This window comes from Fundulus heteroclitus, chromosome 14, assembly GCF_011125445.2.
Source record: "Fundulus heteroclitus isolate FHET01 chromosome 14, MU-UCD_Fhet_4.1, whole genome shotgun sequence".
NCBI lineage: Eukaryota > Metazoa > Chordata > Actinopteri > Cyprinodontiformes > Fundulidae > Fundulus > Fundulus heteroclitus.
The window spans coordinates 16,262,301-16,325,490 of record NC_046374.1 but is presented as its reverse complement, the minus strand read 5'-3'; the positions used below and the strand labels follow the sequence as shown (position 1 = coordinate 16,325,490).

Genomic DNA, 63,190 nt, shown 5'->3' with positions numbered 1-63,190 from the left:
AGAAGAAGATGGAGAAGAAACAGGAGAGGGAAAAATAAAATAAACAAAAATTAACAAATAAGTAATTATAAATATTAGTAAATAGCTCAATGTGCATTGACAAAATATTTAGAACGTTAGCTATACATATGGAGTATCATGTAATCAGCGGTTCCTTTACTGCTTATTCCACAGTGATGTTAAAAGCTGACCATTTTGGTCAACTGACCAACTTTGAGCTTGTGTTATTTATTCATTTATTTATTTATCAACTGATAGCAATAGTTTCTACCTTACGCTTATATTTTAATTAGAAACGGTTTTTTTTAGTCAATAAAATCTTCATTGAATGTTAGAAATGTATAGGAGTATTAGATTATTATTATTATTATTATTATTATTATTATTATTATTATTATTATTATTATTATTATTATTATCTGGATTAAGTTCAATGTGTTCGTAAAAATATCCTTGCTGAACAAGTAAGCCCCGTTTAGTTTCAATCACATCATATTCCATCATAACGTGCTCCTTTGACATTTGGACCGTATGTTACAGTTTGGTTATTTATTACTTGAGAGTAAGATAGTTTAGATACTCTTTACTCTTTCACTCTATTCCAATTAGAAATTACAAAATTGAAAATGTTGAATCCTGTTTTTTTTTTTTTTTTTTTTGGGTTTTTTTTGACCGTCCACTTTAATATCATGCATCTTTTCACATCTGGGGGAATGACTGACACCTTCGGTGCTGCAAACTCCGGCGCAGGTCCCTGTCCTACCATCAGAGCGGAGAATCACGACGCACTAATTTAGATGCGGCCTTGCCTCATTATTACGGCTGCGCCAAGGCTCCTGCATGCACATCTCAACGTGCTCCCATCGTGACATCATATAGGCCCCGCCCCTTCCACACCCTCATTCACCCCACACACTTGGCCAATGGGCGGTTACTTAGACGCTGTAAACAGATCAGATGTAGGACACAGCATAGTCTGAAAATTTCCATGAATACAACGCTCCAGTTATTATAAACATGTACTATATTAATCTGTCAACACATAGGTGTAAAGATAAGTTAGTATTTTAAAGAAGACATGTAAAATTTTGTTCTGACAGAAAAAAAAAAACCCTCAAACCTTTGCAAAAAAATTTTTCCTGGAAGGGAGAAATGCCTAACTCACATACTTGTTAAGTGGAAGTTTGCACGTAGTGTTTGGCTGGAGGTGTGTGTGCACATGCATTTGTGTTGTTGTAAATGTGCTGCAGGACAACTATTTGCCAATTGTCACGTACAGATAAAGAACGCGCATTATCCACAGCTAAAACATTAATTATTAGACTTTTTACCAAAGATTTTTTTCATTATGGCACATTTTTTAGAACGACAAAAAAATAGCACAATTCTGTTAATTCTGTAAAAAAAAATTGCAGATTTTAATGTTCCCTTTTTATCACACACAGACACAAAGTGGCGTTGTTCAATGCAAATTGTGCTAAAATGAACAAGTTTGTTTGGACGGTTTGATGGCACGCCTTGTTGTTATTTAACAAAAATCAGACTTTGCTTTTCATTGTTGATACAAACTTAACTAAACCAAAAAACATGGTATCCTTAATTGAATCATTTTTGACCGCACCTTTAGTGGCAACCACTGCCAACCACCAATCTCTGCGCCTCACAGTTCCCAGCAGGTAGTTTGGCAGATTGCTGCCAAGCAAACTGCTCACATTTGTACTATGGCATCAGACATTTTCATAGATGTTTCAAAGGATTGAGACCTGGGTACACGGAGGGCCCTTTATAAATGTTTTTTCCCCCCCTCCTCAGACATTGCCATGTTCTTTCTGCTGTAAAAGCTGGGTCATTAGATTATTATGTTGCTGGAGGAATGTGCAATCTTCAAATGAAACTGGACAGTGTACGTTCCTTCGGTAGGGCTTGGTGCCCATTATAATATAATATAATAAATATAATATAATATAATATAATATAATATAATATAATATAATATAATATAATATAATATAATATAATATAATATAATATAATATAATATAATATGAACGCTGGAGATAGGCACCAGCAACCCCCGCGACCCCATGAGGGATAAGCGGTTTGGAAAATGGATGGATGGATGGATGGATAATATAATATAATATAATATAATATAATATAATATAATATAATATAATATAATATAATATAATATAATATAATATAATATAATATAATTTGATGCCAAACATGAAGGTTTCCTGGGACAGATGCACCACAGAAGCCAGCCCCAAAACAGAACTCATCCTTGTATATTTAGGAGATGACATTGACGCTTTAAAAGCTCAATTTAGGGCTGTTGCGTCAAGCTACAGTTCTTTATCTCATGTGTTCTAAAAAAATATTTACTCAACCTCTTGGGAGTAGTTACATGCACTATGGTGACAGAAGAGGTACCTTGACATTGGAGTTCAGCTTGAATGCTTTGGGATCGTTTCCCTGGCTTCTTTTTTTAACAACCACCGTAAGCATCTAATGAGTTGTATAGGCCCTTTACAATCTTGGGCCGGCTCTTTTAATCTCTATTATCTTTTTTTCTGAGCTCTTCAGACAAGTCTTGGCTTTTCTTTGCCTGGTATATGTTCAGTGCTGTCTACGCAAAGTTGCAACCTTGTACCACGTTTGTTCTTTTGAAATAGGCTGAATGGCCAATGAAAAACCTTAAAGCAAATGTGACACAAATAAGACTAAACACTTAGTTTAAAAGGTGGTTGTAATGCAAGGATTATTATTTCGCTTTAGAGTAGCCCATAGTGATTTGGTAAATCTCTGCAAAATAAGTACCATAGTAGCAATTTACTCAATCACATGCATCACCCAAGCAGATATACATTGCACAATTGCTTTTAAACAAATCATTTATAAAGGGGAAATGAAGCATTGCCGCAATGAGCTGCAATTCAACAATTGTTTTCATTTATGGATTGACAGGTATTCAAATGACTGCTGCCAAAAATGTGTCCAATAGAGGGCAGCATTGCAACAAATTTCAGCCAAAGGAAGAAAAACACTAGCTTGATTTGACAATGAAAAGTGAAACCACAACTAAAATCCTATGTTAAACAATAGGGAGCTTTGATTTCTTTGCAAATCAGCTAAGCTAGACTCTAACCTGGCCCCACCAGTCCTCTGTCTTTTCAGTGTGCTTTACAGGTTCACATCAAGGAATCTGGGCGTCCCAGTCCTGTTTGTAATTTAGAGCAGGTATGTCCAAAGTGTGGCCCAGGGCCCATCTGTGGCCCCTGGACTGATTTCAGCTGCATTACAAGAAAGTCTTGGTCCACCAGCACAGATGGCTGACACAGATTGAAACTTTTTATTTTTAATTAGGGAAAATTATTTACAGACAGGTTGAGATCTTACAATTGGAAATGTTAGGTACAACACGAGGTATTCATCTTTTGATAACAAAGCTTTTTATTTTTATTTAGTCCTCTTTAATTTTGTAGTAAATAGGACCACACGTCTTTGAGGACTTCAACTCAAATGCAGACTTTTGTGCATTAAAATCTGTTTTGAATTCATTTATTAAAATTAGCTAAATGCAGCATTGTTTTTAAAAGAAATGCAGACCCAAATCCTGTTCTTAGATAGCGACACCAAAAAGAATCTATTTTCTTTCAACCCAGCCTAGATAATTTGCAAAACTGGGTGACCGTCTTTTAATAAAGCCAGTGAACAAAACTTGCTTTTAGCTTTGGATCTACAGTGATTTATGCGTCCCTTTCCTAGAGTATCAGACTATTTTGTTTAATTAAAATTATCATATTTTGTAGAGCAGGTAAAAAATGGGAAATAAATGCCAACATAACATTTTTTGGTGATTTAAAAAAAACATATTTTGTTATAAATTTATTTCGGCCCTCCAGTACTTTTGACTAGACAAGTTTGGATCTTGTGCAGAAAAGTTTGGACACCTCTGATTTAGAGGGAGGGTAGATAAGTTACACTTACAGGACCTATAAAGAATATACTGGAAAATAAAGTCACACATTTAATTAAGTTCCTCACAAAGGTACTTTTACTTTCTTTGGTGTATTTTGGTTTATTTTGTATGGTGTCATTTCCAATTTCCCAGAACAAACATAAAGAAACAGAACAATTGGTAATGTAGTTGTTCTGTAAAGTCATTTGTTGTTATTCAAAGGCTAGTTTGGCGAATTTCAATGAAAAATGGTCATTATCATAGTTGACCTTCTTTAAAAAAGCACAAAAACAACTCTGCACACCAAAATCTGTTTAATGCTTGGTAATAAATGTTTGGCATAAAGATACCAACTTAAGTCCTTCAGTTTCCACCCCTGTAACATATCAGTGCTCTGTCCTTGTACCCATAGTATTCCTAATTTACTTTCGTCCCCTTGGCAATATTTTGAGAAAGTTTTCTCTCTCCATTGATAGCTTCATTGTCATTTTTGTGGATTGGATGATTCCATTGTTGGAGATGAGTTTTATGAGTGGTGCTTAATAAGTCATAATTCATTTCTATTTTGTCACTGTTGTTTCTATAAAAGTAATGCTCTAAAGTGCTTATGAAATGTAAAAATTTAAGAGCCAGACATTACCGCGAGGACTGGGTTAGCGGTAACACCAGGAAAACAGTTGAAGACACAAGGGGTGCCCATTTATTCCCATGTAAACACTCTGGCATGGGCATAGTGTCTGTCTGAATATGCAGTTTTGTTTAGTGTGCAAAGATGGGGCTGTCTGACAGCAAATCTGTAGTCTGGGTGTGACTTCGCAGAAGGTCAACTGCTAATCGGAGAGAGCAGAAGGAAAACAGGTGAGGCCACTTTAACCATGTAAGAAACAGCAGGCTTTAGTGAACAGCGAGGCTTTAGGGAACAAAATTAATCAGATGTAATTATCTTTGAATCTAACGTACTTACACAGCTCGGCTGTGGCAGCGATAAAGAACGCGTTTTGGTTCTATCACTGTTTTCTGGGCTGCTATTTTATGCATTTTTAAAAATTCAAACCTACGTAAAAACGACCCTCTGTTATTTTTAATTATGTCAGTGACTAGACATTAACAAACTGTTTCATCCAACCCTATAAACAATAAATGCATCAAGAGAATAAAACAGCAGCAGAGTTTCTGAGTTGTTGGACATTACGCTTTTCTTGCCTCCAGAGTGACTCATGCCGGTTCATCTGCGAGCTGTTTGTTCCTCTGCCTGCACACAAACAAGAACAAGAACAAGAACAGAGAGAGAGCTGTGCTTAAAATGCTCACTCGCTCAATCCCTGTACAGCACCCTTCATATTTATTGGTGTACCCTTGGTAAAGATGTGGAAAAAGCCTCAACATATGTTGATGTTGTACTGCACTGGCGTCACCTAACATTGGAAGCTATTGGAGAATCCAATCCATAACATGAAGTGAACACCAGGCCTATTTATCCAGGCTCTTTACAAAATGGTAAAAATAATAGAACATCAATTTGAAGCAATGCAGATGTGCTGCTCATCTTAAGTGAGGAAATATTTGTTTGCATTTCACAATTGTTGGTACCCCTCTATTAATCAAAGACAAACCCACAATGGTCACTGACACGACTTGAAACTGACAAAAGTATTTATAAATAAAAATGTCATGAAAATTAACCAATGACAATCAGACATTGCTTTTGAATTGTGGTTCAACAGAATCATTGAAAAAAACCTAATGAAACAGGCCTGGACAAAAATGATGGCATCCCAAGAGAAGATTGAAAATAATTTGACTATTGGGGCATGTTCTAAATAGTATTTCAGATGTCTTCAGATCTAAGGGTTACAAGTAGTCACCATGCTGTTTGGTGACCTGGAGTGTACCACACTGTGGATCACAGGAAATGAAGGAGAGAGTTGGCTCAGGAGATTAGAAGGAAAATTACAGATAATTATAAATTACAGCTAATTATATTTAAAGGTATAGTCCGACCATCTCCAAGCAGATTCATCTTCCTATGACTACACTTGCACGCATTATTCAAAAGTTTAAGGTCCACATGACTGTAGCTAACCTCCCTGGACAAGGTCGCAGGAGGAAAATGTATGACAAATTGAGGGGAAAGATACCAATGGCGACCAAAGAACCCAGAACAAACTCCAGATAAATTAAAGGTAACCTCCATGGTCAAGGTACATTGGTGTCAGATCGCACCATCCATTATGGTTTAACATGCAGGGTCCAATGAAACTGCAAGACTATGAAGGCATTTTGGAGAGAAATGTGCTGCCTAGTGTCAGAACACTGTCTAATGCGAAATGCAACGAGGAAGTGACACTGCAACAAAAGCATCTATTTGTGAATGGGAAGAAACAACATTGCTGCCATCTGCAGGGCATTTCTGTGATACTGAGGGTATTAAAAGGGGGACAGACTCTTTAAAGTTTGACACAACATTATCTTATAAAGATCCACTAAAAAGAAATATTCTTTTGGGGGTGGAGAACTCAGTTAAATTTAACTCAAAGGTTATTAAAAAATGATCAGATAGGACAGAGTTGTGAGGATATACTGTTAATTCTTCACAATCAATGCCATATGTCAGCACAAGGTCCAAAGTATGAAGGCAGGAATGCGTCCTTTTATGCACATTATGAGCAAAACTAATTGAATCTAGGATAGTTTTAAAGGCTACACTAAGGTTATCACATTCAGTGTCAACATGAATGTTAAAATTCCCCACTATAATAACCTTGTCAGTGTTCAACACTAAATCAGATAAGAAGTCTGAGAACTGATCCAAAAACTGGGAGTAAGGGCCTGGAGGATGATACAAAACAAAAAATAGAAGAGGTTTTATTGCTTTGCAATATGGATGAGGGAAACTGAGGGTTAAATATTCAAAAGAATTGTAGTTATTAATTGGCCTGGGACTAATTTATAAATCAGACTGAAAGATGGTTGCTACTTCTTCTCCTCTTCCCGTAGTTCTGGGAATGTGGGAATTTAAATAATTAGAGAAATTTGACTCATTTAACGTAGTCCTCATTGCAGCCAGGTTTTTGTGAGACAAAATAAAACAAGCTGATTATCAGAAATCAATTAATTAACTGACAAAATCTTTGGAGGGAGAGACCTTATATGTATTAAACCACATTAAATTGTTTGATTTTTTTGGTTCAAGTTGAGTCATATTGATTTTCTCCTTTTAGAACAGTTTTTAATCTGTTTAGTTTTGGCCGTGGGAAAGACACTGTCTCAATAGGGTAATGGGTGGGTAACAGTACAGAAGCTCTAGAGGTGTGTTAAACTACGGCTCTGCTTCCTGGTCTGGACCCTGGGTTGTCAGTATTTTGGAGAACTAACAAATCCAGCCAGATTCCTAGAAAGAAGAGCTGCACCATCCAATGTGGGATGGATGCCGTCTCTCCAGATCAGACCAGGTTTTCCCCAGAAAGTTCACTCGTTATCAATGTAGCCCACGTCGTTTTAATGTTAATTTTAATGATTCTGTTGAACCAAAATTCAAAATAAATAAATGTCTGATTTTAATAGGTTAATCTTTAATAATTTTGTATTTACTATGACTTTTCTAAATTTCATATTATTTCAGTGACCACTGTGGGTTTTCCTTTGAAACCAACTATTTTGTCCATAACTGAATGTGCTAAATAATCCTAGATCCATGTGATCCATGTATCCAGGGTGTACCCTGCCTCTCTCCCTATGACCGCTGGAAATATATTTTTTCATGTTCTTGAAATTTTACATGTCTACTATTTACACTGCTACCACATTTTAAAATATGGTTTCACTTAATAGTTTCCTATTACTTCTAAATTGTCTAGGCAAGACTAATCATAGGACGAACCCTGTCAACACAGGATAACTGGATGTGCTTCGCCATTTTTCAATAAGTCTGAAAATCACAATAATAAGCTGGGGTGTTAGCATGCTAACATGCTAATGTGTTCTGTTTTTTAATGAGCCTGGAAATCAGAAAATAAAATCTTAATCTTCTTCATTTGAAAGGCCAATTGTTAAAAACTCCATAGAAATGCGTTAAATTACTTTCAAGATGAAAATAATTTATACAGCCGAGACTAGTTGAGATATTTACACTGAAGTAATTGAAGAGGTTCATAGTATCTACATTTTAGTAGATGGGAAAGCAAAAAAAGCAAATCAGATTTAAAAATAATCAATATAAAAGCTAAAATAAATATTGTCAAAAAAAAAACTTTCGATAGTGTCTCTTTTGGGTAACTACAATGTATCAAGACTGGATAATGGAGAAGGATGGGAATTTTGACATGATAAAATAAAAAAAGAAGAATTAACAGAAGAAAGAAGTTCATTTACACATTTGCTTTTACTTTAGTTTCTTATTCCCGCTCTCTGCAACCATTATGAATACATGCAAGTGGCCAATTAGACAAATTAGGTGGTGACATCATTTAGTGATTCTAGACCTGGGGACCGTTTCACCGTTGATGGAAACATTCAGCACACACCTCCAATGGAATACTGTGTTAGCAGGAGAAGAGGAGAGTAGAGTAGAAGAACAAGTTTATTTAGAGGGGAATGAGACATGGGGTAGTTTGGTCGAAGTCCAAAATGTGCTGAAATGGCTCCTACATCCTACATATAAGCACAGCCCACCTAAAGGAAATTAACGAAAACGTCCAGAGAGGACAGCTTGGACTTTGTAGCTGTTTTTTGCAAGGCTGTATGCCTGAATTTGACTAACATTGTTTATGTGCATTTTCGTCACGTAATGACATATAGCTTAAAGCAGGGGTCACCAACGTGGTGCCCTTGGGCACCAAATAGCCCCATGTGGTACCCATGAGCCTGTTGTATATATATGAAAAAAGCCCAACCCACCAGGGAGCTACATCTGAAACTTTACTTTATGCTGTCACTCTTCCTGTTTATTCACACTTGCATTTATATAGATTTAAAAACGACAATATCTATAGCAAAGCATGACATTTTTGTTTATTTGACACAAAATTAGGGGGGACTCTGACTCTCCTAGTTCAAAGATCAGTACTGGTAGCCCTTCTTATATGACACAACAACAATAAAGTAGCTCTCGGTTTCAAAAAGGTTGGCGACCTGGTTTAAAGGCTGTACAAAATCGGCACAGCAGAGCGAAGCTCCTTTCCTCCCTATGATAGTGTTCTCGCCAGGGGCGGTTCTAGACAGGGGCCAACAGGGGCCTGTGCCCCTGTAGAACTGTTCCTGGCCCCTGTACTAAAAACATGATATTAAATTTCTTAGGATGATAAATGCTGACAAAGATATCGTGACTGACTGGTCATTTGGATTAGTTGTATTTTTTTGTTTATGTTTTTACCCAATAATAAAATAACAAAATAATAAAAAAATAAATATAAAAAAAATAACAATAATTAAAAATTAAGCTGTTTCATGTTAAGCTCCCGCTGTATTGAGAAAAGATCAGGGATCTGCAACCTGCAGTTCCAGAGCCACAATTGGCTCTTTGGCTTACTTAATATATTAAACGATGAAATGCTGACCTGTTAAGTTCCCCCCCCCCCCCCCCCCCCAAATCTTTTGTTTTGTGCCCCTGTGAAAAAACACTGGCCCCACCCTGGCCCCCTGCTACATATGGTCTAGAACCCCCACTGGTTCTCGCTGTTGACCTAGTGAAAGGTCAAGGAACAGGAGCTATAATTTTTAACTATTTGGACGCAGCCACTCTCTGTGAGTTTTCAGGTCACATGTATGTAATTTCCGGCTTTCTGGCGGTAATAGAACGCACCAGCAATTCTCCCTCGTGCCCCATTAAGGCCGCCCCGTTTTCCCGAATCAAACCGAAAACGTAAGTGGCAGGGGGTGAACGCTCTCGCTCTGCTCGCTACTCTCTGCTCTCTGTCGGAGGCGGCTTGAGTTTAAACAGGGCGTGTCCTCTCGGTGCAGAGCAGGAAGCATGTTGGTGTTTGGAAGCGGTCTTTCCTCTGAAAGAGTCTGACCAGCGTTTGGCTTCGAGAAGGAAGGACATCCAGCCGCCTCATCCCCGCCGAGCCGCCCGTCCGACGGCCAGCCTCGGTCCTGTCCTTTCAATGGCTGATTCTACCACCACTCCGAGTAAGTTTCACATGGCAAGGTGGAGGAAGCCCGGTCTAAAGCTGTTGCAGTCGGTGACATTTGACATTTATTGCCCTCAAACTTTCTCGGCACATTTCTTTTCTGTGTTTGCATGCCTGTTGACGTGTCAGGAGGTTTTTAGCGCGTAGTAAAGTTGCTCCAGCGTCACTTGAGGGAACCACAGCATCCGACTCGCGTTGGGTACAAATCTGAAAAGATGACCCAGAACGCCCCCCCCCCCCCCCCCCCCCCAAAAAAAAAAAAAAACCTTAAAGACTTTTTAATCAGTCAGTTTAATGTTTTTTTTCTTCTTTTTTTTCTTTAACATAGCCGTGAAACAATAATAACAGTAGTTCCAACTCTAACCTGCTCCACTCCTCTCTATTTGTGTCCCCCTCGTCATAAACTAGCACGTTTCCATTTGGAGAAATTGCCAAAAATGTCTAAATGATTATGCTTTAATTCTCTCTTTAGTGGATAGAAGCTCCGACCTTACTCAGATATTGGCAGCGGCACGGCCATTCGCTCATTCATTCAGAAAAAGGTGCCAGAGAATAACAAGATATAGATCTCCATCTGATATGCTCTGCTGCGTTTTGTCACGCACGTTGGATTGTATCTGAAAACCTCTGTCAGCGTCTTGATTTTTGGAGCTATTGTCTTTTCTTGCAACACTTTACAATCCAACAACGGCCAGCTACAATTTATTGGTTGCCCTGGTAAAGATGCATAAAACAACAACAACAACTTAAAATCAGGTGATTGTTGTTTTTGTGTTGCAGGGGCCTAATTTTACAGTAAAAATCAGAACAATACATTTTTAATTCAGGTAAATTCAGGGATAGGAACCTTTCATTTGAACTGATACGGTGCCGATACTCGGTACCTAAGCTTATTTGTGGTACTTTTGTGTGTTTATGGGGTAATAAATGTTAGCTTAATAATAATATGGGCACTTTTTTCAACTAAGATTTGTATTTTTCAATATATAATTATTTTATTTTGGCTCTACAAATGAACCTGATGAAATAATTTTTGGATTTTAATACATTGTCTTGAATGGGTTCAAAAATCTCAAGTAAAGTGAATAAATGTTTCTACCAAAATTACTGTGCCCCCTAACAATCCCCTTTTAACTTTTTTTTTTTTTTTTTTTTTTTTTTGTACTTTACTATTTTATTGGACAAGTGCCCATGAACTTTTTAGAGATTATCTGTCGCTTCCCATGCCCGAGTGGTAAAGGTCACATGGATCATTGCAAGCATCATAATTACACATGAGAAAGAGAGCAGTGGGGGGAAATGTGGATTTTACCATTGCAACATTTAAAATGGATCACAACCACGTGATTTCTTAATGTGATGCGGTTCTGCTCACAAATAGTTATTTTCATGGTTGCGGGTGAGCCAAAACAAACAGGCAGACAAATGGTTCAGAAGGATTCCCAGAGCTTCCTGTAGGATGTAAAGCCAGGTGTTATTATATATTCCTCTAACATGAGGCAAAATTATCCTCATGTAGTTATGCGTGGAGGGGACTACACTATATTTGTTTTGTATCATGTTTTGCAATTTCCTGAGTGTTGCGGTACGTGAAGCCACATCACGGTGACCTGGAAGTGTGAGTGGTCTCAGTCAAGCCAAAGTTTTTTTTTTTTTTTCTCTTCCAAGAAGAATTCAATTTCATTTATATAGCGCCAATTCATGAAACATGTCATCTCGAGGCACTTTACAAAGTCAGAATCAGTCAGATTATACAGATTGGTAAAAAATGTCCTATATATGGGAACCCAGTTGATTGCATCAAAGTCCCGACAAACAGCATTCACTCCTGAAGAAGCGTAGAGCCACAGGGAGAGTCGTCTGCATTGTCCATGGCTTTGCAGCAATTCCTCATACTGAGCAAGTATGAAGCGACAGTGGAAAGAAAAACCACCCATTAGCGAGAAGGAAAAACCTCGAGCAGAACCGGGCTCAGTATGAACGGTCATCTGCCTCGACCGACTGGGGGTTACAGAAGACAGAGCAGAGACACAACAAGAGAGACAAACAAGCACAGAAGCAAACATTGATCCAGTAATCTGTTCTACATTAGATGGTAGTAGCGGGTGATCTGTCTTCCTTGGATGATGTCACAGTTAACAGAACGTCAGACCAGGTGTGCCTACTATGAAGAAAAAAGAGAGAGGGCAAAAAGTTAAAAGCTGAAATGACGATAGTGATTTCAATGTAATGCAATACAAAACTGAGAACAGTAGAAATCAGTAGAGTGAGAAAATTAGACCCTGATGTCCTCCAGTAACCTAAGCCAATAGCAGCACAACTATAGAGGTAGCTCAGGAAAACATGAGCCACTCTAACTATAAGCTTTGTCAAAAAAGGAAAGTTTTAAGATTATTCTTAAAAGTAGACAGGGTGTCTGCCTCACGGACCAAAACTGGGAGTTGGTTCCACAGGAGAGGAGCCTGATAGCTAAAGGATCTGCCTCCCATTCTACTTTTAGAGACTCTAGGAACCACCAGCAGACCTGCAGTCTGAGAGCGAAGTGCTCTGTTAGGAACATACGGGGTAATCAGAGCTCTGATATATGATGGAGCTTGATTATTAAGGGCTTTATACGTTAGAAGAAGAATTTTAAATTCTCTTCTTGATTTAACAGGAAGCCAATGAAGGGAAGCTAAAATTGGAGAAATATGATCCCTCTTGTTGATTTTCATCAGAACTCTTGCTGCAGCATTTTGGATCAGCTGAAGACTTTGAACTGCATTTTGTGGACTTCCTGATAGTAAAGAATTACAATAGTCCAGCCTTGAAGAAACAAATGTATGGACAAGTTTTTCAGGATCACCCCTGGACAGAATGTTTCTAATTTTGGCGATATTCCGGAGGTGAAAAAAGGAAACTCTGGAAACCTGTTTAATATGGGATTTAAATCACATGTCTTGGTCGAAAACAACACCAAGATTTTTAACTTTATTACCAGAGGCCAATTTAATGCCATCCAGATTAAGTGATTAAGAAGTTTATTTTTTGAGGACGCTGGTCCAAAGATTACAACTTCTGTCTTGTCAGAATTTAAATGCAGGAAATTTAAAGTCATCCAGCTTTTGACGTCATCAAGACAAAACTGCAGTCGAAGTAACTGATTGGATTCATCAGGATTTATGGATAAATATAGCTGAGTGTCATCAGCATAACAGTGGAAATTAATCATATGCTGTCTGATAATTTTGCCAATTGGAAGCATACAGTGGTGGAGAAAGTACTCATACAATGTACTTAAGTAAAAGTACAAATACATAGACAAAAATTTACTCAAGTAAAAGTCAATGTACCACATTATTATTTTACTTAAGTAAAAGTAAGAAAGTACAAGCTTTTAAAACTACTTAAGTATTAAAAGTAAAAGTACTTGCCAACCATAATACCTAACGGCTTATATAATGTCATTAAGTGTACCTATCGTATTTAGTTTTAATAAATCAGTAATGTACCATTTTAATGAGCAATGCTGCAGATAAAGCATGTTTTTATTGTGTTTACCCCCTGTGACAGTTTAGATTTAGATATTTTATTCTATGCATCAGAATTCCAGGGATGACCTGCAGGGTTACATGTAATTAGGCAAAATGAGAGAAATTATTATACCTTTTGAAATGTTTTATTTAATTCAAAATAAACACGTTCAAAAGAAAATTGTTTCCCTGAAAAAAGGGACTTTAAACTGACCTAACAAACATCAAGCGATTTGGAAACATCTAGTCTTTCGTCCTAACAAAACATGAACTTAACTTTTTGCCAGCTATTTTGAGAGAACTCTTAACAGAAAGGGCTGAGGACATTCAATCAAGGAAGAGGAGTCCAACTTGCAACGTTTTTTACGTCACCGCGAGTTTCCAACCAGAACACGCGATGACGTAAAAAACGCGTGCTTGCGTAAAATACGGGTTGGAACTACGCGTTATTGTACGGACGATAATATGCCTAATCGGCTTGCCATACAGGCGACAACTCCTCGCTCCTTCGCCTAAGCAAATTCCTGCGGGAAACACTGCCATATTCTAATTTATTGAATATGACTGTAACTGTTACATGGATATTATTTTAATGGCGCTAACATTTATTTAATAACCAGGACGTGAAGGAGTTTAGCGTCAACTTATATGTAACATTCATGGCGGGAGACGTGATCACGACCGCAGTAATCACTGTTACTTGCAAGTTCATGCTAGCTTATAACAATATACAGTAATCGTATTTATTTACTGCAGTCGAGTTCAACAAAAAGCTTGCTAAGATTACATAAAACTTCACTAACACAAATTAATTTAACATCGATAGCAATTAGCAACTTAACTTACCTTAATATGTTTTTTCAAATTTGATGGTGAATTTTTGAAAGATAGAATTTCATGCTTTCGGGGAAGGCAAAGGCGGCATTGGAATCTCCAGGAAGCGTTTTTTTACCCAGTTATTTCAAAGAAATCTTTTAAATAAGGCCATGGGTGGGGCAGGTCTTCTGGAGGATGACTATCCTTGGACTCCATTCTGGGAGTTAATGATTCTGCAGGTCCTGCGTACTGTGCTGCTCTTCTTGAGGGAGGGCCTAATGGTTATTTCCCGCTTTGGATTGGTTCAGCGGACTGATTCTGCCCTCGCCATTGGATACTTTCAAACTAACGAACAAATCAAAAAACCGAAATGCGTCTTGGATGTAACGAGTAACGAAACGCTGTATAAAAATGTAGTGAAGTAGAAAGTACAGACACTTACTGTTAAATGTAGTGGAGTAAAAGTAGAAAGTATCCATTATTAAATCTACTTAAGTAAAGTACAGATACACGGAAATTGTACTTAAGTACAGTAACGAAGTACTTGTACTTCATTACTTCCCACCACTGGAAGCATATATATATATATATATATAGTAAAGAGAATTGGTCCAAGGACTGAACCCTGTGGTACTCCACAGGTGACCCTAGAGTTTGAGGAAGATTTATTATTAACATGAACAAACTGAAATCTGTCCGACAGATAAGATTTAAACCAGCCTAATGCTTTCCCCTTAATCCCTACAGTATGCTCAAGTCTTTGTAGGAGAATATTGTGATCAACTGTATCAAATGCAGCACTGAGATCTAACAGGACAAGTATAGACACAAGTCCATTATCTGAGGCCATGAGAATATCATTAGTGACCTTCACCAGAGCTGTTTCAGTGCTATGATGAGCTCTAAAGCCTGACTGAAACTCCTCAAGTAGGTCATTACTTTGTAAATGTTTACAAAGTTGATTAGCAACTACTTTCTCAAGAATTTTAGATAAGAAAAGAAGATTAGATATAGGTCTGTAGTTTACTGACTCATCGTGATCAAGAGATGGTTTCTTAAGTAAAGGTTTAATAACAGCTACTTTAAAAGCCTGTGGTACATATCCATTTACCAAGGATAGATTAATCATGTCTAAAATAGGACCACTGATTAGAGGGGATACCTCCTTAAACAGCTTGGTTGGGATTGGGTCTAACATACAGGTAGAAGGTTTAGATGAAGCTAAAATTTTAGATGTCTCAGAAAGCTCTACTGCTTCTAAACAGTTCAGACACTGCGCAGGTTCTAAAGATTGCTCCAACGCTGCCTCACTTACTGAGGACGAGGTAATCTTTAATCTACATAAATAGTACTAAGAGCAAAGTCAACAGGAGTTCATAAATTGAAGATTTCTATGGGAATTGTCTAAAGAGCTGGAGGTTAGGAGAAATGCTTTGTGAGCGGTGGCTTGGAGCCCTACCTGGTGCACCCAGTCTGCCTGTAATTTCCCACAGTGGTGAAATGAATGCTTGTGACAAATTGTGTGATGAAATTAGGCCAGCATTAAGATAGGTAGAATGCTGACAACAATCCCCAGCTCTCCGAAAAGGGGGAGTGAATGGAGGCACTCGGAGGTCTCACTTTTCTACACATATGTCTACTGTTGGTGGTTTCCACTGCTGTAATGTAGCTTTCAATATGTTCCAGGGACACTGTTGAACCACTCAAACTCTTTAAGCGTACGGTAATTTTTCTTACAACATGTCGTCTGGTTGTAAAAAGTCACCTTAAGATAACGTTAGCCTTCACTCTTCAGCAGAAAGAGACGTCTTGTTTAAGCAGAGTTCTGCTATGATCTGTTTTTAGAACGATAGAGGTGGGAAACCAATATTTACCAATGTTAAAAAGTTGTGGTCACAGTCAAGCCAAAGGTGTTTGTGTTTCTTCCATGAAGAATGAATCTTTTATCTACAGCTAATTGTTTGTTTTTGGATTTTACAGTAACCTTCACCGAGCTCGTCCTGCTTCAACTAATTCTGACTTGCGTTTACGCCGTTCTCGGGGTAAATTGATAAGATGGAAATAATTCTCAGAAGGCGTCATAGGACTACTAGAGAGAGTGTTATTACCAGAGTGGACCAAAGATTGCATGTAACATGGCATGAATAAAGAACCATATATTTTTTTTTATTCCAGATTAATGATGTGCATCACACCATAATCCACGGTGGTGGCAGCATCATGTTGTGGGGATTGTTCCGCTGGAAGCTGGCTGGAGTTTATGGGGAGACGGATGGGGATAAATACAGGGGGGGGAAAAACAAAGACTTGGAGTAAACCTGCTAGAGGCAGCAAAAGGCTTTAGATCAAAGCATATTCATGTTACTATGGCCCAGTCAAAGTCCAAACCTGAATCCAATTTAGCAATTGTGGAAGGATTTAAAAATTAATGTTCAGTGGCTATTAATCTAATATGACTGAGCTTGAGCTATTTTTGCAAAGAACAATAAATAAAAAAATGTTTTTTTGTTTTGTTTTAAATAGATTACAACTTTCTCCAGTCTTTTGGAGCCTCTGTGTAACTGCTCTGCATATCTGACGAGGTTCCTTGTCACTGCTGAAGAAAAGCACAATGCTGCCAATGCGGTCAACACTGTAGGGATCGTGTGTTTAGGGCAATGTGACACGTTGGTGTTCCACCATGTTGTGTGTTTTTTTTTTTTCTTTAATTAAAAGCATTTGAACAAATATGATTTTCCCTCTGCTTCACAAGTATGCAGACCCGGCGGCATGGGTGGGCATTGGGGGGCCGTGATCGCCCTGTGAGCCAGCTGTGCCCGCCCTGGACTGGAAGCTGTCTTTTTTTTTTTTTTTTTTTTTACCTCGGAGTGGCCATCATCCTTTTAGTACTATCTTTGATGCGTCAATCATACAATTTAACCAATCTAATAAACGACAGACAGCAACATGCTAGCCAATCACAGCTGGGGTGGGGCGGGACACTGAGTCATAGCCTTCAGTAGCCGCCGCGGTTCGGCTGTGGTCACCCTTGGTGTCGGTACAGCGGGATAGAAATTTGGTCTGATTACCAAACAATTACAAGAAGTGACAACGAAGTAGAGAGCGAGCTGGAAGGAGCGCTATTAATTTCTGTTTGAAACGTCAGCACTGAAGTCTAAACTGGTGCTATGCCATAAGCTGGTTGAATATGCTTATTATTATTATTATTAATTATAATTTGGTATTATAATTTAAATAATAAATCATTCAACTCAAAACTTTGCTATAACAAATATAGTTCAAATGGTGGTGATGTTAGCTATAAGCTTATAAGTATTTATACCACTAATGCATTAGTTAATTTGCTGTTATGAACTCATTTATGCTGGAATAAATGATCAGGTCGGACTGTTAACCGACCAGGTTTATCCAGCAGGCTGTGAGAACCCCAATGTAACTGCAATTAGAGTTTAAATCCTTATTCCTTATCACCATCCAATGATATTGTCTCTGTATTAATGTCAGATGTTAACTCCAAAGGAGGTTAGCTCTGATTTCTGAATAACCATGTAACTGTGAATTGGACTGAACACAAAACAATGTCTATTCCGCAGTGGTTGGTTTTATTGAACCAAAGCAATTCCCTGTTACAGTAATTCTCTGATTCAAACAACTTTGGAATTCTTACTCATTACTAAACTAAAACATGCAAAAATATATATGTGGAAATAAAGAACAAAACAAAATAAACAATGGATTAAAATGAGCGGTTAGCAGATCTTAACTTAACTCAAAGTTGTTTAACACCGCCCTCGAGACATCGGCATTTCACGTATCAGCCTTGATAGACAGAACAGCTTCGGGAATCTCACTGGACGCTTTGATGTCTTACACAAAGCTAGTTCAGCTAAGCTACCTACAGTTCAGATACACGTGACCCTCCCAAGATGGCTGCTACGATGACGTATGAGGGGAGGTCCTAATGACGTAACCACGCTTACGCTGATGGGGTAATGCCTCGCTTCGAAAGGGGGCAGCTAACTGGGAGTTTAAAGCAAAGCCCGCGACTTGAGCTCGGACAAAGAGATTAAACTGATAAGGAGAAGCGAAAAGAGAGAGGGGGGGGGGGGAGCAGGGAAAAAGATGAGAAGAAATAAGGCGGTAACCCACGGCGGGGTTATTGATGAATCACAAATCAACACAGCAAAATCAATTGTAAAATACATGCACATACAAAGAAAATGTTCAGCAAAATAATTCCAACTTCGTCGTGGAATAAAAGCATTAACCAACACCTACAAAGTTCTACGCCTGCCCAGGCACTTCTAAACACCCTGTTGGTGAGACAGAAATAAAAGGGGAGAGTCCGTTACTTTGAGGTGCCTCGGGGCTGGTCCGGAGCGCTCCCGAGTGTTGCGGCTTTCTGGATGCGTCTTGACGAGCGCAGTTATCCGCAGGCTGCAGCGGGACCGGGATGGGAAGAAGCTGCTTCGTTTCTTCCTCCGGGTCCACAGTCGCTTTGTTGGCCAGACAAAGCGGGGTCCTCTTCGATCAGTGGGAGATGCGGCGTCTCTCAGTCTTTTGATCAGAGGGAATTTAAAAGTACTTATTTAAGTCGACCTCCTGTTATAAAGCAGGGAATAACCGTTGCGTCGAAAAATCTCGGTCCAGCGAGCAATCGAACACGTGGCGTGGGAATCAGCTGTGCGTGTCTTCTCGGGTTGGCTAAAAGCCAGGGAAGAAGGAAGCTCATCGTGTGTGATCGGCTTTTATAGCCATCACTATAGCAACCTTATCTTGATCGGCGGCCATTTTGCCGTGTTGCGTGATGGGAGTTGGTGGCCATTTTGACCACATTGCATCATGGGTAACGCAGTCCGTTACGTCCCGAATTGATGCTGTTTCCTTGATCGGCGGCCATTTTGCCGTGTTGCGTGATGGGAGTTGGTGGCCATTTTGACCACATGAGTTGGTGGCCATTTTGACCACATTGCATCATGGGTAACGTAGTCCGTTACCGCTTTCTGTCACGTCTGAACTGGCACAACATACCCCCCTTTAGCTTTGAAGAGTGGGATGCTGGTCACAGTCTTTAAAGCTACAACCAAGTCCATTCTGGCGTGACGAAAATCCGTTGTGCATGAGTGGAACAACCTAATAGTCTTTCTAGTAGTCCATTGGGATCCATGCAGTTCAGTTCATCATCCAAGAGGAGGAAAACAAAACCTTCATTGTGCCTGGGTCAGTGACCTAGCCTGGGCAGGACTAAGCTATAGCTAGTCATTTCTATTGGCTAATAAGGCAACAATAAAGTAATAATAATAAAAAAAAAAATGCAAACTTCACAATCACCATTGTCAATACATTCATTGGTCATCAGGTTTGAACTTTGAACCAAAGAAAGGAGAGAGGGAAAAAGGGAAAGGAAAGAGACAGCGGTTCGTAGTCTAATCAGCTTATGGCCTTCAAGGAGCTGGTGCTACGAACCTGGGGGCGACAAAGGTGAGGGCGTCAATCCTGGTTTGCAACTGTTTGATCTGCTTGTATGCTGCATACGCCATCGCAGTAGTGATGGCCCATCCAAATACAAGGAGAACCACAATAATGGTCATAATGTGAGTGTCGGTCGACTCTGTAGCTCTGGGGAAGCGAAGCAGAGGGACCGAGCTCAACTCTGATGGAGTGAGACTGAATTTAATCAGCTGGGTGCCTGCAAGTAAAAGCTGTCTTTCAATGATGGGAAGGGTTAGCATAAATCCTATCTCCAAGTTGTCAGGATTTACAAATATCGGAATTGCACTACCTAGGCTGTACGCCAGGTGTATTTGTGGTGGTTGCAGTGTTTCACTAGAGGCAGATTTGAGAACCTTTTCGACCAAATCTACTGGTACCAGGTACGGAGGAATCCGTCCTTCAGCAAGGCTATTTATGGATGAACTAACCTCTCGAGTGAGGTCCTGCATTAAATCTCTAACAACCTGAGTATACATCATGTCATTCTTTACCACTTCTGTGAGCGTTTCCAAAGCAATGCATGGTGTTATGGCTGAGTGTGAAATTATAGACGTGAAGTTATGTATGGACATTTGCTTTGTTAGTGCATGTTTAAAATGTCCTAATTAAACGTGCACTTGTCCTATTTAATGCTATGCATTGTTCTCTTCGGCGGGGGCGGAGTTAGGCTCCGTTCCCTGTGAGGAGAGTTTGGTGGACGGTTTAATTTGGTTCGCATGAACCCATGTGTACTCTGGACTTTGCACGCTGGCTTCTAGGTTCTTTCGAGGCCACGCGAAAGTCGTTCGGAGACGGTCTTTTAAGTCAGTGACGCACTGGTGTGCAGTGTAGACGGTTGTCACACTGACGTCTACGGGCTGGTAGATGAGATTCAGGGGAAGTGTCCTTTGTCTTCCTGTCATCATCTGGAAAAGTGTCATCCCTGTGGAGCATGGTGAGGTAGAGCGGATTAGCATTAGGACCAGGGGAAGCTTTGTATCCCAGTTCCTACCATGGCTGCTGGCATGTTCCTTTGACATGCTGACCACGGTGCAGTTCATTCGCTCCACCTGTCCGGATGACTGTGGGCGGTAGGTGATGTGGAATTTAACTTCCACGCTCAACATGTCAGAAAGCACGGTCAAGATGTTTGACGTGAAATGCGTTCCTCTGTCCGAGTCGATGGACAGGGGAAGGCCCCACCGGCTGAAAACGTGATTTAGCAGCAGGGCTGCTGTGGTGACAGCGGTGTCTTTCGGTGCCGGCAAACATTCGACCCATTCTGTGAAACTGCCTGTTATTGTCAAAAGATATTTGTTATCTCTTAACGATTCGGGGACTGGACCGATCCAGTCAATCTGCAAATGTGACCACGGAAATATAACCCCCCTTCGCTGAAGCAGGGCTTGGTCTGGTGGTCGTGTGGGTTGTAACTGGCTGCAGGTTAAGCAGCCTTGTACATACTCCTGGGTGTCCTGGGCCGTTAAGGGCCGGGACGCCACCTGTTGGAGAGTTTTCAGATTAGCTTTGCAGCTTCTGTGTTCTCCTACTGGTGAGTGATGGATGTGTGTCAGTGGGATCCCAAGTTCGTTTGAATCTTTGGGCTGAATGGGCTGAAACTCATAAAACAGCTCCTTAAGTGCTGTTTCCTCTGTTTCAGTGGTCAGTGCATCAGCTTTTTCCAGCTGTTGCATGATTTCTGTTTCGAAACCAGGGTAGGGTTCAGTGGGTGAGTCCCGGTCTCCTGGTTGATTTGGTGCTGGTTCTGTTGGGTCGGTTGCTGTCGCATACACCAACAGATTTCCTTCAGCTTCAAGCGTTGCACCACAAATAGATCCAGCAGGCCGAGCTTCATGTCGCCTTATTTGGATCATGTTGGAAGGAAAAGTAAACACGGTGTCTGGAGAGTCCTGTCTGCCGGTCAAGGATAAGGGCAGGTCTCCGATGACGGGAATGCTCAGCTCAAAGTCGTGGAAAGAGCTTTCGATGAGCACCCCAAGAGGTTTCTTCGCCACCACTTGGATCGGCATGCGAGTTGGATTCTCCACTAAAATGTAAGCTGAGCGGTTGTTCAGCTCAAGCAGGGGTGTGTCAGAGGATTTGGAAATCGGCTCTGTGGAAGGCAGAAATGGTGCTAAAAGTTCTTTGGGCTCCTCGGAGCATGTCACCTGGTTGATGGGGACGGACAGTCCACTTCCAGAAGTGAGGGGCTTTGGAGTCCCCACTTGGGCCCAAAGATGACCATGATAGCAGTCAATGAGTGGGGCTAACCTGTTCAACAGGTCCTGACCCACAAGAAAAGGTTCTGTGTCCAAAGTACATATGTAGATGGGGTGCACCAGGGTCATGTCACGGAAAGTGATGTCTAACCACGCCCGTTTGGTGATGCATGACTGATCCTGAGTGTAGCTAGTGATGCCCACGTTACAGGTCTCCACCTGGAACGGTTTCCCAAGAGACACCATAGCTCTGGTCACCTCATCAAACAAATCTGAGCACATTAGACTGATCTCGGAACCCGTGTCTAAAAGAGCATTTGCAGTTACACATCCTCCGATAACTGTCGAGCAGTATAAGCGGTGTGCATTTTCATGATGGTTTAGCTCACCTAGAAACCTTAGAAAAGGGGCTTTCTGATCACCTGCTGATGGGATCTTAGAAGGTTGTTGGTGATTTTTCGGTTGGTCCCCCCCCTTAATCAGATAAACTCTGTTAGAAGGGGAAGCCTGCTCCACGCCTAGTCATGCTGGCTGGGGTTTTGGGCCTGGCTTACCTGGAGGGTCAGCAGGATTGGGTGATGGCTGGGACGGCTGCGGCGCGATCTGATGCACTGTTTCGGCTAGCAACCTGCGAAAAGTCTCCTCTATCTCCTTTCTCATTGACTCCTCCATGCGCAGGTTCCAGCCTTTGTTGTCATGTGTGCTTTTCGGCTTTCCTGGCCTGTCAGTTTGCTTACCGTATTGAGCTGGATCCGGCCTGTGCCATTTTTGAAACCTCTCACCTTCCATGCTGCCATGCTGACCTCTCCTATCCTGGGAAGCTTTCTTCTGCTGCGGCTCAAAACCATGTTGCTTCTTAGGACCAAATCTAGTTTTAGGTTTGAAGGGAGGCATCTCATGTCCCTCCAGACCTAAACTCTTTTCTGGTTCGGCTTGAATCTGCAGAACCTTTTTATCACTATCGGCTCCTTTGTTGGGCCGGACACGTGTTTCCCATGCCACCTGCGCGTATTTCCTGATTTCCTGCATGCTAAGTTTCTTGGTTCTACAATGCATGGTAACCTCATAACGCACGCTTTCATGAAGATTATGGAGGAACAAAGATTTGAAAGTGTGGTCTTCCTCCAAGCCGGGAGCATTTCGTCCCTGAAAGTAAGCAGCCCGCAAGCGACGGTAGTACGCTTTTGGTGCTTCAGTTCTCTTTTGCTGAATTGCAAAAGCTCCAAGGGTTGCAGAAGCTGGGTCTGTAAACACAGAATATTCTTCTCTTAAAGCCTGACAAAGAGCTGAGTAACGGTCACGTGTAGCTGGGGGGAGGCTTTCTATGAAAACATGGACACTTCTGGACGTGGTTTTCCAGATGAGCTTCAACTTTTCTCGAGCTGAGGGGCTATATAAGTCTAGCAGACAGCGCTCTACCTCTCTGAGATAGTCATCAATGGTGGATTCTGTATTGCTAGGATCAAAACGCTCTATGTCTCGGGCCAGGGACTCAAGTTGACGCATCCGCAGTCCCTGTTCAGGGATCGGAGCTGGTCCATCTGAGTCCTCTCCTGACGACTCCTGCCTGCGGTAACCACGATAGGAGGGAGGCTCTAGTTCTGACCACCTACCTGGCGGAGGCGGCCGTTCGTGGGACTCAGGGGGGCCCCCCCTGTCATGAACTCTTGTCTGTGGACGCAGTTCAGAGGAGTGGGGTTCACCTGTGTCCCAGGAACGGTGCTCTCGTCGCCCTGGTGGGGGGAAAAGATCATAGCGAGCCGTGTCAGGGGTCAGGTGGGAAGCAGGTGTTTTCCCATGATTTACATCATGTGGATCAGTCCTGATTGCCACCGTAAGTTGTTTAGGCATTTCTTTCTGTATCACACTGCTATATCTGTCCTGACCTTCGCTTACCCTTCGCTCAGAAGGTGTCTGAGGGCCCAGTTCATCCAATGTCCTCCAGGTGTGATCTCCATGTTTTCCTTTGGAGTTCTCACACTCAGATCCTTCTGTCTGCAAGCTAATGCGATCCTCCTCTCGCTCCTCTGTGAGATGACAGCTGCCCTGAACACTTCTCTGTTCTAGCTCCCTAATTCTTTCCTCAGCTGCGATCCGCATCCCAACCTCTCTGTTACGCAGATCGGTCTCTAGCGTTAACCTTCGGTGGTATAACCCAGTTAATTCACCCAAAACATCTGCTACCAATCTATGTTTAGGTTTGCTCTGGACCTCCTCCACCAATTCCTGAATTCTCCTCTCACAGTCTTCTATGCTAAACTGATTCAGACGGGTTTGTTCGTCCGGTGTCATTTTAAGCAGTGAGCTAATGACATCCTGGGCCTCCATTCCAATGGAATGGTTTGGACCTTCAGCTCCTTCAGCTGAAGAACCGCTACTATCCATTCTTTGTCAGCTATGGATAACACCACAACAGGTAACAACCTGTAGTTTAGCTCAGCGCTAAACAACAGACAACAAATAACAACGCTGTATTCTAGCTTAGCACTAGGTAACAACGCATACACTTTAATTTAGCTCAGCGCTAAACAACAACTGCTAACAACAACTGTTAAGTGGCTTCACTTTAACTGTTAACAGCAAACACGCACTATGACTGGCACTTTAACTGCAGTAAGTGGGTTCAAATACGTGCGTTTAATTAGGCTGCGCAGGGGAGAATCAACCCTGCGACTTACAACTCCTTAGTTTTAGGAACGGTTAATATGCTTGTTTAACTTTGAGAAAATTAACTTTGAGTGACATGGGCCACTAACCTTTCGGCCAGTGATTAAATGATAAAGCTGTGGCTTTGTTTGTGATGTAAGTTATTTCAGAACAGGTGCTCTACACATGTGTGGAAAATAGCAGTGTCTTGGAGCTTCAGAGGTGGCAAAGAATGACAGTTAAAAACCGCTAAATTGCAACCTTAGTTTCAAAATCACAGCTCAATTTTGACCACTTATGATGAGCAGAAGGGGGATAAGGGAGGAAAGAAAAAAAAAAAAAAAAAAAATGAATAAAATAAAATTAAAAAGACAAAAGGGGCGTAACCGTAAGGTAAGTTTAAAGAAACTGACTTTCAAAACTGAGCGATCTAAGCTGTCTTTAAAACCGTGACTGCAACTACCTATCCTGGCCACCAGATGGAGGCAGGGTCTCTCTTTTCAAAGCAGAACACGACACAGACTCTGATTGACAAGTAGCAGACGCTGGCTGCTGTGTATTTCAATCTAGCTGACTTCCAGTCCAGAAATCAATATTCAAACCTCAGGTTAACAACCTCAAACCACCACAAACACGTATATATTTAGTAATGATACCTCCTTAATCAATTATGACTGAATAGTCCTTTTGGCAAGGTGAGCAGTCAAAATGCTGGAATATGGATTGTGTTCATTCAATTCATAAGTTGCTGGTTATTCGATTTAGTCTAAAGGAACGCCAATAAGTAGACTCCAGCCCACCCAGGGACGCCAATTTATGCTATGCCATAAGCTGGTTGAATATGCTTATTATTATTATTATTAATTATAATTTGGTATTATAATTTAAATAATAAATCATTCAACTCAAAACTTTGCTATAACAAATATAGTTCAAATGGTGGTGATGTTAGCTATAAGCTTATAAGTATTTATACCACTAATGCATTAGTTAATTTGCTGTTATGAACTCATTTATGCTGGAATAAATGATCAGGTCGGACTGTTAACCGACCAGGTTTATCCAGCAGGCTGTGAGAACCCCAATGTAACTGCAATTAGAGTGTAAATCCTTATTCCTTATCACCATCCAATGATATTGTCTCTGTATTAATGTCAGATGTTAACTCCAAAGGAGGTTAGCTCTGATTTCTGAATAACCATGTAACTGTGAATTGGACTGAACACAAAACAATGTCTATTCCGCAGTGGTTGGTTTTATTGAACCAAAAGCAATTCCCTGTTACAGTAATTCTCTGATTCAAACAACTTTGGAATTCTTACTCATTACTAAACTAAAACATGCAAAAATATATATGTGGAAATAAAGAACAAAACAAAATAAACAATGGATTAAAATGAGCGGTTAGCAGATCTTAACTTAACTCAAAGTTGTTTAACACCGCCCTCGAGACATCGGCATTTCACGTATCAGCCTTGATAGACAGAACAGCTTCGGGAATCTCACTGGACGCTTTGATGTCTTACACAAAGCTAGTTCAGCTAAGCTACCTACAGTTCAGATACACGTGACCCTCCCAAGATGGCTGCTACGATGACGTATGAGGGGAGGTCCTAATGACGTAACCACGCTTACGCTGATGGGGTAATGCCTCGCTTCGAAAGGGGGCAGCTAACTGGGAGTTTAAAGCAAAGCCCGCGACTTGAGCTCGGACAAAGAGATTAAACTGATAAGGAGAAGCGAAAAGAGAGAGGGGGGGGGGGGAGCAGGGAAAAAGATGAGAAGAAATAAGGCGGTAACCCACGGCGGGGTTATTGATGAATCACAAATCAACACAGCAAAATCAATTGTAAAATACATGCACATACAAAGAAAATGTTCAGCAAAATAATTCCAACTTCGTCGTGGAATAAAAGCATTAACCAACACCTACAAAGTTCTACGCCTGCCCAGGCACTTCTAAACACCCTGTTGGTGAGACAGAAATAAAAGGGGAGAGTCCGTTACTTTGAGGTGCCTCGGGGCTGGTCCGGAGCGCTCCCGAGTGTTGCGGCTTTCTGGATGCGTCTTGACGAGCGCAGTTATCCGCAGGCTGCAGCGGGACCGGGATGGGAAGAAGCTGCTTCGTTTCTTCCTCCGGGTCCACAGTCGCTTTGTTGGCCAGACAAAGCGGGGTCCTCTTCGATCAGTGGGAGATGCTGCGTCTCTCAGTCTTTTGATCAGAGGGAATTTAAAAGTACTTATTTAAGTCGACCTCCTGTTATAAAGCAGGGAATAACCGTTGCGTCGAAAAATCTCGGTCCAGCGAGCAATCGAACACGTGGCGTGGGAATCAGCTGTGCGTGTCTTCTCGGGTTGGCTAAAAGCCAGGGAAGAAGGAAGCTCATCGTGTGTGATCGGCTTTTATAGCCATCACTATAGCAACCTTATCTTGATCGGCGGCCATTTTGCCGTGTTGCGTGATGGGAGTTGGTGGCCATTTTGACCACATTGCATCATGGGTAACGCAGTCCGTTACGTCCCGAATTGATGCTGTTTCCTTGATCGGCGGCCATTTTGCCGTGTTGCGTGATGGGAGTTGGTGGCCATTTTGACCACATGAGTTGGTGGCCATTTTGACCACATTGCATCATGGGTAACGTAGTCCGTTACCGCTTTCTGTCACGTCTGAACTGGCACAACACTGGAGTAAACATTCACGCTAGGAGGGTTAGCTAGGAGGGTTAGCTAGGACAGCTAGGAGCACAAGGAGCAGAACCAAGCACTAAAACTGAAGAGACTTGAGTTACTTGCAGGTAGAAGGTAACTCTTTGTTCTGCTCCTTGTTCTCATAGCTGCTGTAATTACAGAACCTGTTCTAGTCAGAATTGTTACTTCTGTCAGTGTTCGGCCTTACACCAGCGCTCATGTTTATTAGCGTGTAGCTTATGCTGGACTTTTGAGTTAAGACACAGCGCTACCGGTTACCGTATGTCACTGTTAGTTTCCAGTAACCCAAACCAGCCTAAAACCTTCCCAACTTAAAAGAAAAAAACAAGCCCAGATCTCAAACTCTCTCATGTTAAAAGCACAGAACTATTAAACACATAAGAATATGCCATTATCACACAACTGCGCTGGAGCAAAGAAAAAAACTGCGCAAATTGGCTCCAAACAAAACGTACAATCAGACCACCAAATAACACACAAGATCTCTTTAACAATCAGGATATATCACCTGGAAAAAATTAATTATAAATAGCTTCCTAACATGACTTGTAAATCTACCTTAATATAAACGTAATTTCTCTCAGTATAGCTCAATTAAACATTTCTCTTACACGCAGTCATGAGATATTTTTAAGTTGATAAGTAGAACTCAACCCCTCTGGGGCGTTTACACTGACCAAACACTTGATTAACCATTATTCTTTTCTTGTTTTATCATAACAATCAATATTATTCATTATAACTATTATTCATTGATGATGTCAGATCAACAGATTCAACTTATTTAAAAAATGAATCACTATTTTGATATATTAGTAATTCTTTCTAAAAGCCCAACAAATGTTATGAAAAGCTTCCGAAATTTTTTACAATCTGCCCATAAGCTATTTTTTCCCCAGTAATTTGTTTCTGCAGCCGGGTCTGCAAGTATGCACTAACTTGTGGAGGTCAATCACATAAAGTGAAGTTTGTGGTTGTAAAACGTCCAACTGTGAACAATTTCAAGAGATCTAAAGCTTTCATAACCATTTGTACTGTAAATGGCTTTGAAGAGTGATAGACGGGTTTGTAGCTTGAAACTTGGAACAGGTTACTCTCTCGTCTTCTGAGGGAATGGTTAGACTCATGTTACTGCGTTTCTTTCCTGGATGCAGCAGAGACGTTAAAGTCTGTGAGTCTCTTTTTTTTTTTTTTTTTTTTTTTTTTTTATACATTTAATCTTTTGCTGCTATGAGTGGAGATATGGCTGTAAAAACCGAGTATTTTACTAATTAAACTATATTTTCTAGCCATCAACAAACGCAGAGGCTGCAGCATTCACACATGTTTTCTGTCATGGACTTTGTGCTGACATCAGCTTGAAGGAACCCACAACTGGAAAAAAAGGATTTCCAGTCTTTGCTGCATTTATACGCAACATGTTTAAACACGCTGATGCATAAAACGAATTGCTCATTACTTGTATGTCATTCCACACAGCAAAACCCCTCTTGTATGTTCTTTTGCTCTGGGATTAGCTTTAAACTTTGTTACAGGCAATGCCACACACCACGAGGTTTGTGGGCAGTGTTGCAGATTTTTCTACCTCTTACTCAGCACCAAACTGTCATGGTGGATTAAAATGATTATTCTTATGTACAATAGAAATTGGGATTGGCTTTTGTAACTATAGGTGTCAGTGGCTTTTTTTAAATATCAATTTAGTTGGCAATTAATAAAGCAGTCATCTGGGTGCTTTACCTCTGGTTTTACAAAAAGTTAATATGGATCTGATTTGCTTCATGCAGTTGATGGTGGCTGTAGCTCAATTATTAAACCATGGGCCAGTAGCTCTATCTATTGGAGTATTGAAAATGTAGATATGGTTAGTTACCAGCTTCAGATAGTGTTTATGTTCATAAATGTAGAGCAGTAGGAGAAAGTAGCAGAATGAGCAAAGGTCATCAGAAGATCCTCTGGCAGCCTACTCATAGGTGTCCGCCTTGCCACGTAAAACAGCACCAAATGTTTAATCTTTAGTTGTTTTCAGCAGTTATTTCTTCATTTTGAATTTTAAAAATGTACTAGTCCCCTCTTTTTGTTTTCGATCAAATTGTTAGATTTATTTATTTGCAGTCTGTTCAGTAAAATCGTCATGTTCAAAAAATTAACTGCGACAAATGTTTCCAAAGATCTACAGTCAAAAACTTGTTTTAAAAAGCAGTTTCTTTTAAATGTATTTTGGCATTATGTAGCTTCACTTTTGGATGGGTTCAACAATTTGGTATTTTTAAAAAAAAACAATTTAAAATTATTTACTAAAAACCCTTCTCAACCAGTGTCCCAGTCCTTAGTCTTGGATTTGTTGCGCTATCTGGTCTGTGGCTGTTGGGGTTTTTAGTGGCCATGCCAGAACAGCCTGGGTACTAGTTTCCTTCCCCCTCATCATTTCTTGACATAAGCACATGGGGACATTTGGTCACAAGGCGGTCAGTGAGCAGACAATGTTCAGTGTGTTCAGTCTGCTTCAGCCGGAGGCTCGGACAATGGAAGAGCTTAATGACATCAGAGGGCACATGGTTTGGGATTCGACAGTATAATATCTAAATGTTGTGCTGTGGCATGTCTGAAAAGTGAAAGGTCGAGTCGGGATGTTGGAATAATCGATTGAGATTGTGTCTGAATTGTGACTCCGGCTTTTTCTTGGTTTCTGACTTTTACTATGCTGTCCATTCGCCGACGAGGACAGCAATGAAGACAAAAGCCCTTTTGTGTGTTTTGCCAAAGCATCAAGAGCCTCGGGAGTGTTCACCTCTGGCTGACCGCAGATTACAAACTACACTTTGGTCACTGAACTGATCTGGGCACAAGATGCAAAATATTTGCGATTGTCTAGTTTGCAAAGTTTAATTTACAACACAGTAAGTTATGCCATCACAATTTCCTGTTTTTTTTTTTTTTTTTTTTTTCAGTTTAACTGCACTGTAGAAAGTTAGGACAGATGTTATCTAAACACACTTTGAAAATATGGCAAACAAATTTAGAAGTGTTCTGTTTGGACTGTTGGCTCATAATAGTAATATACATTTTTATGTCCAACATCAAGGATTATGCTTTAAAAAAGTCTAACAAGAGACTGGAGACTTGATTACATTTATACAGGGAAAGCTGAACTCAAGCATTAATGTATTACAAAATGGACCCTGTAGGCAAAAGTACTAACAACAAAGTCTGTGGGAGTTAAATAAGGTGAAGATTTCTATGGCAATTTTCTACTGAGTTAGGAGAAATGCTGTGTGAGCGGTGGCTTGGAGCCCTACCTGGTGCACCTAGTCTGCCTGTAATTTCCCACAGTGGTGAATTGACTGCTTGTGACAAATTGTGTGATGAATACAGAAATTAGACCAGCATTAAGGTAGACATTGTCATTTCTGACCAGCATTGTTACTTGCTGACAACACTCCCCAGCTCTCCGAAAAGGGGGAGTGAATGGAGGCACCCGGTGGTCTCACTTTTCTACACATAAGTCTACTGTTGGTGGTTTCCACTGCTGTAATGTAGCTTTCAATATGTTCCAGGGACAATGTTGAACCACTCAAACTCTTTAAGCGTACGGTAATTTTTCTTCCAACATGTCGTCTGGTCGTAAAAAGTCACCTTAAGGTAATGTTAGCCATCACTCTTCAGCAGAAAGAGACGTTTTGTTTAAGCAGAGTTCTGCTATGGTCTGTTTTTAGAACGATAGTGGCGGGAGACCAGACTATTTCACGAGATGGTTCTGCCGAAACTGTTCAAGCTAACAAGTTAGCAGCTTGGTGAGCTATATATGCTACGTATTAAAAGCAGGATTTCAGAACAAGTGAGTAATAAATGTTCTGAGAAAAAAAAAAACACCAGTTCATTATAGTGAAGTCCTGATACGAAAATTTTGGGCTGATATAAATATCCAGTATTAATATTGCTGTCACGTTTACCAATGTTTTATAGTTCTTATCTTATCTACGGCACAAAAAAAAAAAAAAAAAAAAGACCCGGCCACACTGCTTGCATTGCTTCCCTGCCTGTGCTGCATCATGATCACTGTCAGATGTCCAAACAAACACCACATGGCCAAGCCCCTCCACCTCCCCAACATTTACAGAGAGGGAGAGAGAGAATTTAAGCAATGACTAATGTCGACTGTTACTGACGTTGATGCAGATATGTCATGCATTACTAGTTCACTTTAATCTTACTGATTATAATCAGAACACAGTTTAGGCTAACCCTGCTTCACATATACTCTCCAGATCTACTCTTTCACCCTGGCAACCCAGTAGGATATCACTGGTAATCTTGCACAATCAGGCTTGCAGGACACACCCACATCCCTTCAAAATGTCTCCTGACAGTGGTTTCAGCGGGACAAAGATTTTTAAGGCCATGGCCAGGGATGCTTTCAATGAGAGACTACTGCAACAGCTGAAATTCAGAGAGCACAGGTGTTCAGTCAAACATTGTGAATAAATATATTTATTTATTTAGAGCAGGTTTGACTTTTTATGAAGGCACTCTTGTGTTTTTGATACAGCTGGCCAAGAAAAACAAATACTTTCTGGCTGTAATAAGCTGCATTTGCCTTTAATTTTCTTCACAGTTAGCATACATGAATGTATTTACAACTTCAGGGAGCAGATTATGTAATGAGTAAATAATGAGTCATTTTCCCAAGAAGAGAAGTGTGGTTATATTCTGGACCTTGGTTCTTGCGTGTGTGTGTGTGTGTGTGTGTGTGTGTGTGTGTGTGTGTGTGTGTGTGTGTGTGTGTGTGTGTGTGTGTGTGTGTGTGTGTGTGTGTGTGTGTGTGTGTGTGGTGGTGGTGGGGGGGGGTGGGGGGGTCGTGGCTGAGCTACAGCAGAAAAGATTTCTGTAGTCTTCTTTGTGGTCACATACAGGTAAAACCTGATATTTACAGACACCATAGAAAAAGAGATTAAAGAGAAATTAAATTGGATTACACTTTTGTTGTTTTATGCAAAGCTGAATGCCAGAATAATTTTTTTAGACAATTTTACAGTACACTATGTCCGATCACGCCAAGCTGTCGCTCTACTGCAAGGCATTGTAGAGGGTCTGGCTCGGTCCGGCATTATTTACAATTGATTAAATGATAAATTATGCAAATGGTTTTTGGTCTTTTTTTTTTTTTTTTTTTTACAAGCATATGACGTGGCTTTACATACCTTTTTAATCCAATGTTTTGCTGCATATCGGGCAGAGCAGGAGTAGAAAAGTTAAGGATCATGAAATTTGGTGCGTTTAAAAAAAAACACTAATAAAATTAATGACATTAACTGTGAACACATACAATTACTACATGCTCTGATCTTCTTGGGCGGCAGACGGTCTTGTTGGTGGGGTTGAGGGGCCCCCCTCCCCTTGGATAATGCGGTGCCATCCTAAGGTTTGGCTACGTGGTTTGTAGCACCTTGGGCATTTTGGTGCAGGAGGGACTGGTTCAACACAACAAGACGCGACAAAGCTGAAGCTTGGACACTGACTCGAAGCATACAGCCAAAGTGGCCTTAGGACAACAATGTCAGTGGTTTGGAGCAGCCATCATAAAGCCATGATCTGATTGTCATAGAACATTAGTGGCAGTAAACCTTTGTAAGACGGATACCTGAAATGTGTGGCCCAAACAGTTTGGTTTGGTCAAATTCATAAGATTGCATACACTTTCTTAAGTGCAGAAAATCCTCTCAGACAAATAACCAAAAAAAACCCGTCTTTATTCTAGTATTCAGCAAAAAGGAATCATTTTGAAAATCCTAACTGAGCTAAATTACGAATTTAGTCTGCTTCAATTTCTGACTGAAGGGGGAAAAAAGCTTGTCCTTTTCTGATGTTTATTTAAAGGTGGTTTCAACTGTATAAACCATTCCTGCTTCGTGTAAGTGGGGGTCAAGAGCATTGGTCTGGTCTTTTGCTCTCAGAAATGAAAGGTTTGGAGAGTAAAAAGACAAAAAAAGCTTTGTCTTTTATTCTAAATCACTGGCTGATTCCAAGCACCGATACTGAGTACATAATAAATTGGGACTTATAGATCACACATAACTTAACAATATCATTTACCATTGAAAGTGATGAGCTTCAGGAATGTTTCTGGAGTACTTGTTCAATCTTGGTTGTGCTGCAGCAGACTCTTTAAATTCTGTCATGCGGAGTCTTGTAATGCTATATCTAATTTTTGCGTTAAAAGGCGACTTTTATGCCCTTCTTCATAGTACAAAGCACAAGACTGGTGTCGGTTCAGAGTATCAGGTTGCTTCTACAAGTATGAGTACTTGATGCTAGTATTGGGCCCGATTCCAGTATTGGTACACCACTAAATTTTTATCTTTCTAGCTGCTCAGCTCTGAACTCAAGTGTATCTTCTCTTGTCATTAGTTCTCGTTTTTTTTTCTTTACTAATTTGATCCCCCCCCCTCTCCACTTTTTTACAGCAACCCCAACAAGTACTGGGAACAAAAATGTGACCAGCCCACACTTTTTAGCCTTTGCGTTAGTGCTGGCTTTCTTCCTTCTTGGCCTGGGTGGGGTGGTGATCTGCCACGTGCTGAAGAGGAGGGGTTACCGGTGCACAACCGCCCAGGAGGATGATGATGATGAGGTGTTCGAGGAAGGAGAGAAGGATCCTGAGCTGGGAGGAGGTAAGAAAGGAGTTAATGTTAATACGAGCTATGCACACAGCCTGTATAGTTGAAATTATTAAATGTGTGTATGAGCCTTTATTAAAGCTCCTTATGGTTCACATTCTACCTTTATGTTCTTATTAGATTCTGATTGTGTGATTACCTTAGCCAAAAATACCCTGGTTTCATGGTATTTTGATCGCAGCTCTGAATGTCTTATTTTGAGATGTCTGCATTTGAAAACAATAAAAGAAAGTTGCTTATTTTTAAACATTATATGAAACATGGGGAAAAAAATAATATGATTTCTAATTTCAAAAATAAACTAGAAATAAATGCAGTCATTAAAGGTGCATTCACTCTTATTTACTTGTCATCCCTATGTAAAGGTGCGTTCAGGAGCGAATGGCCAAATAAAGCAATTCATTCATTCAACTCCTTGTCCATTTAAGCACAAAAAGTTTTTTTTTATGTGTTGTGTATTTAGATTGTACAATTTGCTTATATTTCTATTGTGCTATGATGGGTTTACTGGTTCCCATCATAGCACAATAGAAATATTGTGATCTGTCCCCTGACGCGGGGCAGCAGCTCCTCATACTGGGTCCTGGACAGACGAAAGTACCGCTGGAAGCGGCCGTCATCCAGACTTAGCTCCAGGTGGTGGTACTCGTCGGACCGGGTGTGTCTCTGGAGGATCTAGTGGCCCAATTAGCTTCTTTGTTTAAAGCAGTTGATACGGATAATGACTAAGGAGAACACCCTGGACTACAAAGGTTTCAGGTTACAGATGGTTTAGAAGCAGTCATCTCTGTGGGCTATGTTACATCCTTCTTTTTGGACTCAAAAAACCCCCCAAAAACCGAAAATTTTAATCCTTTATATGCTGACTCGTCTTTCTTGGTCCATTCATTTTGTTTTTTGTGATGCATATTGCTTTTTGATCCCTTGTCAAATTGCTGAGTCATTGTGGCCGGTGCTGCAACAGGTTGCATTGCGTTTCCCTTGACGGGGGAAAACCAGTTTGGCATTTGGATTTATTATGTAGCAATTGGAGCTGAAAGAATATTTTTCTTTTCCAATTCCGTTTTAGTTTCAATAGCGACACAAGTAGAAAGTAAGTGAAGTTTATTTATATAGCACCTTTCTCAGATGAGTCACGAAGTGCTTTATAGCTTAAAATACAAAACAGCACAAAAGTGACAAGAAAATTATTTGTTAGAATAATGCAGTGTTTACCATACATACACTCTACTTGTGCGGCTCACCCAAGTAAATGGAGACCCGCTCAGGAAGATTCCTGTCTTTATGTGGTAGTATTAGTAAAAACAGTGCAGTAGTAAAATCATCTATATTTTAATAAAATGACATCTACTTGCACTAATTTAATTTAATTAAATTTATTATAAAATGTATGGAATCTGTGGAGCTTGATATAATCAATGCTTATTAGCCTCTGGTTAATTAGATTTCACTATTAATTGGTCAATGGCAAATATAAATGCCTCAAATGGGTTGAGATCTACTGATCAACTTTTAAATTTTTTATGGAGAGAAAAACTTTATGTTAAAATAGGTTTACATCTCATGCTGGGAGGCTGTTGGTAAAACATTCAGCGGTAGCTGTGGCAATGTGATCGGGAAGGTGATCTAGTGGGTTCAGATTATTTGATTGTCTGATTGCACGTTGTTTGGGAAGCTTTGTGCTGAGATTTTAAGATTTGGCCTGTTTTTTTTTTTGTTTTTTTTTGTAGTTGGGCAGGTTTTATGTTGTTTAGGCTCGAAACATTCAGATCTGGCAACACAGTGTAGTGCTGTGTCCATTCAATTAACTTAAAAGTCAAGAATAAGTATAAACAGATGCTTTGATTGGCATCGGCCCTGATGATAGGCTGGACACCGGCTGAAGTAAACATTCACACCAGCAGAGGTAACTACATCAGGGGCACAAGGATCAGAACAAGGCAGTGCTCCCTTCTGTCTTCAAGCAGCCCAAGTTTCTTTTATCTGGCTGAATGTTCTGTCCCTCGTGCCCCCTAGCCGCCGTAGCTAACCCTCCCAGCAGGAATGTTTGCTCCAGTGTTGATGTTGCCAACAGAAATGAATGACGCTGCTTCCTGTTCACTGAGTTTTTACTTCTTGTATTTAGAAATAAGTCCAAATATCCATACCGCACTCGTGATGGTGACCACAGTCGTCTCTAAGTAGGCTACAAATGTTGTGACTCACCCCCAAATCTCTCAGTAGATAGCTAGTATGTTGCTTTTCGTGCTGTTTTAATTGGTTGAATTATATGATTGACAAATCGAGATCGGAATAACTGAAAATTGGACACTCTTGAGGTAAAAAAACAAAACCCAAATAACAGCTTCCAGACCAGGGCGGGGTAAAACTGATTGCACATTATTCAGTGTAAATATGTGCTATCTGAGATTTCCAGTATGAGGAATATCTGTGATTCGAGACTGGCACCACGGTACTCTGCACTGCCCATCACTACAAGAAAATTCACAACCTATAGGAAACACTGTCTGATATGCTTTACATTGTTTTAATATACAGTATAAATAAATAAAAAATAATAATAATAATAATAAACTTCATTCTAAAGGCTTATTGGCTTTTATTGTGCTGTGGCGGTGCGCCACAATCAGTTACATGTAGCGGAAACCCTGTAACCTATTTAAATGTAACCTGCACCCAAACTTTTTTTTTTCTCTCTTAAAACATGCACATGTTTTTCAAAATCGATGCAAACTAGGCCATTTTCCATCTCCTTTAAAAGGTACACAACTTCACAACGCAGAGCTTTAGCCAAAGGGACTCCTAATCCCTCTGTGCAGAACTTCACTAGCACCATTATGGCAGAGAATCAATGTGTAGGCTGCTGCTGAAGGTTTAAAACTCCGCTATGTATTTTGTCTATGAGACTGATGCGCGGCAAAAGCTTAAAAAAAGCCACAGGTTGCCGATGGTAAGCCCTGATGCTAGTTGTACTTGACCAACACAGATGTTTGAGAGCTATTTAAACAAATCAGTAATGCATGCACATGGAGTAGAAAATGTACTGGATCAGATATCAGTTCCTACTGTAGTCCAACGTGTTTTGATACCTGACAATCTTTCTATCCGCATACAAGTAGGGCTGGAACACCCTGTCGCACCATACCCTTATTAGCTTCAGTGGAACGGGCAATTGACAATGGAAGAGAGACAGACCATCATAACACCAAAACATGTAGGTCTTTTCAACAGATTCCCATTCCCGGCTAGTGAAGTAATGACGAAAGAAGTGACGCAACAATGCCAGTTGCCAATTAGTAATTTAAGTTCAGCCACAACTAGCCTCAATTAGGCAAAAATCAGTTAATATGGGTTGTAAGCAATAGCAGTTAAGGGCTTGGATGTTTTAAATCTGAGAATGTGCAAGTCCTGTATAATGTGGACCAAAATATTAACCCAATGGCACACAGTAATAAACAAACTAAGTTTAGGAACCTAACCAAGGCAAGTTTAGGAACCAAAAACCCACTGCTGTCTGCAAAGAGGGATAAGCGAGAGAAGCGGAGAGGTCTCAGGAGCTAGCAGGCATTAGTACAACCTGTAACTTTGGCCCCTGGTCTTTATGGCCAGCACCAGATGCCTGGCCACTCCCATCTCACATGAACGGATGTAATGATTTAATGACACCCTGTTACATATCGTCTCTATTCTTTAACACAGACGAGGAGTTGTCATTACAGGAGAATCTGCGAAGAAAGTCTGGGAGTCAGTTGTCGTCTCAGCTGTACAGCACCTAAGCAGCTCGCAGGACGACCACTGACTCCCTTTTAACTGGGAAAATAAGTTTTTGAGTTACACGTTTTACAAGTACAACTGGTTTACTCATTAACAAAATTAATGAATAAAAATGTGTTTTCTCACAAAGGAAACAGTCTCAACATTCCACCCCCCTAATGGCGAGTGTCGCCCCATTTAGCCGAGATGACTTCAGCAATGAGCTCCTTGTAGCCGTCTAGTCTGTGACATCGGTCTGAGGAAAGTTTGCAGCACTCCTCGCTTTCAGCTGTTAGATCTTTGAGGGGGTTCCTGCATGTACGACCCGTTTTGCATCCTGGCACCGGGACTTTCCACTAGATCCTTCTAAAGCAGTCCTTGGAGGATTTCCTGGTACTGTATGTTGTGTAGTTCTGCTTCAGCTTTGAAGCTTTTACAGATGGTCTCACATTTTTCTCAAGCCCCCTCTGATACTCTGCTGTGTTTATGGTGGGCTCTATGAAGGCGAGCTGCCCAGAATACCATCACTCCTCCACCTCCATGCTTCACAGCCAGTACGGAGGCATTCTCCTGGATTGCCATTGGGCTTAAGCTATTCATGTCGACTATTCTGGTCTCCGAAATCAGTTCTAGTCTAAAGAAGACTATCCCAGAGTTCCTGGTATTTATCTATGTTGTCTCCAGCAAACTTCAGTCAGACCTTTATGTCCTTCCCAGAGAGCTAAGGTGTCCTACTTGCACGCCTCCTAATCTCTGTTTTTATGGGCGTGCACTATCTCGTCAGCAGTAGTGAGAACCTTCCGATGCGGTGCTGGAACGGTCCATATTTAATCTTAATTTTAAAGACTAAATGAGCCATGGCAACATTAATTGAATCCACAGAGTAACGGGTTTTGTTTTTACATTGAACCATCATTAAGCGGTGGGCTCTATTTTAAACACGGTTATTCTGTTTAACCTTTACACCATTAAAGAAACTGGCGTGACACTTGGCAATTTTTTCCCTTTTTTTTTTAGTTTTTGCTTTACATCTGCACGCGCAATTTAATATTCTGGTTTGCCACCAAATGATGTTCCTGTGATGCTGTTCACATGCAGTGACAAAAGAACCCAGCACAGGGTGTTTTTTTTTCTTTCTTTCTTTTCTTTTCATGTTTTCGTAGCCTTTGTTTCCAGATGAGTCATTGGTTTGAGGTTTCCCACTTTCCAGTCATGTGTTGGAGAGAAGCGGGGTCAGGAGTGAAGCAACAGACCAGTTGGATGGTTCGGCCTATTCTCCACTACTCTCAAGGCTCGACTACATTCCTGGAGCTGTGGAACTGACGTAAATCAGACCTTTCACACGCAGGCCATAATGAAGACTGATGTAAAATATGAAACCTGCTGCTAGGGAAGTAGTCTCAGCTGTAAACTCTGAGTCATGAGCTGCTGCTGAAGGCATTTTTTGTTGTTGTTGTTGTGAACTCACGAGCTAAACTTAGTCTTTCTCCTCCGTCGGGGGTGAAAAGGTGTCTGCTCCTTTAAGGCCAGGAGTCTGGCGCAAACCAGGAAGACGGTTGCTATTTGCATCACTCATGTACCGACTCTGCCCATGGGAGTGTTCAGTGAAGTGGAGAGAGAGAGAGAGAGAGAGAGGGGGAAAAAAATCTGTGCAAAACCAGTATTATTTAGCAGGATTTTATATCTATGGTTAATCATTTCTTAGAATCTGCCCCGCTTAAAAAAAAAAAAAAAGTCTGATGCACATCAATGAACAAAAACAGGTTTTTTGCTTCGTTCTGTCCTTCTCGTAATGCTTGTGAAGAGCAACTGAAATCCTCTTGGCCGTGTGTGTCTCTGGGCTTCGTCACAAACGTGAGACAAGTGGTGGAAAGAAGTAAGTTTTGACACAGTGCTGAGACCCTGTGCTGGCTTGTCTCACTAAACGGCTATCCTACCGTGAACCTGCTGAGGCTATTTCCACACAGTGTTGCTCCTGATCCTGTTGGGTGAACATAAATATGTGTAAATTGTATCCGTCAGCTGTAGCTCCAGTGAGGGTTTTACCCACTCGTCAGTCGTCTTTGTTTCTTTTCTTTCTTTTTTGTTGTAGTTAGAAAGCCCCACCCTCTCCGTGACATGTTAAAACAGACATGTAGCTTTTGTCTTCAGTTGATCCTGTGTCAGGGTTACGCTGCCTTTCTTCGGTTCCAACCCCCAACAATTTTAAAACGCTATCTTTCTGCAAACAGTCAAGATTCCTGGTAATGATCACGCAACACCAGGGAATACAGGGGAATTATGTAGGAAGGAAAATGAGAATTAGCTATCTAGAGAGGAATCCAGGAAATAAGTGCCAAGCAGAGCCTCAGATCTAAGGGCTGCGTCTGTGGATCACTCGTCGCTATGTAGGAAATGCACAATGTTCATTGTCTTCTGATGAAGTAATGCTGTTTACAGATGGTATTAAAATTGTTACTGGTACTATACAAAGACAATTGGGGTGCATATTGTGTTATCGGATGGGTAATTGCTCTTCATCGCACACCATAAAGTCTTAAATTTATCATAGAGGGAGCAATACATTGAGTTGCACCCACTGCATTTAGGATTTAGACTAGAACTGGGCTGTTTTTTTTTTTTTTTTTTTTTTTTTTTTTTTTTTTTTTTCTCAAATGTTAATGTCTAATTTACTTTTGAAACAGGAAAGCAAAATTTTTTTCCCTTCTGCTGCTTAAATAACAAAACATATTCACTGGTATGGTTACGTTATTTATTGCTTTAGCCGTTTTTTCTGACGAATCTAGTAGTATTTTTGCAAAGAAGCATTCTTATTGCACAGAATATTTTTAGGCGTTTTGATTGTGGTAGAGAAACGCAGAGGATTATAAGCTGGTTAGTTAGGCTATCTGCTCAGGTAGCGAGCCTGCGGTTAGCTGCTTAACGGACGAGCTGCTAGTGGCTCGTCAGCTGCAATTTTTTTTTACAGTGTTTGCTTAAATAAGAGTGATAGGTGGAGCTCATTTAGCTTCCATGCCATGACTCTGTGTATTTCTTGGTACTAAAAATATTTCCAAACAACCAGAATTTGTCCTTTTTTTTTTTTTTTTTCTTTTTTTTTTGTAAGATGGGGAGAAAAATTGTGTAGAAGCCAGTGTGCAGCAACAGGTGGGTGGGAGGAAATGAGAGAGTGCTCCGACTAGTTGTAGCTGCAGCTTCAGGGCTTCGTCTGCACATGGTTTCTTATATTTAGGGTAAATCTGTCTTAAAAGGTGTTTTTGTTTTAATAAACCTGCACTGCAGGGTAATTTGAGTGAACGGGCCAGATCTTTTCCCATGGTAATTCTCGACATCTGTTTCATTGTTTTTGTGGGATTTTTTTTTTCTTCAGCATTCAGAGCTTGACTTCCTCCTGTTCACTCTGCAGGTTTACCTTTCTTAAAGCATCCTTTTTCCTGCTAAGGATTTCCTTGACATTACTGGCAATGCTCGGTTTGTGTCTTGAGGAAAAAACTGCAGTCTCACAGATGTTTAGCTAATCCACCCCAGGACATATTTAAACACGTATAGTTGGGGCTGGACGAAATGATTAGATTATGAAGGGTTACAATTTAATATTCTGTCAAAACAGAGAGATCTCAGTATTGTACATAAAGCAGATTATATCCATTGTTGTATGTACAGATGCTGGAACAGGTTTTTTTTATTTTTTTATTTTAATTTTTTTTTGCCAGGTTTGTGTCATCTCGTTGCATTTTGATTCGTTCTGTTCTGATCCAAGCTGAGTCAGTAAGGTATTCAGTGCTGAACCCAAGGAGGTAAACTAGAGTAAAAAAAAAAGAGAGCCGGTGTGTAATATTGCAGTTTTACTTTGCAGAACTGCAAATTTCTGCATTTGATACATTTTAGTAAATGTATAAATACCTTTTTTTTTTTTTTTTTTTTTTTTTTTTTTTTTTATTTCCTTTTGCTCCACCACTAATATAACAAGCTGATATTAGCTAGCTAGTTGTTCAGGCTACCAGATCATGTAGCTACTAAGCAGAATTGACCTGTGATGGAAAACTATAGTAGTTTTGAAGCTGGAACAAAGTTGAAAGCTCAATATGCCATAATATCAGAAACCGACCGTGGACTATTTGCTAGCTTCAATAACTCGCCTTTATGCAGTAAATGTGTACTATAGTAAAGTATTTCTTGTTGTTTTTAACTTTAACAGGATATGTGGGAGTTAGGAAAACCAGCCTAAGATTTAGTAACCTTGTCTTGAGCCACTCGTACTTATTTCATTTTCTTTCAGCTTGTAAATATTTTTTATTTCCTTCTGTGTGCATGAAGAAAGTGATTTTTGTTCACTGTCTGCTTACTGAATATAATACCGATAGAAAACTGTCTCTTTTCGTCTCTCCTCGTCTGCCAGAGCTGAATGAGACCATGAGCGAGAACAACGACACCGTTGGACAGATCGTCCACTACATCATGAAGAATGAAGGTATGTGCCCCACTGACCTCGCCTCCTGTCGACTGCTAAAAAGAAAATGTGAAAAATGCCTGTACTGGAAGCTCGCTCAGAGGTTGTCTGAACTCATGGCCGCAGGAGGCATTGGTTTCCTTCTGCCCACCTCGCCTGGGGTCCTTCCTGCTCTGCCTCGTTTGGGAAGGCACATTTTTACACAGCTTTCAGGAAGGAAGCCAGAACTCTGAGCTGCAGCTCATGAGAGCAGCACTCTTCTCTCAAGTGGAAGTTCATACCGGGGACAACCGTGGGGGAATGAGTTTAACAAGCTGCCCTGTTAGGTCAACTCCTGGTTCTCATAGAAGTTACTCTGGTCTGCTGATTTTATTCTGCATCCTTTTTTATATTGGAATCCAAGAATGCTGAAAGGTGAAAGCAACGTTCTGGACATGAAACATGACCAGAACATTAGCTTTTAGCTGAAGCTAATGGGGATCCTAATAAAACAAACAAACAAACAAACCTAGAACTAAAACAAGCAGCACAAGAGAGGAGCACTAATACCAGCCTTTTATATTCATATTAATAATAATTTTAGCAATGCTAACAAACCTTTTAGTGTTGAGGAGCTTGGAAGAAGTAAGGTTTTAGGTTTAAAAAAAAAAAAAAAGAGGCAAGTTGGTGATACAAGGATGACCTCCAGTAATTTGGCACTGCAACATCCAATAATCACCTTAGTTTCTTGTCATTTTACCATGACTTTTTTTTCTCCAACAAGTCAAACAACAACTTTGAGTCACAAAGTGTAACAGCCAAAGGCATTTAATGACGTTCTTTGAGTACACAAAGAAGGTGTTGAGCACTCCTCAAGAAAGGGTGGTTCATTATTAGAGCAATTAGGCCTGTACCAATTCAAGAAATGGGTGAGTCTAAGGGTTAGTGCAGATCAACTCCTCATTCTTTACAATCTTTGGGGATCAAGGATATTTCTCAAAATCACAAGTTTTTTTTTTGTTTTTTTGTTTTTTTTTGGGTGCGCTGGATGGCTCAGTTGGTAGAGCAGGCACACCATGAGCAGAGGCCACTGTCCTCCACTTTGTTGACCTGGGTTCAAGTTTCCGGCTTCGGGCCATTTTGCTGCATGTCTTCCCCTTTCCTCTCCTGTCGAATTACTGCTCTTATAATCTTAGGGGATCAAGAACCACATATTTTCCTTAGAATGGTATTATTTTCTGCAGGAAAAATGCTGCTAAAATAAAGGTTTAATCAACTTTTGGTTGATTTATGCAAGTTTTTTTTAATAATCATCTTTATTAGGGGTGTGTATACTTGGTGGAGGGCGCTGTTTATGGAAATTATTTAAAAAAAAAGTGAGAAAACCCTTCTTTGGTTTAGGATCACTGGTAAAGTGACAGGATATCCTTAAGACTTTTCCTTTTTTCCCTGTCAAAGAATAAAGATTAGATCAGTTTTTTAACAGCAGGCAAGTATAATGAATGACTTAAAACTTCATTTTAACAGTAGTATTATTTTTAAGCAGCTTAATTTTAACAGTAGTATTTATAAGCAGCGGGTGATGTTCAGAATCAATTGTCCATATTTTACTTTGTCTTCAAAATGACCTTGCGTGTAAAAATCAAAAGCAGTTACTTTGCATAGAGCTTGCTATTGACACCAGAATAACAATAGTCACTACAGCCAAACTCTGTTGTTCTCTCTCTCCTAAATATAACCCCACCTCTGAAGATTTCACTATAAACTGTCTCTGTGACCGACATGACGTATCGACACACCAAGGCGGTGTTCTTTCGTCTTTGAGTCATTGTCCCGAGTTTTATGTTGACTTTTTTGAGGTGTCCTGCGCTGACTCATCACGTCCACGAGTGCCAGAGTCCTTTAACCGCGACTCATTGTCTTATTGTTCGCCTACTGGGAATCAGGTTCCTCGAAAGAGCCCGTTTACTGTTTGACAAGTCAGCAGATGAATGAGTTGTTTTAGACATGATTCAAGTCTTATTTGTTATTTAATTTTAAGGAACGGGAAAGCTGAATAATCCTGGGCACCATTTTCAGTCACAGCAGAACATTTTATGAAACAAACTTGGGTTTGGAAACGTAGGAAAGGAAACACTGCCCTCTAGAGGCAATTCAATAACACACCACATACACCATAGACTGCTATTGATTTGGTTCGGATGGTACTCTACAGCTTGTGTGTTTCATCTTTAATAAGTTTAATGCATATTGGAACCTTAATTACAAATAATTAAAAATGTATTGATTTAAAAGAATAAAATAAAGTAGCAGTCTTCAATATTCAACTCCTTGTTTTGAGCGCCAGTGTTTAAGTGACCCATCATAGCAATCGACGTCCTCTTAAGTTAATCAAACGGATGTCGCTGCTGCTCCTTACGAAGCAGATGGGAAGCAGAGTGAACCCAGTTATGTGTTTGGATTCACACACGTTAGAGGCTTTGTTTTTTGTTTTTTTTTGTAGCTTGAAAAGCCTTTTTTTAAGGTCATGCCACAGCATGTCAATTAGATTTAAGTCTGGGCTTTGACTAGGCCACTAGGTTTAGACCAATAATTGTCCTGCTTTATAACCCAGGTGTGCTTGAACTGAAGGTCGCAAAGTGATGATCGGACAATCCTCCTTCAGGATTTTCTCTGGCACAAAGCAGAACTCACGGTTCCCTCAAATCTGCCTAGTCATCCAGGTCCTGCAGAGCAGCTCCAGACCATCACACCACCACCACAATGTTTGATTGTCTCTAGGACGTTCTCGTTCTGAAATGTGGTTGGTTTTATTCCAGATAAAATGGGACACAGTCTTACAGAAAGTTTCACTTTAGCCTCATCAGTCTACACAATATTTTCACAAAATTCTTCTTCCCTAAGAAGTAGTTTTAATCAAATGGTAAACAGGCCCTTGTGTTTCCTGTGCTCAGCAGTGGTTTCTGGTTTGGGTCTCTAATGGATGCACCTTTTCGTCTCTTTCTTATTGTTAAATCTTTTTAACAATAAGAAAGTCGGTTAATTTGGTCCTTGTAAGGTTCTCTATTGTTCTTGTAAGGTTCTCTATTGTTCCCCGTGTAATGGCTCTTGCTTTGCTTTGCTGGATTCCCAACGCTATAGAAAAGGCTTTAAAACCCTTTATAGAGATATTAGGAAAGAGATAGACGTAGGAAATTTTTTTCTCATCTGTTCTCAAAGGATACATTGAAACAGGATGTTTATTTCGCCAACAAAGGAATAAGAGCAATTAAGAGAGCTCCATTCCTGATATGAAAGTGGGACAATTGTAACACAAAGGCAAGGCAAGTTTGTTTTATAAAGCACTTTTCAGTAACAAGACGATTCAAAGTGCTGATTTGAATCGTGTTACTGAAACAAAGGGAATGGTTAGGTATGGATTAGGCATGTGTAACAGCTTCTCACACCACCGTATGTCTCCTTTGCAACAGCCAATGCAGTTTAGCACAATGCTGATTAATTAAGAGATAAATCTACAGTACATTTTATGGTCTGTACATTTTAAATATTTTATTTCCTTATTTTTAAGGAGAAAAGCTATATTTATTCATAATGCTGCAAAATTGTTGCAATGCACCGCTCTGTCCTCCAACCGCTGACGTCACTCCAGCCCTTTCTCTGGCATCTCACTAAAAGGACAATATGCTGTAGCAACTCTATGGTAGAATATTTGAGCTTTTTTGAAACGATAACTTGAAAACAAAACAACTTTAGTTAGACCTTGATACCTACAACCAAGTTGTCCCTCGATGAGAGCTTACTGAGCAGCTCAAAGGTCCTGCACTGCAAAAATAGAACTAAAAACAAGTAAAGTTTTCTTGAAATGAATGTATTTGCCCTTGATATGAACAGGTAAATAAGACTATTTGCCAATGGAATAAGATTTTAGCACTTAAAATAAGAACAATTCATCTCCGTCATCTTATTTCAAGTGCAGTATATCTAATTATCTTATTTTAGGGGTAAAAATACCCATTCCATTGGCAAATAATCTTATTTACCTGCTCAAATCAAGGGTAAATACATTCATTTCAAGAAAATTTTACTTATTTTTAGTTCTCTTTTTGCAGTGTGGTGTTTTTCAACGGCATCATTCTTACCTCCTCAGCTGTGTTTTCACCTTCTAGTTTAGTTGTAAAATCCTAAGTATGTCAAGGTGACAGTACTTCAAAACACTTTAAAGGATTTATTTTTAGTTTCTCCCCTTTTAAGCTGTTTTCACCGTCATATCTCTTGAAGAGGGATGATGTTACGTTTTCCGCTGTCATATTTTTTTTATTATTCTGTGTATAAAGCATCATTTCACAGCCAAAGTGATTTCGAGGGACTACAGGACAAATGGGTCCAAATCCTATCCAGAAGTGTATCCAGGAATATATGATTAGATCAGTCCAGTAAAATCTAGTCGAACAAACAAATATAAATTTGGTTGCACAGATCTAACTGATGATGATGATGATGGCGATAATAATTCTGCATCTTTATTTTTTTATAGCCAATAAAACCCCCACCAATTTTGATGACATACAATATAACGCCATGTCCTGTTAGTGCAGAATCCCTAAACACGGCATCAAGACGTATCTAAAACATTATCGGGTTTTTCCTCAGTTAGGATGTGCAACAGAGACAGAACTGATGAGCTTTTCGCATCACTTCACCTAGAAGGATTAACTGCTTCACTTTTGAAAACATGTTTATAAAGAGTCTCAGCTGGCCAGATGTATGAAGGATTTTTTTTATTTTTTTATTACCACGTTTTCTTTACAGAACTTCTTGTCAGACTAAATTATAAATATTTTATTAGGTCAGACTTTTACATATAAGGGATATTTAAATGCACAAGGACATTTGTTTTAAATGTCTTCCTAACCAGTTCTTTCCTTTTTTTTTTCCCCCTGATAAAATTCTGGATATTAAAAATCCATTTTCTGTCCCTTTAATAAGCCCCCATGTGACCCTAAATTGCTGCTGCAACTGCCCCCCCCCCCCCCCCAACACACACACACCCTGCGGTTCTTTTAAGACAGGAGGACGGTTCAGAGAAGACGAAGGGCAGCACTTTGAGTCAGACGTCAGTACAGATTTTCATAACTCTTACCAAGTTGCATCTTATTTTCCCATTTCTGTCGTTTCTTTTTTTTTTTTTTTTTTTTTTAAGATGATGCTGGGTTACTCCATCTGTGCTCATCGCATGTTCATGGTGAATTTATTTTAAGCATCAAGGCCTAACAGAGGGAAATGTGTGCCTTGGACCAAGACATGTGAATCTAAAGGAGCTGGTATTTGGTCATAATTGTGATAAATGTAATTTCACTTTTCTGACTTGCACACAAGTTAAATCTATCAAAATAATGTTTAAAGACGGGGGGTAATGTTTTAAGGATGTTTTCTTACAACGGAAATGTCCCTGGTTCATATATTTTGTCACATTACAGTGAGAAAATGGTTAAAGCATACAAGGTGCCATTTTGTGTTTTTCATAATAAATCTATCTTTGGAATTACCCTTTGAAGTAAATGTAGCATCCTCTGCACTGTATTCTAATGCTACATATATTTCTGTTTTTATTAATTTTATATTTGCCTCTGTCTTTTCCTCCTCAGCAAACTCTGATGCCCTGAATGCCATGATTCACCAGAACAGCATTGATTCAGATGGGTAAGTATCATTATATCCCATGAACAATAATCCTTTAAAGCAGGCTGTGGTTGCCTGCTTTAAATGGTCTTAGCCACCAGATGGCACTACAGGCCTCTTTGTGAGCCTTTTTTTAAGTCATTGATGAAATTTATGAGCAGCGCAGGAACTCTCAAAGCAATCAGGCCACGTTTCATTTTTTGATTCTTTTCCAGATTGGCAGGGTTTGATAGAGGCCAAGCAGCTGGAGAATATTCCCAAAATGCTGCTGTGGCCCACATCAGTGCATTGTGGTATTATTAAACCATGTGTGCAGCTGTTGGCGTATTTCCTTATTGGAAATCACTGTGGGACTAAGTTTAAATAAATAAAAAGGAGAACAAAATTAAAACTTTAAAGAGCTTTAAACTTGGGCAGTTTGCAATTCCTCAGACATACTCACTTGATTAAATTTTGAATTGGCACAGATTATGATTATTTTTAAAGTGTTATTAATTTTGAGGTAGTGGCTGGGTGACACATTTTATTTTTTTTATAAATCTACAAAAAAACAACACACTGCTCAAAAAAATAAGGGGAACACTTGGAGTTACACTGTGTTTAAGTATTACCCTTTATTTTTTTTGAGCAGTGTATATATATATATATTTGTTTAGATCCTGAGTATGGGCTTCCTGTAAATGTTTAATGTTTATCTTGTATTTCTGGATGAAGACTTGTCAATGTTTAGCCTAAAGATCATAACCTTTTACATAGTACTGTTGGTCACCTTCAGTAAATCCAGTAAACTACAGCAAACCATACGAACTTTCAAAAATATTTGCTGGGATTCAGGCTAGAGGTCATGGAGTGCCAACTCTGTTAACTCTCTGATCAATTACTGGATTTTCCCCAAAGAAAAGATTATATAAAACATCTAATAAGTTCATGCAACCGTAGAAAACCCAAAAGCTCTTCTCTAAATATTTTAATCTCTTTTAAACTTTAATCTGTTGTATCCAGATTAATGAGACTCTGTCAAACTCTAAGAAGATAAAACCAGAAGTTAAACAGTTTTTTTTTTTTTTAAATACAGAAGATTCACTAAAGACATTTTACTTATTTTTAGGCCAAATTTCTACAAAACAGAGTGTTTGATTTAAAAAAAAAAAAAAAAAAAAAAAAAAAAAAAAAATCTTCACGTAAACACTAAACGGAGTGGCTAAAATGAACCAAAACTGATGTTTCTGCAGGTTTCTAGGCTAATATTGGCATATTGGTTTATACTGGTTTCCTTGGTTTCTTTTTGAGATTATGAAAACATAACTGCAAGCATTTAGAAATGTTTTTGACCCAGAAATGTTGTAGTAATGTTTTTCTTTCTTTCTTTCTTTGACATTTTCCGCCATCTAAGCCAATGTATAGCCAACTATGCACTAGGAAAAAAATAAACTTGTTTCTGAAGGGTTTACAAAAAACTAATATAGGGATCAGTCACTGACAAAAATGTGGATTTCTTGGGCAAATGGTGCATTAAACGTAGATGTAAAGTTACTAGCTAAAACATACAGCGTTATATACCAACATAAGCAGCCTAGTTTAATTTAAAAAAATCCAATGATAAATGGTAAAACAAAACTTACAAAGTATGTAACAAGCCTATAACATATTTTTTGTTTTATTAAGTATGTTGAGTTAATATCTTAAGCAAATTTAGTGTTTGCATGCTAACTAGCTTGCTAATTGGTTTATTAGCTCGCTAATTTGCTAACATTTTGCAGATTAGCAATTAATAAGTGTAGTTGCTGAAAAACATTTTTTTTAAATAATTACAGAAAAAATGGATGTGAATGTGAATACTTAGCAGGGTGGCTATCTAACATGTTTAGCTAAAGTTTCGAGTTTAACAGCTTTATATGCCAACATAGGCTACATAGTCTTCAAACGATCCCAACAATTATTTATGGTAGTCAAGAAATAAAATCAACTCTTAGCATGTATGAATTATCAACCACAGTTTTCTTTGTATTTATTTAAATGTTACTGTTTTGGGCAAATATCATGCTTGTCAATCATTTGCAAAATGGCCAGCCAAAAGCTATAGCGAAACGTATGTTTTAACAGCTTCATATGTTAACATGGCAACCTGGTATTAGAAGGGTGACGTTTTATCCCTTTCTGTGAGGTTCAAGCATTTTCCTATTTCCCTTTTTCTATCTCTGTATATTGTGAAAATAATGGACACAAAATAAACTCAATACGCAGTGCTTTGAGCACTGTACATGGAAATGGTTTGCTTACAAGTATGAAATGAAACTAGAAAACTTGTACTCATTGTTTTAAAAAATTGTTAAATGGGTTTGTGACTGCAAATCTGTTGGTCAAATTTTTTTTTATTTTTTTTGCATACATCAGATTGTTGGTATCCTTAAAAGTATCCAATTTTCTTGCTGTGATTTAGACCCTACTGGGGTCATTTTGACATTAACATTTCAAATCAAAGGCTTTCTGCTCGTTAGTCCAAGATGACCCTTAATTATAAGAACAGGATCCGATGAAAAGAGATGACTCAGATCAAACGTTTTTAGTTGTCTTTTTGATATCTGCCCCTACGTGGTAATAGTAAGAGACGGGGGGAAAAGGAAAATGAGAAAATTGACACAGGAAGAAGGCATGCTATTGACGGCAGAGGACACAAATCGAGTTAGGGGAGAGGATTTTCCCCTCATCTGTCCTCTGCTTTTATCTTCCTTTCATATTGCTCCAGAGGAAACCAGTTTTAGAGGAGAAATGCTTTCTTTGATTGGGTGGATAAACGGTGGGACCGTTACCTCTGCAGTACTGCCGAGGTCCTGCTCTTTCATCACTATTGTCCCCACCAAGCTACTTTCACATGTTTTTTTTTTTCCCTCTTCAGTTCTCCCCCCAGATATCTTGTTTCACATATTTCCAGCCCTTGTTTTTTCCCTTCCACTTGCTTCCTTCAGTTCAAATTGCTCTCCGTTATGGTCCCCTCTTTCTCTGGCTGTTACAATCCATATCTTTTCTGTTCCTCTCTGCCAGGTCGGGCAGCCTGCCAGTGGATCACTTAGAGATGGTGGATAGGGGAGAAGAGGGGTATCGGTTGGGGTTGATTTATGGGATACACAGGCGTAGGGTGACGGACAGAAATACTTGGAAGAGGAGGAAAAGAAGGAAAGTGGGGGAACCGCAAGCAGAAGAGTGAACGTGTGGCCAGGCTTTGCTTTCTTCCCACATTTTCCTTCCTCTGTTGCCTGCATCCTTCACTCCCTTTTGTCTTCACTGCATCATATCCTTATTTTTCTCCAGTGGAAATGGAGGAGTGCATCCTAACTGTACACCTGCTAAAAGAATATTCATATGCACTGGTATAACCTATACAATGCAGAGATGTCCTTCAGTAAGCCCACAATCTTTATTCTTTAAAAAAAAAACATATCCTGTCTTTTAACAATAATTCAAAACTGTCTGCCATGTACATAGAAAAAGTCATGTCCAGTCCTGCAGGTCTCTGGGAGACCTTTTCTATCACATGTTGCGTACGGGGCTGTGAATTAGGGATGGATCATATGGACTTAAAAGTTTATCACAATTTTATGTGGTTTTTATTGAGATAACATAAAGCATATGAAGAAAAACACAACAATTTGCGTTTTATTATGCTACTTCAAAAGACCAGTGACATTTTATGTATTTGAGAACAACAAATAATTACGTTTAATCAGAATTTAAAAAAAAAAAAGGCTATTATTGTTGCTCTCATGGAACCAACCAAAGCTACAGATCCAGCAATCTCTTTTGTTTCTGGGTTTTGTTGGTCATCATGTAAAGTTTATTGCTGTCCCGATAAATCTGAATTCTTATGATGTAAAAAAAAAAACAAAATGTACGATGACTATAAATGGTACGATAACTGCCCATGTTTTTAATATCTGATAAATATAACCTAAGGAGATTCAAAGAAGCAGTTTTCAAATGGGGATTTGGTTTATTACGGGTAAAAAGCTATCCAGACCAACGTGTGTGTGTGTGGGGTGGGGAGTAATAGACCCCTTTGTTAAATCAAGAATCATCGGGATTAACCACACATGTTTAGTTTGTTTTATTAATCACAACCTGCCCGGATTACTACCTAACCTGTGAACCCACTTAAATATAACCTGTGAGACAACATGAAGCAGACAAAAAAAAACCAAAAAGCCTTATCACCTTTCGTTCACAAATATATAGCAGTAATCAGGCAAAAAAACAAAAAAAAAACATAGACATGTCAAAGTGAGATAAACAGAATATATTTCTAAAAATATATAGTGTAAAACGTTTAATCTACATTTCTTCCTTGTATTATTTATATAAGTCGTTAGTGTTGATGCTGTGATGCGGTTTGAACCTACTTGTGTGGCATGCGTATTTTATTGATACCTGCTGGGAAGTCCACCTGTTGGTGAACATGGAACGATATTTTCAAATGAAAAAATAAATCTCTTGTTTCAAACAAAACCTATTTAAATAAACATCTGGATTAGCTCAGACGTCAGTTACAGTAGAGTTGTAGCCGCCCCCATACAGAAAAGCTCTGAAATATGTGCTAGACACTATAAAGGATGGGGAACACATTGTTTTATGCAAAAATCCAATTGAATGATGGGTTTTCGCAATGAAAAAGCAGCAGGTAATAAACCTAATTTAACACGTTGGCCAAATCCTCCTCAACATGCTCTTCTCCCCTTTCCCCAGCTCTGCTTCAGCGATTTATTTAAGCGGCCGCCGAAGAGGCGTGAGCTCCAAATAACTGAGCACCATTGCTCCACATTAGCGACAAACAATCTCAGCGTTGCTTGTTTAAATCAGCAGGTCGGAGTTGAGTTTTTTTTTTTTTTTTCTCCTACTTCTTCTGTGTGTAAACAATGCGCTCTGCTGCTCTCCAGGTTCGTAAAAGACAAAAACATGTAGGAGAACAAACGGATGAGAAATGTGCCTTAAATTAGCTCCTCTTGCTGGAATCCAGAGATGAATATCAAAGTGTGGAGAGAAAACCAGCATATATCATGAAACCGTTTTGTGCTGCTGCCGAGAGAAAGTTGCCGTCTTTTTTCTTTTTCTTTTCTTTTCTTTTCTTTTCTTTTCTTTTCTTTTCTTTTTTTTCCCCTCAAAGAAAATCAATGAGGGCTGGTTCTCAGGGGGCTTGTCAGTAATTGCTTAGAGGTATGAAATATTAATGTGTCATTCAGCGGTGATGGGTTTTAATAGAGGAAGCGCCGCTCCACTGAATGAGCTTTAATTCTCTGTAAGACTTGATTGAAAGCAAGTTGCTGGTTAGTTTGGGAAATTTCTCAAAGCTGCCCCGTGACGGTGTTTTCCTTCCATTTAATATCTGCAGGTTTTTTTTCAATGACGGCTAACCCTTTAGAATAGTTCTTTCATTTGATGTATTTCTCGCCGGGCAGAAAACGGGGCTGGTGAATACATCAAGTATATGCGATATATCGTGCATTAGTCCGTGTAAAAATGTCTTAAACTGACTATCGTGACTGAATTCCCATGGCAACCACTGCACGTCTGCATCTTTTATCTTAGCGGTCTTAAATGCATCGCTGGCCACCCCTCCCCTGCCTTAGCTGAACATTCCCGAGCGCCCAGGTTTTTTATTTTTTTATTTATTTTTTACCAGGTGAAGAAACACAGGGACAGCTATAAAAATGTACGCGGCTGAGCAGATGCCTGATTAATTGGCAGGAGTATGGCTCTGAATCAAGGAGCAGCGATAATGATGAGGTGTAAAAACAAATGTGACTTTAGCGGCAATGTACTCTGTGGTGAATCACCAAAAATAGGGGGACACTTATCAACCAGGCATGGTTTTAAATGTCTAAATTTCTTCTCCAACTCCTGACTTTCTGTGTGCAGTCCAACGACACCCGCCTCCCCGACCTCTTCGACCCCTCCGCTGACCCCCATATCACCAGGGGCGCCCCCAGGAGCACCCAAGCACACCTGCAGCCACCTGCACACCGTCGGCGGCCTGAGCGGCAACAAGAACATCTGCACCCGCTGCAACCAGAAGAAATGGCCGCTGATGAGGAAGCCCTCGGCCCGAAAGGCGGAGCAGCGGCGCAGTAACGAGGTCACGGTCCTCTCTGTGGGCAGGTTGGTAACACTTCGACTACTAAACTGACTAGTTTGGTGACGCTTTTAATTATTAACGTCAGGTTATGCGAGGAAATCGTCGCCAAGAACCCTTTTACAGGTAACGCCAGCGCTTATGTCCGCTGCACATTACATATAACTCTGAGCACTCAGTGAGACGTTGGCATTAGATTCAGGCTGTATGACCTTTTTTAAGTCAAACTAACACAGTTCCATGGTATTACAATAAATATCGCAAAACAAAATTAAAATCATACATGAAATGTGTTTTTTAGCTATTTTAATAAGTTTGGACAAACGGTGCCTTACAGAAGTCCTTCTTCCCCTTGAAATGTGTCACATTTTGTCACTTTGCCATTACAAATTCTAGAGCGAGGGGGGTCTGTAGTTTATAATTGTAACCATAAAGGACAACGAATCACAGTTTTCAACAGTTCTGCGAATAAACGTTTGTTTCTAGAAATTAGCAGATTTGAAACTGACTATTTAAAACCTGGGTACACCAAATATCAAAACCAGGCAATGCTTAGTAACGTATACACTTTTGGAAAAAATACTAAAAACTAACAACCTATCAATCTTCATTTTTAATGTCTATGCTAAAGCTGAGTTATATGCTGTTGATAATGACTTAGGAAGAAGAAACTGAGCTCTATGTAATGGTTTGGACACCTCAAACTGATCTCGAACTGAGGAAGTAATCTTTGACTTAATACAAGCACTGCAATAAATACTGTTTTTGTTCCTGATTTAAAGGAGACAGAAGCTCCGGTTTTTAGTAAATTGGTTCCACAGATGACTAAATGCTAACTCACCTGTTAGCTTTTGTCCTGGACGCTGGGTTGGCAGCTCTCTGACCTCAGGGGTCTACATGGTTCATAGCTGACCGAGCAGCTCTGAAATGTGGGTTCTGCACCCTGTGACTTCAGAGTGTCTCTTAATAACTTTGGCCAAAAATGATAAACAATTGAGCAACGTTTTAAAATGTAAAGGTGATAAATAAAATCTTAGCTGTTTTTTTTACACCAAGTGTGAGGAATAATTTTTGCAGTAATTTTTTTCTCTTTAGGCTGCAAACGACATATTTTTTTAATTCTTTTTTTTATGTAACGTTCTACAACAAAAATGTAATAATTCACATTTATGTAAGGATTTGATGATATTTTTACTTTTTAAAAGAAAATGTTATTTTTTTCTTTCGTCTAAAAAAAACTAATGTCCTATAAAAGATATTGTAAAAATAAACTATTTTGTTTTGAAAGGTCATGTAACGTATGTGAATCTAAACAAATTTAGAAAAAGTAAAAATTGGCTTTTAGGGTTTTATAGGTTGCTTACTCCTGTCCTAGACAATGGTTTAGAGATCATCAAAACATATTTTATCCCTTAAATTGTATTCCTTTACAAACAAGGAGCCATTGTAGTGATTTAAATACAGATGTAATCTGACCCACTTCCTGGTTTTGACGTCAGGACCCAGTAAAGACAACGTTACAATAATCTAACCAGCTGAAGTAAAAGCATGCAGCACCTCTTTTCTTTATTAAGCTGAAAGAAACGTCGTCTGTTCTGCTCAGAGATGGTTAGGACACCCTGACTATGGACAAAGTGACAGAAAAATAAAGTTTTAAGTCATCTTCATAGATCTTGTAAAACCTGTTCTGCTACTCGATAATCTGGCAGAATAAAAGCGGCTCGAGAAGGAAGTCTGAGATACTCCACACATGATCTTTGTTTTAGATTTAGAAATCTATGTTTGGATCTGCTAAATATGAGCCTGCCTCATTTTCCTATCTATCAGTCAGGATATTATAAACAACTGTGTGACCTAATGTGGCACTTGGAGCCAATAAACCCGAGATAGACGTTTTTGCTGCATTTCTTCTTAAGTCCTTTTATCAATACAGTCTCATTGCTGTGGTCTTGATCTTTGCCAGAAATATACATTTACACATTAATTATTATTAAAGCATCATGGTTAGGCTTCTCTGTATGGTGTGGAAATAGTGTCTTTATGGAAGATGTTGACTAGATGGGCATTTACTGTGCTTTATTTTTTGTTCTAGAAAATGCATTATTGACATACTACAAAATCAGCAATTTCTTTTTAGATCTTAAACTTCTAGTCCTGAAGATCACGCGCTGTGCCATTCGGCCTGCGGCGCGTTCCCTTATTAGAGCTGTAGCTGGGTCTGAATGACGTTCTCGTTTAGGCCTCAGGAAGTTTAATCTCTGCAAACCTTTATTTATTTTTTTATTTGTTTGTTTATTTCTGCTTTTCTTCTTCAGGTTCCGTGTGACAAAGCCTGAAAAACCAGCAAAGGATCGACGCACCCTGTTAATAACGGACTCTAACGGCAGCGTCCCTTCAACGCCTACAGAGGTGGTGCGCCACAGCAGAGTGACGTCAGAGTCCCAGCAGGTAGGTGCTCTGGTCCCTCTCTCCTGGTGTCCCGTGTAAACGCTTTAAGATGATTGCATTTAGTAAATGGTTCCACTCTTGAGAAATCATTTCTCAACATAGTGGATGCCCCTCTTCAAAATAGGAAAGACAAGAGATCATGGCGTTCAGGTTGCCTATCAGAGCTATGAAACTTGTCCAAAACTGCAGTCGGTGCTCTTATTTAACATATATAAAAAAAAAAAAAAAAAAAAAAAGCTGTCGCTGTGTGCAAACAAGGTTTCACACAGACCCATGTTTATCTCGTCTGCACACAGAGTGCTGAGGGTGGTGCAGGAGGTAAAACTATCTCCTAACCTCTGGGTTTGGTGTCTCCATAACAACCATTTATTTAAGGCTTTTATACACAGAAAGCTGGATTTAAGAGAGGAAAGAAGTGGCAGCAAATTTAATAAATCAGAGGGGAAAAGAGAAATTCAAAGCAGGTGTGTATTATTGAGCTATTTTAGTGATTTTTTTATTTTTTATTTTTTTATAGTTTTTCTGATAGTTTGTTAGTTATCTCTAAAACGTATGTAAAGTTATCAGCTAATTTATCTTTGATTGAAGCACTCAGGCGGTAAACCTCTGAAAACGTTTATGTTGCAAAGTAACACACGAGCGGTGTAAATGTTCAGCTCCTTTCACACTAATGACCCTGTGCAGGAGTGTAAAAACAAACCCCGAATAAATAAACCAGTTTTGCATTTTTTTTCCTGTAATTGCCTTTTTTTATTCCCAATTTGAGGAGTGGGTGAGAGAAATTGGCTTCTGGGCTACATGTTGTAAACAGGAAGTTGTGCATCAGTGATTTTTCTCAGCACAGATCAACCAATAATTGTGCTGCCAGTGATTTTGTGCAAACAAAATAAAAGTTGGATTTTTTTTTTCAGTGTGAGGATGCAGTAAGTTGAATTAATTTAAGGGCTTTTTACTCATCTTTGTTAGCCAGTAAATGTGTAAAGGAGCTGTAACCTCTCTCTGTTCGGGTGGGATGTGGTGCAAACATCAATTCAGTTTCACGACATGTCGTCTTAAGGCGTTTTTACAGAATAACAAAAAAAAAGTAATCAGTCGAATCATGCAGACGGATTCCAAGTCAAATACATCTCTTCTAATTGATCTTAGTTATTAGAAAACTTTTTACCCAACTGTAACACGCCTGTTATTTAACTCAGCAATCCCTCCTGCGGAGCACCAAAGGAAAACTCTCCTGTTCAGCAGGACCTCAGCGTTTGTTTCTGTGCTTTGGTTGAATCCGGGACACTGAGAGCTTTTCATCTGCGCGGCACGATCTCAGGCTTTAGAACAAGTCCGTTTAGATCCATCAGATGAATCAACATCTTAGCCAAATTTGCTTTTGGGTGGGGGAAAACCTCCCGGTCCTCGACATCCGTGTTTGCTCCGTCTCTTACAGTAAGCTCCGCTGTTGACTTTTAGTCCCGTCGTGCTGATGCTGTAAGGAAGGAAAAAAAATCCCAAAATGATGAATAAAACCAGCACTGTGGCAGATAATCTAAATATTGTCTGGATTCAGAATTTTTCTTTTCTTTTTTCTGACAGGAAGAGACAGAAAAGTCAGACAAAGAGAAGCGATAGAAGTCCAGGTGAGTTGTCGTGTTTTTTTTCGTTTTTTTTTTCGCTTGGCAACGTTTAAATCTGTTTGTGTGTAACGTCATGCCTCCTCGTTTCCTCCTAGATTTCCACATGGAGAGCAGGACCAACATCTGGACACTTTATATTTTATTTTTATTCAAACATGAACGTGGAACATCCTCAGAGCCGGGAGGGCCGAACAGATCCGGGAGGGGTCTCGTTGTGATGTGGCTCCGCAGTCAGCGAAGGCTGCTTCTGAGAACCTGGAGGACGAGGTTGTTTCCCAAAGAAGAAGAAGAAAGTGTGCTCACTTTCCCCCTGCAGCAGATTTTCACCAGTGCCTTGCTCAGTGGCGTCAGTGCCACGATCTGAGCTCGAACCAGTAAACTGTTATTTTTTTTAGGCAACACACCCAAGTGGTCCATGATGTATGTATATATGTTTTTATAGGTGGAATCATACAACGTCACATTTTTGTGTGTTTATATCAACGTAAATTATAAAAGCACCCCCAGAAGCCGGTAGAGACACTCTGGCACACTTCCCCAAAGAGAAGCTGCAGCAACCCGACTAAGCAGCCGCACCAGGAAGTGGACCGGATCAGTGCCACCGGTGGGGGGAGGAAGTTGTCTCCTGAAATGGCGTTACATGAACTCGGCGTGCCAGCTTTTTAACACCTTTCATTGTCACTTACTCCTTTTTTTTTAAAGAAAATCTAATTATATTGTGTTTTATTGCTCTGTCTTACCTCAATAAAGAACTTTCAGTATTCTGACTCGAACAACAGATCAGCTTTTCTACAGACCGCCGCTTTCTCAACCCCTCGGCGCGTTAGTTTCTGTAGGGGAGCAGAAATAATTTGAAGACTGTTTGTGCTTCAAGCTCCGTTTGTTCTCCGGCTCCTCTGGGACACGTCTCTCTTTAGGAGCTGCAGCTTCTCTCACTCTTTTTTTATTTATTTATTTATTTATTTTTAACAAAGTCGGGGCTTGTTTTTGATTTGTTTAACTTAAGCAGAACAAAGCGTAAGCATTAAAACATAGATCTTTTCTACACAGAAGTATTCAGACTTTGAATCACGGGTGTCAAACTTCAGTCCTGCGGGGACGGTGTCCTGCAGCTTTTAGGCGCTTCTCTCTTCTTCATCTCATCTGAATCAAATAACACGGTCGTTAGCAGGGCGCTTGGGGACCTCGGCTACATGCTGAGGAGGTGATCCGGCTGCTAGATTCAGGTGTTTCAGACCCAAAGACACGTCTAAACGTTCCCAGACACCGGCCCACAAGGACAGGACTTTGACATCCCTACAAAAAAGATCAATGACCTAAACAGAGAAATCAAATGCATAAAATCCACAGGGGGAATAAATTCATGCTGCGCTCCGTCTCCTTTTACTTGTAACAAAATCCTCAAGTCGGATCCTTTAACTGTGTATTTACGGCTCTGGTCAGAAGCGGGCCTGCGCTCGTGTGACCCGAACTGTCGCCGCAAAATGACGGGAAACTGGTCTGGATGTTCAAGAAGAACCCAGGAACCGCCAATGCTCCTGCTGGTCATAAAACATCAGTAAAGCCAATTTCAGAAGGTGAATTGAGAGTTCAACTAGTGTTGCAACAGCGGAACAATGATATCCAGACGCGTCTAAAATGGGTGTGGAGTGGCTGAAATTAAGCTTCTGGAACAAGTCTGGACTCTGCCTGGTTGAAAATGTTGACTATGCGAAAAATCTGGGGCCAAAAAGTGCAACTTGTGAAGCTTATAAAAATAATGCTGCTTTTCGTTAGTCTCGTAAATCTAAGAAGGGAATGACGTCTCGCTCCAGCTGGAAAACAGTGAAATTTGCTGTCTTGCTAATGGCTATTAGCAGTACGGTCTAATAACCATATTTCTGTTTGAGTTCCTCAAACATGAAAGGGCCTTTTTCTTCATTGTTTTCTGCTGGTTTAACTGGATGCAGAGCATGTGAAGTGCTGATAAACATTTAACAGCAACTTTCAGTACAGTATATGTAAGTGCAGCCATATTGGAGCTAAACCTTGGCTTTTCTTGAGAAGCTCCAAGTTTCCCAGTTGAAATTTCTATTCCAGGGAGGCTTCCTGGAGGTTTTCCTCCCTGTTAAAGGAGAGTTTTTTTTTTCTCTCCACTGTCGCTTCATGCTTGCTCAGTATGAGGGATTGCTGCAAAGTCATCAACAATGCAGACAACTGTGTGGCTCTACGCTCTTTCATGAGTGAATGCTGCTGGTCAATACTTAATGCAATCTGCTCAGTTTCCATAGATGGGGAAACTTTTTGATCAATCTGTCTGGATGATTTGATTGCACTTGCCTTGAGATGACGTGTTGTGAACTTGTGCTATATAAATAAAACTGAATTAAATTCTTGTTTTTCCAACCAAACACAAAGGGTACCCATCATTTAGTCGAGTATGTATAATTTAAACAAATTTAAACATGTGTATAGCAGTTCTCCTGCTTTAAATGATCAGTTATTTGTCGTCAATCCATCCTGAAACAAATAAAATAAATGATTGAAAGGCCACCATGACATGAGCGGATGTGATGTTCTGACAGGAAGAGCATGTTTAGCAGTGGTTATTAGTGACCAGAGAGAGGCTGTTTGTGGGCCACATTAGAAGTTAAAATCAAATGTGTTTTCTATTTTTAACTGTCATAAGAAACCATCTGAGTCATGATCGAAGAAGTGAGCCATGACTCAGACTAACGTCATTTTCTTGCGTGTCTCACTCTGTAAATGTCACTTCTCTTAGCCACGTTCAGGACGGTTTTATTCATTTAAAAGCTGTGGATGACAAAAAAAAAATAAACCGCTGCGGAGAGGCAACATTTATTAAGGATCTGTGTCCGTTCACCTGCAGGCTACCTTTTTCTCTCTGATCTGATGGAGCCATCCATCTTCATTTCCCATTCCGTCTCATTTCCCCCTCCACCTTCTCCTCCCTCTGAGGGGCTCCTCTCTCTCGCTCGCTTCGTGCTTTTAATGAAAAGATGATTTGTCTTGCTCATCTCGAGTATGTCGACCTTCAGCTCTCGACCATGTTATTTCCAGATAATAGAGAAGAGATGTGTTTGGAGCGCAAGACTGAGGGATTAACAATCCTTGACTTTTTATTTATCTTCTTTCTTTTTTTTTTTTTTTTTTTTTTGTTCTGTCTCCATCGACCTTCTGAGGCTTGTTGCGCTCGCCCACGCAATGAGCGCATGTTCCCGTTGAAGGACACGGGTTTAAATACAGCAGGATAAATACAGTGAGGAGAAATCTGTTAATTCAGGTCGTTATTTGACTGAATTATTAACAGACAGCCAACAGCTCCCAGGCTGAGTGATACTTGACTGCGCCGGAGGGAGGCTTGACTTTCAAGGTGGTGACGGGGGACGTTTGCTTGTAGAGGAAAAGGGCACAGAGGGTGACTCCTCCATCCACACCCTGGGCTGTAGACTCAAAGTCTTCTGGAAGCGCACACAAAGATGGCTGCGGCGTGTTTAAAGCCGTCCGGAAGCTGCTTGGATGACAGTGAAGGACACGAGCAAAGCAGCCGCAAATATTGACTCCTGATACATGCGTGTGTTTACTTTAGCTCGCGTCGGGACGTGAAACCAAAAGGGCGTCCACCTCTTCTGAGTAAGGTCTGAAACCACCGTGGACGGTATCCGTTCGTTTAGGCTCGCATGGGGGAAGTGTACAGGTACGGCTCTGATCCGTCTTCCGCAGGACTTCAAATGCTGTAAATTTATCCCAGGCACTGAATTATTCAGGCCTCCAGGCCACAGGTTCCCATGACGATGCCAGGCTGATCGCCCCGCATCCTGTCTGACTGTGGCTGGCAGGGAGGAGGACTGGGGCTCCATCCATCCAGCTTTGTGTGTGCTAATATATGTAGGAACCCTGTCTGGTACAAAAGTAAAACCTTTCTCGTTTCTGTTTACCGGGCATTTAGGACAGCAGAGAGGAAGCCGGCCTACCTCTGAACTAAAGCGGAGGAGCTCTGACCTTCTGAAGTCTGCTACCACTTTGCCCAAAACTGCTATCCGGTCATTCAGAGTCTAGTCAGAAAGCAGCAATCACTGTTTCAATCAACAACAATGTCTTTCGCCTGGATGTTGAAACAGCAAACATATCAAATAACCTTTCAGGAGAAAAAAAAAAACCTAATACACTTTCCGAGAGAAGGTCTAATCTTTGACTATGGTGAAACATTAGCCAGTATCTGAAAATGTTTGTTCCGTTCCAACAAGCTGAGCTCTATTTTGAGCTCTACGTTGAACTATTTAAACTGAGAAATTACATTGTTGTTACCTGGGAAGGCGAGATAAAAAGTAACATTGACACAATTTTTAACAAAGCGAGACAAGAAGCCACTTTTTCAGAATACTATCGGCATTTCTGTTCGTTAGTGTTTATTAAAGCCACCAAACATGTCAGGCGTGATGGATCCAGGACTGAAATTAGCAAAACATTTCTAAAGTCTCGAAATGACTAACTCTGACAGCCTGCATGCTCTGTTTAAAAAAAAAAATAAAAAATTGCAGAAACCTATGCTAACTTACAATTAGCAGCTAACGCTGCGTTTCCTTTTAACTAGCTGTAACTTTCACTTAGAAGGTGGTGAGAATCAAATATGGCCACCAAATGTTTGAATCTTCTTAATAGCTGTAGACGAGAGCATTTTGTTTCCACTTCTGAGGGAAATTATCTCATTAAATTCCTATATTCTCAGATACAGAAAGTTGTGCATCAATGACATAGACCTATTGCTAACTAGCCCGATCAACCCACAACAGTTAGCAAAGTTTATTAGTTCTGAGCTATTGTTGTGAGTTGACCACAAACCACATTAAGGTGGCGTGTTTATCCCACTGATCCCGGCTACTGCATATTCCATGCCTAGCAAGGATCGTGTTGGAAGCACTTTGCCGCCATCTAGAGGTTAGAGTTATCTCCAGTTACGCTCAAGTTTGCTAAGTCGTGTACAAAATACTTAAT

The 63,190-nt window shown here is 40.0% G+C and overlaps 1 protein-coding gene across 3 annotated transcripts; it reads left to right on the top strand.

Moving 5' to 3' along the window:
* The first annotated feature begins 9,822 nt into the window (after window positions 1-9,822).
* On the top strand, window positions 9,823-58,968 carry rell1 (RELT like 1). Of its 3 annotated transcripts, XM_036146393.1 has the most exons (9): window positions 9,823-10,090; window positions 32,513-32,520; window positions 33,939-34,137; window positions 42,296-42,367; window positions 47,971-48,025; window positions 53,912-54,151; window positions 56,441-56,573; window positions 58,155-58,198; window positions 58,291-58,968. In XM_036146393.1, the coding sequence occupies exons 1-8, from the start codon at window positions 10,066-10,068 to the stop codon at window positions 58,188-58,190; spliced, it is 768 nt and encodes a 255-aa protein (XP_036002286.1). In that variant the 5' UTR covers window positions 9,823-10,065; the 3' UTR covers window positions 58,191-58,198; window positions 58,291-58,968. The 3 variants fall into 3 exon arrangements, with proteins under 3 accessions (XP_036002286.1, XP_012708955.2, XP_036002287.1); XM_012853501.3 differs by lacking the exon at window positions 32,513-32,520 and having other exon boundaries at window positions 9,825-10,090; window positions 33,931-34,137; XM_036146394.1 differs by lacking the exons at window positions 9,823-10,090; window positions 32,513-32,520; window positions 33,939-34,137 and adding an exon at window positions 39,631-39,772.
* The last annotated feature ends 4,222 nt before the right edge of the window (window positions 58,969-63,190 follow it).

Bases quoted from the DNA above. Each gene is read 5' to 3' on its own strand.
- rell1 (XM_036146393.1), top strand. From the start codon at position 10,066: ATGGCTGATTCTACCACCACTCCGA. The intron at 34,138-42,295 runs GTAAGAAAGGAG...CTCGTCTGCCAG, and splicing joins GGATCCTGAGCTGGGAGGAG to AGCTGAATGAGACCATGAGC. The intron at 54,152-56,440 runs GTTGGTAACACT...TTTCTTCTTCAG, and splicing joins ACGGTCCTCTCTGTGGGCAG to GTTCCGTGTGACAAAGCCTG.